Source organism: Hydra vulgaris, chromosome 02 (genome assembly GCF_038396675.1).
Source record: "Hydra vulgaris chromosome 02, alternate assembly HydraT2T_AEP".
Lineage (NCBI taxonomy): Eukaryota > Metazoa > Cnidaria > Hydrozoa > Anthoathecata > Hydridae > Hydra > Hydra vulgaris.
Window position 1 is genome coordinate 70,872,867 of NC_088921.1, and position 72,089 is coordinate 70,944,955.

General features: G+C 27.7%; 2 protein-coding genes across 2 annotated transcripts; one reads left to right on the plus strand and one right to left on the minus strand.

Moving 5' to 3' along the window:
• Positions 1–15,320: 15,320 nt before the first annotated feature.
• On the minus strand, positions 15,321–46,168 carry LOC136076277 (uncharacterized). Its single transcript, XM_065789751.1, has 5 exons — positions 46,123–46,168; positions 43,053–43,271; positions 16,022–16,099; positions 15,535–15,601; positions 15,321–15,427 (listed from the first exon to the last, which is right to left on the minus strand). Exons 1-5 carry the CDS (start codon positions 46,166–46,168, stop codon positions 15,424–15,426), a joined length of 414 nt encoding a protein of 137 aa, XP_065645823.1. The 3' UTR covers positions 15,321–15,423.
• A 1,751-nt stretch (positions 46,169–47,919) lies between these two features.
• Positions 47,920–49,424, plus strand: LOC136076278 (uncharacterized). Its single transcript, XM_065789752.1, has 3 exons — positions 47,920–48,010; positions 48,167–48,543; positions 48,618–49,424. Exons 1-3 carry the CDS (start codon positions 47,920–47,922, stop codon positions 49,422–49,424), a joined length of 1,275 nt encoding a protein of 424 aa, XP_065645824.1.
• Positions 49,425–72,089: the final 22,665 nt, after the last annotated feature.

The following is a 72,089-nucleotide window of genomic DNA, read 5'->3' on the forward strand; positions in this document are numbered from 1 at the left end:
ATTAATTTTATTTGCGTTTGTACGTTTATTATAGTATTTCATCTATAAAATACTATAAATTTGTACCTACAAATACATTAAATAATGAAGTAACCAGAAGTAATGGAAATAGCACAATATCAATTCAAACTCAGACTAAAATGAGTCAAATTAATATTAAATTAATTTATTACATGGTTTATTTACCTAATTAAAAAAGTAATTACCAAACTACAAGAGTAGTAAGTTAAAGTAAAAAGTACACACTTGTACTAATTGTAGCACAACTCGTACACAACTCGTTTTGTACTAAGTGTAACACAACTCGTTTTCTTCTAAGCGTAAACAAAATATATTGTGCGACGTAAAGTTAAATTTTAATATGGTGTGTGCTTTTAAAATCATAACTATATCATTAGTATTTATGTATTGTAGTAATTAAATTTATTTTCATATATTGGATGAGAAACAATAAATATAATTTTCTACCTAAACTAGAAAAATGCCACCAAAGAAATTGAATGCGAATAAATATCGGAAACAAAAAATAAATAGGCAACAACAACTTGATAAGCATGATAAAATATTAAAGTATTTTAAATCGTCTAAGTCAGTTGCTAATAACAATCAACATTAAAAAGATAATGTTCAATCAGTAAAAGAGGTTTTTGATATTATTATCAAACATTTTGATGACTTCTCATTTAAATTTTCTATTTTATTTTTTTATTTAGGTGCACCAAGAAGTCCTTACGTTGTTATCACAAAGCACTGCGGATGAGCATTTTATTGAAAGTTCACGCTACCTTCCTAGCCGATATCGCAAAACTTGCCCAGAGATGGGGTTTGAACCAGGGATCCTTTGTTTCTAAGGCAAGAGCGCTACCATTGCGCCACTGCTGCTCTAAATGGAATAAGTGCACGTAGTACCTTGTACTTCAGATGACTCTGTTGCTTTAGTATCTGAAAATAATTTAAATTATAATGATATAGGACTATGGCCACAATATTTAAGACCTGGGAAAATTCAACATATAATTTTAATCGGGTTAAATAAAGAAAAATCAGATTGCAAGCAAAATCAACAGAAAATTTATCCAAAAAACGTAAATAATTGCAGCTTCTCCGATTCCCTTTTTTATTACCAAATAAATAATGGCAAAAAATTTCTAAGAAAATGGCTACTTTATTTACAATCAAAAAAATATGTATATTATTTATTCTGCAAACATTTTAATTGATCAGCAAGGTCAGGGATGGCAAAAATTGGCTAAATAGATTTTAAAAATATTTACGTCAGTTTTAAAATGCACGAGCGGTCAGTTTCACAATTTAAATTTGGAGACAAGATTAGACTAATAAAACTACTGATAAAAATTTACAATTGCAAGAAAAACAAAATTAAAAAAATGTACTTGAAAAAATTATAAACATTTCTATCAAAAAATAATTTGGCATTTCGTGGGTCTTATGATAAGTTATTTATTCCAAATAAATAATGGATATTTTCTTATTTATTTACACTAAAATAAAAAATTTAAAAACTACGGATTTTTTTTTTTTTTAAGTTAATCACCCCTCCCCACCTCTTAAACATACATCAAAGATATTCAAATGGGTAAGAATGACCATTAATATCATCTTTTGTAAAAAGTAAAACACAATCTAATATCAGATATGTCACACTAAAAAAATAATGCTTATGTTATTTTTGAAATTTTTGTATGTAACTCTTACCCCTCCATATGTGCAAAAATGTGAAATTTTAGAAATTTTGGACTGTTTCGATCAACAATAGGATCCCCATAAAAAACTTAATTGATTTTTTTAATGCATATATTAAAAGAAGCCACAAAAATTATTATGGTATTTTTTTTACATATGTAAAAATTTATATAATGATACAACAAAATAAGTATATAGTAACACTACAAAAATTGTATACAGTAATACAACGAAAATCTCTAAATGTGGCATTATACAAAAAATAGACTGTAATGTAGGGTGGAGTGAATTTTAGTTTTTTTTACAATTCGTTTAGCCTGGGTGTGCAAAAGTTGTCTATTCATTTCAGAAATACTCTGGAAAAATATCAATGCTCTAGGAAATTATCTTGAGGTGTCTCGAGACCTTTAAAATTTTAATGGGTCCCTAATATTATGTAAAAAAAATTTTTCAAAAGTATGTCATGTTGGGTCTCAAAAGAAGCAAAATTTTATAAAAATTTCAAAAATAACAATTATTTTTTAAAAAAAATATTTGCTATTATTTAAAAAACAAATAAAACATGCCGAACACCAGTGGTCGTATCATCAAGAAATCGCTTTATATTGGTAAAAATAATTTGATGACTTGCTATATTGAAAATGCAATCGTTTCAAAAAATATTGGCGCATTAAAATTTTGTTGGCTAAAGTATATTTAAAATAAAAAAATAAAATCGCCATAACATTTGAACTAAAAGATATGAAATAAAAGTTATTGAACAAATTTTTTTTTATTTGCGATAAAAGTCTTGCATTTTGGATGACATACTAAAAAACATACATAAAACTGTAACGCATTTTATAAATTGTTTTATGATGTTTATGATGTTAAATGCTATGATGTTAAAATTTATAAAATAAATAAAAGGATAAAATTACCATGGATAACAAAGGTCTTAGAAAATCTTCAAAAACAAAAATAAAAACTATATATCAACATATAGTAATACCTAAAAATAAAAACAATTAAAAGTAAAACACTAAATCCTATGTAAAGTAATTTGAAAATCAAAGAAGAAACTTTTAAAAAAATACTACAGTGACCTGTTTGATGAAAATAAAAACGTCTCTGAGCAAAAATGGAAATTTATAAATGAAATCACCGGCAACAATAAAATAAAAACATATTTTTTGCCAAAAGCAATCAAAATAAACATGACCTTTGTATGACCTTAACAAAATAGCAAACGAAATCAATTAGTTCTTTGAATTAGTGAACCGAATTTAGCCCAAAACATTCCTATAATAAATAACTCATTTAATTCAAAGAATAAAATTGTTTCCCCTGAAATCTCTTCTCAAAATGAACTTAAAGTATCTTTAGATGAATTGGAGTTTGATTCCAAAATGCTGATGTCTAATAAAGCAATTGGTAGGGATAATATAAACGAAAAATTTTTTTAATATATATTTTGCTGTTCATAAAATTAAAAAGAAATACAAAAAAAACTTTGAAATGCAAAGAAAAGTTTTCATAAAATTAAAAAAAAAACAATTTATATAAACAGAAAAGGGCTCAAAGAAAATATGGATGACCGAAGTCATCAAAATCTTCTCATAGAACCCTTATATTTGGGCTTCTAACTAGTGTAAAGTAAAATAAAATTATTATAAAATCTATATAAAACTCAAAATTTAAAAAAACAACAAAAATGTTATTTAAGAAGAGTAATAAATTGAATAAACTTAATTAAAAAAAAAAACTTTTTCCCACCATATCGAATTGGTTATTTTTAAAGTTGCTCCATAACTTATTTTCTGAGCAATTTTTTGCCGTTATTTGAAAATATTTATTGTTTTGATTTATTTTAAATTTTTGAAATGGTTATGCATGAAGGTCATGTTTATTTGTCTTATGCACATTCATCATTTTCATTTCCCTCATTAATGAATTGCACGCTCAAGTTTATTTTTTGGTATATAATTCTGCTAACATGTTTTTGCACTCTAAATATCTTTTTAAGTTTAGCAGTTTGTCTGCTAGCGCACGGATTGTTACCATAATTAATGTAGCTGTGAATTAGGCTAAAGCATATCAATTTAATACTTTAAGTATTTATGAATGGAGTACATCATGCCAATTGTTTTGTTTATTATTGGTTCGATGTAAGTTTTTATCTACAAAATGATAAGTTTTTATCTACAAAAACTCCTTGGTATTTTAAAAACTCCTGTTTTTAATTTTTTTTATCATTTATAAACAAGAGAGCTGGTAATTTAAGTGGCAGGTTTTCTTCTTGCATCTTTTTTATAAAATAATATGTTGAGTTTTATTTGCGCTTATTGAGAGCTTGTTTGTCTAAACCATTTATTTACTTTCATCAGTTCATTATACATATCTCCATATATAGCTGATTAGTATCATTTTTGTACATAAATAAATTAGTATCGCCAGCATACATAATTGAATCGGTTAATAAGGTAGCTTTTAACCCAACTAAATGTTTTATTTGCTACGTCATACTTCTTTAACTTTTCTAAAAGTATGGAATATAGAGATATACTGTGTCAAATGCTTTTGACAGATCTATAAATATTCTAAGTGTTAACTGATTTTATTTCTAAAAAGAATATTGTATAAAGAAGTATAAAATCACTTATCAGTGAACAAGATATTATATAATATGGATTTAAAAAAAGTAACAAAGCCTAACATGCATGTGTGTGTATGTATGTAAACTTTTCATTAACCCGCTTTGCTGACTTCATAACCAACCTTTTTGTATATTTTACAATGTTGTAAAACAAAAAGCAACCAAAAAGAACTTTTAGGATACGCGAAGAAGTATTTATCAATTGACTTAAAAATTATAACAACAATAACAAACTGAAATGGCTGAAAGAAATATTGCATAGATTTTAAACTGAACGGTCAGTTCGAACAGATACTTTAGAGAATCAAAAGTAATAAACAAGTAGAAAATAAAATTTGTAAAAACGATGGAAATATTATTCAAAAAGTATGGAAATCTGACGAAGGTTCCACAACTCTATTAATTAAAAAGTATAAAGAAAAAAAGAAAAAGAAGAAAAAAAATATATAAAAACTATGGTCATGAACATATATTTACTGAAATCAACTTTTTATAACTTACTAAAAAAAATTCAATCATTAGATTATTACAAGCACCCTAACCACCACATGAACACCCCAACCACCATATGAACACCCCAACCACCACATAAACACCCCAAAAAAGCCTTATATTTAAAATGTTTAATTTCAAATCTTACTGGTTCTCTGTTACAAAACCTGAGGGTCTTTTTTGAGTTTTCGTATTCTTTAGGTTTTATTTTTATTGATATACTCAGTATTTTTTTCTTTTTTTATATATTCTATAAAGACAAACAATAAATTTAAGATAAAGAACAAATTATTTAAAAAACAAAAAAATAAAAATAAAAATGGTTATAAATAAATAATATAAATATCGAATATATTTACAATAAATATCAATAAAAAAACCGCAATATACAAAAAATTAATGCAACAAAAATAATCTAAAAAAATTAAACTATATACTTATAATGATTGATTTGGCCAGTATTTTACGGACACCTATTTTTTTAAAATTAAAACAGCCCCAAATACTAACTCTCCCGCCAAAACTCACCCGCCAACAAAGCAATTACTATACTTTTTCTATTTTCCTCTTTTAACAAGAGCTTTTTCTATTCATTACTAACATAAATAATTACATTATTTTCTAAGTTATTTTCATCAATAAAAATTAATTGTTTCCACTTCTGCAAAGACCAGCCGATTCTTTGCTTACACCACCTTTTGTGATTCTGTGTCTCTGGCTGTCAGCATATGTTTTCTAACAGCTGATAAGCATTTTATTTTTTTTGTTAGCAAAATGCTTCTAACCGTATTTGAAGAAATACTTTTTTTACGGTTTTCGTTAAATGTTTTAATAAGTTCACGATAACTAAACTTCGGATATGCTTTACAAAATATAAGACTATTTTCACACTCAGTAGTTTTATTTAATCATCCTGATGTTGCATGACGCTGGAAGCCACTTGTTATTAATATCTTTAGAGTATATCTGACGCAGTTCTCTAAATTTTTTAATTTTCTTGCTATATCTCTATTACTGATCATTGACCGATTCATCATTGCAATTATTTACCACTTTGATCCTTCGCTTACTGCTTTTCGACCCATGTCTATGTATTTTTTAGGTTTTATTAAATTATTTAAAAAATCTTTAAATGTGACTAAACTGGTATTCATAAGTAAATTTATCTAACTTTTTATAAGAAATAGTAAAACTCACATTTAAATTAATAAAATATTTATAAATGTCCCTTTTTTTTTAAAAAAAGGCGCACAATTAATGGCACCTTGAATAAAAGTAAAATTATTATTACTATTAAAAAACTAAAAAAATGTTATTACATCCCAGTAAACATTGAACAGTTAGAAAGTAGTTGGCCCGGTCCTAATAACCAACTATTAGCTATAGTTGGGCCAACAGTCGTACCGTGGTACCGTGAAAAAAACGTAACGCTTTTACCAACACTTAACTAACTGTTTAATAAACTGTTGGTACCATTAACGGGCCAACAGTAATAAAATAGTTGGTACCATTACCGGACCAACTATACCGGACCAACTATATGATTTTTTTCGCGATTTTTAAATTGGCTTTTGCGCTTTAATTGAAAGTGTTAATGTTATAAATGTTTACTATTTTCGAAACTTGACGTGATGGTGAAAAATTGGTTGCATATTTTAAATCAAAATGAGAAATGCTATACAAAAAAAAAATTGTTTGCTCGGCACCAGAAAAATTTTGTTGTTGTTGTTGACCTGTGTAATCATAGAGTAATAATCATTGTAATAAAAACAGTAGTAATAACAATAACAACTACAATTATAATAATAGCAGTAGAAATTTACAACAGTAGCAATAATAAAAAACTAGCAGTAATCAACCCTTGCTACGGGTTATGAGTAATTAAATCATTAATAACAAAAACACATTATTAACTTGATATATTATTTAAAAAATTAAATACAAGTTTATCTATAAATAATATTTTAACTTTGACTCCCAGCAGTGTCAATGCTTATAGTTAACGACATAAAGACCGCATTAACATCAGTTAAGTTTTTTTTTAAATCTATCACAACACAGGTACCAGAAAAAGAATTTCAAGTAAAGCCTGCAAATACCTAAATAAAAAAAAAAAAAAATTTACAATTTTTAATTAAAAAAGTATTACTTGCATTTTATTGTTAGTAGAATTAGGATGATAGTATAGCAGATATATAGAATAAAAAAAGCTATAACAGCCTTGGTCTATCACACAAAACACAGTAACAATAGCGCATAGCATAAAATATTTGTAAGCACATGTTACTGTCTTCAGAGTAATTAAAAAAGAAAAGATTATAAAAAGGCTAGACAACACAATGTAGCAACACTCGCAAATAACACCACGACTTAAAATATAAAATATTTTATCAAATAAAATATATGAACTAAAAAGATGTTATTTATAGCAATATTTGAACAATCGAGGGTAATTATTAATTGTGGTATTAAGAAATACGCAAGAGCTCAGTAATTACATAAGTTTTATTAATTCTCCCTCTCATCTAAGAGAGAGAGAGAGAGAGAGAGAGAGAGAGAGAGAGAGGGAGAGAAAGAAAGTGTTTCCAAAGCAGCATGTAAAAAAAGTAAAAAAACACGCAATAAATAGTAGTAACTGGTTTTATTATGTTACTAGTAAACAAAATTACTTTTACCTTGATTTAATTTCCAGCATTTCTTAATTAAGCTTCAGCTTCTCTTCAACTGTTGGCTAATGATTAATAGAGTAAATTTCACATCATTTAAATGATTAATAGAGTAAATTTCACATCAATTAAAACCATGTTTCAACAGTAAGCAAACTAATCAAGTAATCACTAAGGTAGGTAAAAAAAATAAAGAAGAACATAATTATGTTTAAATTTATAAAAAAAAATTTAAAATCGTTTAAATTGAAAACTGTTATCAATTGTTACTATAAATAGTAAAATTCATACTTTTGCTTTGTTCTAAATTGTCTAAAGTTAAATCAAATTAACAGACATTAACACTGCTTGACACTGAATTCTGGCAAGTAAATTTTCTGCTCGCTGAGCAGCATTTTTTACATTTCAACAACGATTAATTTTATCTTGCCTCGATCGATCTCTTTCACTTGAAAACAACTATTTTCAAGTTGCCTATTAGCCTTTATATTAATAACTTCTTTGAGCCTAATATTATCCACTTTAATTTCACTATTATCATTAAACATATTACCAATAATATTACTATTGTTACAACTGAATAATAAAAAAATGTAAAAGAATCTAACAAATTCTGATCTTTTCTAATTAAAGACGATATTTAAACTTAAGATTTATTGAAATCCATATTTTTTCATGTTTATATACATAAGTTGTTTATCAAAAATATTAAACAATATTTATTTACATCAATTATTTTTAATTTAAGACAGAATCTAGACTACAATGCACAAAGTTATTTAAGTAAATGATCAACAAATTACTGACTGTAATTTGTTGATCACTTTCGTGTCAACAAATTACAATCAGTTTTCTATGTTAAATATATAAAATATATATCTAATATAAAATAAATCCAATATAAAATAAAATAAAAAAAGCAAACTTACTCAAATCAGTACCAATTATACTGTGTGAAGTGACTATAAAACACTTCAGTTTTTTCCAATTGCACTAAAAAATAAAACAAAAGTTGCTTAGCTAAGTTGCCTTGTACTTAAGAATCTGAAAACAAATAAGTAAAAAACCAAGAACAAACAAACATTTCTTTATTAAAACTAATATATTTAAACAAATTAAATTAAACAAAGAACAAAATCAATTCTCCTTAAAGGTTAAGATAAAATTTTCAGGCCAAATTTACTAGCAGACCTTGCTTGTAAAACAATGTAAATAAGAAACACGTTTAGAAAAGGCTAGAAACTACCTAAAAATAACATTTGCAACATTCAAGTTTAGACATTGACTGAACTAATTATTAGTAGATATTTTTAAAAAATTCATAAAAATTTACAATACTTTGCTCTTCTATATTGCATAAATCCATCATATGATAAATCTGAAATTAAACAAATAAGTAAATAAAAAGAAAAACACCATGTATGAATCGAAAATTAATGTACCGATAGATTATTGTCAATAACAATAAGGGCATAGAAGTAGTCGTTTAGGGAAGTGCTAAAAATAATACCGAAAAAGCTATACCTACATATAGATTCAGTCACTCTCAAACACAAAATGCATGCATATAAATTTTTATATTATAACACACACACACATACACACACACACACACACACATATATATATATACATATATATATATATATATATATATATATATATATATATATATATATATATATATATATATATATATATACATATATATATATACATATATATAAATTGTTAGTGTATATATATATATATATATATATATATATATATATATATATATATATATATATATACATATATATAAATTGTTAGTGTATTCTACAAACAGAGTGATCAATATTCTAAAAGAACAGAGCAATAATAAATTAGTAAAAACATTATTATTAAGCCATCATCGCGGTGCAAGTCTAATTGATTAAAATGAACTATTTTAGCTAGGGAGTTTAAAATATGTAAGCCTACAAATTCGCAAATTCTACAAAATAATTTAATTACCAAATAATGTAATTTGTGGTGATTATCTGGGGCAATTTGGTATATGTTGCTGTTTTATTTAAAACAAGCAACATATACCAAATTGCCCCAGATTATCACCACAAATTACTGCACGATAATATTTCTAATAACTACGCAAAAGCCCCAAAAAACTTAGAAAGTTCAATTAATTTAGAAGATCAAAACATTGCGAAAAAAAAATAATTTAGATGCTAGAATTGAATCAGTCGCACCAGCGCAAGCGTTAATAAACTAAAAGATCATAAACCAAATTTTGAAAATAAACTTCCTTGTAGGCTACTAGTACCTTCAAAAAGTGAAATATTAAAATTTAACGTTAGTAAAATTAAATTAGATAAAATAAATAATATTATTCAGAAAAAATTAAATTTGCAACAGTGGAAAAACACCACTGATGTTATAAATTGGTTTTCTAAAATTAGTAATAAAAATGAATGCACGTTTATACAATTTGATATTAATGATTTTTACCCCTCAATTACAGCAGAAATTTTAGATAAAACAATAGAATTTGGAAAAACCCACACTGAAATTACAGACGACACTAATCGTCTAATTAAACATTGCAGAAAAACTTTACTCTATTTTAATAATGAGACGTGGAAGAAAAAAACCACGCACGAATGCTTTGATGTAACAATGTGAAGTTACGACGGAGCAGAAATTTGCGAATTTGTAGGCTTATATATTTTAAATTCCCTAGCTAAAATAGTTCATTTTAATCAATTAGGCTTGTACCGCAATGATGGCTTAATAATAATGCAAAAAAAAATCAGGGCCTCAACTTGACAAAGTCAGAAAAAATATTATAGAAATTTTCAAAAACATTGGCTTCCAAATTGAGATTAACATTAATTTAAAAATTGTGAATTTTCTTGATGTCACATTTAACCTCTCAGAAAGTTCTTATAGGCCTTATAAAAAACCTAATGATGAATTATCGTATATTAATATAAATTCGAATCATCCCCCTCAAATCTTAAAACAAATTCCCATTTCAATTACCAATAGACTTAATCAAAACTCCTCTAATGAAAATATTTTTAACTCTTCCAAACGCGTGTATGAAGATGCTCTTAAAAAAAGCGGATTTAAAAATTTCGAGCTTATAATTTGAAACAAAAATTGCAAAAAAGCGAAATAGAAATAGAAATATAATTTGGTTCAACCCTCCGTACAGCAAAAATGTTTCAACAAACATTGGAAAAGCGTATTTAAAATGAGTTGACAATCATTTCCCTCCCTCTAATAAATTGCACAAATTTTTCAACAGAAACACTATTAAAGTGCTTACTTTAATATAGCTGTGCAATAAGTATTGAAAGGCAATAATTTTGCATTGATTAATAAAAATGAATTTCTCAAATAAAAAAATACTGAAAATTATTACTGCAAGCAAAAACTTGACTGCCCTATGAATGGCAAATGCTTATCAAAAAATATTATTTACAAATGCATTGTTTCGTCGCAAAACAACCCTGATAAACATTATATTTGCTTAACCGAGGGCAAATGAAAAAAACGTTATGCCAATCACAAACAATCTTTTAAACATGAAAAATACTCAAAAGAGTCTATGCTGTCTAAATAAATTTGGCAACTAAAAGAAAAAAATATTAATTTTAAATTAAACTGGTCTATCCTAAAAACAGCGCCTGCCTATAACAACATTTCCAAAAAATGTATACTATGTTTACAAGAAAAATTTGAAATTATTACTCCTTTAGATCAGGAAAATTTACTGAATAAAAATCAGAATTAATTTCTAAATTCAGACATGAAAATAAGTTCCTTTTAAAAAATTATAAAAACAAATGACCAGTCCAAATTTATCCTAATTCTAAAGAATTCTTTTCGTGATTTTTTAATTATCTAATGTAGTTGATGCAACTTCCTGGTTGCAAAATACTACAGTTATTACGTAATTAATTATAACAATTCCCAACTTCTTGTGAAATAATTTCTCTATAATTTGAAAGTTTTTTTATGATTAGACATACTTCCTGATGAACCTACTGATGGTGAAACACTGTTGAAGTAATCAAAAATTATATAAGTCTTTTTACTAATTTATATGTATATATATATATATATATATATATATTTTATATATACATATATATATATATATATATATATATATATATATATATATATATATATATATATATATATATATATATATATATATATATATATATATATATTTATATATATATGTTGTGACCAAAACTAAAAATTGTAACTAACTTAACTAAAAAACCGTAACTAAAATTACCCAACTAACTTTTTAGTCTAACTAAAATTAGTCGACTAACATTTTAGTCTAACTAAAATTAGTCGACTAACTTTTTAGTCTAACTAAAATTAGTCGACTGACTTTTTAGTCTAACTAAATTTAGTCAACTAACTTTTTAGCGTAACTAAAATTAGTCGACTAACTTTTTAGCGTAAATAAATTAGTCGACTAACTTTTTAGCGTAACTAAATTTAGTCGACTAACTTTTTAGTCGAACTAAATTTAGTCGACTAACTTTTTAGCGTAACTAAAATTAGTCGATTAAAAAAGGCTTTGGTACTAAAAATTGAATAACCTATGAAGCCATGAAATTTTCACACACGATGGCACATTATTGTGGCGGTTGAATGTCCCAAATATGGTTCATAGGGGCACGTCAAATCAAATTCGTAACGTATTAAATCAACTTTGATTATTAGAATTTTGTCCCAACTCTGAGACAACTACCAATGCGGTTGTTGCAACTGTTTATAAACACCCAATGGGTACGGAATCTAAAAAAGGCACCCTTTGAACGTTTAATTAACATTCTGCAGTTTAATTTAACGTCTAATTCGGGGTTGGGAAAGCCAACTTGTTGGGGGTATTTTTGTTCTCACGCTCCGATCACCGCAAATTTTTTGAGAAACATTTTCATTTGACTTAACAACATTCTTGAGTTATGAGTTCGCACGATGCCTAAAAGTGTCATATCTGAAACATCAAAAAAATCCTGCCCACGCCGCTGGTTAAGCAATATACGAAAAATAAAATTTTCGCAAGAATCACAAGCGAAAAGAAACTTGCTAATCGATTCATTTCGAAAGAAGATTTTTGAAACCTACCGAAAGGACTCAGTTAAAAAATAATATCAGTTTTTTACTTCATAAAAATTTGCATGCGCGATAATTGACACTTATGAGTAATGAGCATTTAATTACTTAGTTCATTGAACGGATTTTTTTAAATGGAACATTTCAATCTTGTTTTTATGACGAATTTCAAGTTTTCTTCCGTAAGTGACCGTTCTTCAAGTGGATTTATCGAAAAATTTCCTTTCGAAATAAATTTTTTGATCATTATTTGGAAAAACAAACTAGTAAAAATTTAATATGTTGCTATACTGAAGATAAAGTTTCATTACAAACAGTTTGATATATACAGATATTACATTTCTTGCAGTTAGGCGAATAAACTTTCTTTATAGATTTCGAAACGTAGTTATTAAAAGCGCTCATTTCTCAAGTGCTACTTCCGAAAGTGAAACTTTTGGAAGTTTTGGAAGAGCATTATTTGAAATAGCAACTTGCGAAAGTCTAATTTTCAGAAGTATTATTTGCGAAAGTTACTTTGACAAATTTTAATGCTTCTATATATTCGTTACGAATAAAAATAAATACTAATTGTATATACCCTTTTGAAAGATTTTTTTACAGAAATCTTTGAAACCTTTCAGTTAACAACCCTATTTCAAAGGCTTAAAATAGCAACATAGGAAAAATTATCCCAGATAAGTAACATTCCTAAAATTGGATTTTATTATACATTGCCTATAAATTTTCATTTTCATATTAGAGATATATAGTATTGGAGCCAGCGAGAAGGGAAGGTGGTGTTGGGGGTATGACACTCACTATCTATTACCATGGAACTATAAGAGATGGACGTGCAACCTATTGTTTTACATCAAAGAGGCCGCAGAAATTAGCGAGCCATGCGAGTTTCCGACAAACTCTAAATTTTCACCCGTCAACAAAAAAATCTATTAAAATGGCTGCCCTTAGTTTTTAAACAGAAACTCTGATCACGTGGTATTAGTTTAAATTTTATAGCATTTGTTTAATAAGACTGTTCAGGATAAGTAACTACTTCGCGTGTTGACAAATTACTAAACAAATTACACCAAGGAAAAGGAAATCAGTTGTCGGCACGAACAAATTTTCATCATTTTTCCAAGATAAACATTTGTAAATTTGGGAACTTTTTTCGTGTAAACAAAGTTCCATCAATAATAAAATAGATCTGTAAAGATAATTTTAAAATGACTAAAAAAAGTAAAGCAAAAAGTAAAAATGCTTAAATAAAATTTTTAGTCAAGGTCTGGTTTCATGCAACTCCTTGGTCCTTCATTCACCAGCCTTAGTTTTGTATATTTTTTGAGTATTATTTCCGATATGTCGCCATTTTTTGCCTCGACTACTCTATAAGCTCCATAATATATATTCCACTGAGCATTGTTTTTTAGTAGGTGTATTTTCTAATGGGCTTTTTTATAACTCGTTTGATAATGCAAAACCTTTTAAAAAGTTATTCAAGTTTATAATCATCTTGCAAAATGTAGCCAGATATTTCATGTTTTCGTATTTCATATTTCATTTGTCATAAAAGGCACATAATAACCCATTTGTTTTTGTCAAATAAAAATCAGTTTATATATAGCTGGTAAATCATGCTATGTTAATATTAAATACTTAGTTATTCTTGCGGTTTGCCATAAATTGGCTTGGCTAAATTCTTTAAAACTGTGACAAATTATTTTTTTCTTTATTGTATTTATATTCATTTTATGTATGAGTTATTTATCCTTAACTGTATATATTTCTGTTGTTAAACATAAAAATAAAAAATTATATAATATTCATAAACAATAAGTCTACAGCAATATAGTAGATGGTGCAGTTCCCTGGACATGAAACCAATATTCTCTAAGTAGCTACAAAACTAGTTGATATTTTGTATTATTTGTTATATCTCTAGTTATACATGTACTAAAGTAGTTAAGTAAATGATCTCAATTTCTATATTATTATCAGTGCACTGTTAAAAAAATATCGCGTTTTCTACGGAAAATTTCCGGCAGCTACGATGACAAAACTCCCCGTTATTTTACGGAAAAACCCATCACATGTAAACAGAAGTTTCCGTACATAAACGGATATTTCCGTTGAAATACAATGGGTTTTCTCCGTTAATTTCCGTTACATAACGGGAGGTTTTGTCATCTTAGCTGCCGGAAAGTTTCCGTATATAAAAAAATATTTTGGTTGATAATCAATCAACGTGTTCTTCCCGTTAAACAACAAAAAAGTTGTAGCAACTCAGCTGCCTTATAGTTTTCGTAAATGAAAGGAATGTTGTTCATATGAATACAAGTGAAAATTTTAAATATAAAATAGATTGTATGTTATCGAAAATATGATCTAAAACAAATTATCTTTGATTTACATAAAAATATTAAATTTTCCGTGATTTACATTTCATTTTAACAGCAAATACATCAATAAATAATCAATTTGTAAATAAACAACTTCAAAAAAAAAAAAAAAATTAAAATTTTAATAAAGTATTAGCACATAATCCATTTAACAATTTATTAGCACATAATAATATAATTATATTACATAATCCTATATACATTTAAATTATAGATATACAAAAAAATTTATTTTTATCTAATATATATATATATATATATATATATATATATATATATATATATATATATATATATATATATATATATATATATATATATATATATATATATATATATATATAATGGTTTCGTAAAATATAAATAAATCAGCCCAAATACAAAAAAATACAGTATTTCCTTTCTTATCCATTTTGAATCAACTAAAAATAAAAATAAATATACATAAGTTTTTGAGTAAAAAAACATTTTAATATTTAACAAAGTCATAAATTATAAAAAAAACTCATTGTGTGCAATGATTGGTTACCTTAAAGTTGTTACTCTATATGACTGATTTAATGAAGGCCAATTTTTTGCCATTGTTGGTGCCAGTACTAAATTAGATTTAAATTAAAATTAGAAAATTAGATTTTTTATACTAAGAAGAAAATAAAAATCTTTAGAACGTCTTTAAAAACAAATTGCAGAAATCAAATACTAAATTTACCTACCAAATAATACAATGACTTTTTAAGCAGCAGATTAATTGAGAAAAAGTGTGAAACTCTATTTTAACTCTAACAACAATTAGCCGTTCAAACAAACATTATAACAACCCAAATGTTCTTTTCTTATTTTTTATAAAAATTTATATTGATTTATAAACTATTCAATCAAATTTAAAATTTTTAAACTAAGTTATGTTACAAATTTTATATATTATTGTTATATATTATGATATAATAGATAATTTATAATAAAAAATTAATAACTTTTACCCATATGTATATATAATCTAGTGGATTTGATTATACCTGGATAAATGAGCAGTGAATGTAGACATACCTTTGTAACAGCGAGCACATTCTTCATATGGGCATTTAATGGAAACCCTATTTTTAATATGCAGTTTTAAATGCACTATAAGTTCATTAAAAGAAAGTTCAAATGAGAAATATTATTTGATAATGTTATTTTAATATAGAAATGTTTTACATTACTTTTTTTTTTTATAAAACAACAAAAAAAATTATCAAAAAAAAGTATAAAAAATATCTCTCAAACTATATTATATATAGTATATATATAATATAGTTTGTAATATAAACTATATGACTATATGTATAATATAGTCTATGTATAGTCTCTCTCTCTGTATTATAGAGAGATATAATATATATTGTATGATATAAATGTTATATATATATATATATATATATATATATATATATATATATATATATATATATATATATATATTGTATGATATACATGCTATATATATATATATATATATATATATATATATATATATATATATATATATATATATATATATTGTATGATATACATGCTATATATATATATATATATATATATATATATATATATATATATATATATATATATATATATATATATATATATATATATATATATATATATATATATATATATATATATATATATATATAGAACCCTTAGATGTTGTCCGAAAGTTTTTAAAAGTGACGTATGTGTTGGCGTAAGAATCACTTTTTTCCTTCCGCTCTTCCCAAAGACAACAAACTATAGATCTATATATATATATATATATATATATATATATATATATATATATATATATATATATATATATATATATATATATATATATGTATGTATATATATATATATATATATATATATATGTATATGTATATATATATATATATATATATATATATGTATATATATATATACATTAACATTATATATATATATATATATACATATATATATATATATATATATATATATACATTAACATTATATATATATATATATATATATATATATATATATATATATAATATATATATATATATATATATATATATATATATATATATATAATGTTAATGTATATATATATATATATATATATATAATATATATATATATATATATATATATATATATAATATATATATATATATATATATATATATATATATATATATATATATATATATATATATATATATATATATATATATATATATATAGATGCAGCATAGGTATTTTGAAATTTGTGTATAAATTAGCAACATTGTGTATTCTACATATAACAACGTGCATTCCAAAAATAATTTGTAGATACTCTATTTGTCAAATAGAGTACTAATAGTTAAAAAACAGAGCAGTTTATTAGTATATATATATATATATATATATATATATATATATATATATATATATATATATATATATATATATATATATAATATACCATATTATTAATATATATATTAATAATATATTAATAAATAATAAATTATTATATATATTAAAATAATAAATTAATATATATATATATATATATATATATATATATATATATATATATATATATATATATATATATATATATATATATATATATATATATATATATATATATATATATGTATGTATGTATAATATACAATATATAAAATATACAATATTATTATATTTTATAAAAAAATATATTATAAATATTATATATATAGCCAAACCCAACTTTTGATATAAGCATTACAAGTTTTTCAGTAAATAATTGAAGAAGAAGCAAATTCCAACTTTTATAAATATTTCTATTTCTTTTTGAAGCAAAATGTGAGCCCAAAAATAAGTTTGAAAAATCATCACTTATGGCGGTTTAACATGTTATTTATAACTTCAGTTATAAATTCAACGGAACTTTCCGTATTTAAAAATTTGACCGTATATACGGAAAATTTCCGTAAAAAATGCATCCGTACATCCATACATGGGTATACGGATATTTTCCGTCCAAGTAACAGAATATTTTTCCTTTTTTTAACGGAAATTTTTAACAGTGTGTTATTTCTTAAAATATAAGGAATATCTAGCTATATAAAAATAAACTTAAAATCTGATTCTATTGTAGCCATTCTTGACGATTTTTTCATTATCTAAATAAACATATGTAACTTATATCATTGTATAGAGCTTGACTTGACTCAAAAAATGAGGGGTCATTCGGCCTTTGAAGTTAAGCGGATCTAAAGTTATTGAATTTTTTGTTGTGCAATAATTGATGATTTTTTGACGAAAGGTATAGGGCTTGAGTATGGAAAATTTGCATTGTTATGGCACCGAAAATTTGCATTATGTCACGCAAAATCAAAACAAAAAACGTCATAAAATATGCGAAGGAAGATAGTTATATATATATACATAATTTCTATATACAAATCCTTAGAACCTATTCTTCAAGAAAACATAAATAAATACTTGTTATAAAAAGAGGAAAAGTAAACTTGCAATTTACACCTGGACACTTTTAAAAAACACTTTTTTTTTTCTATAAAAATAAACCTTGAAGTTTTGAAACGCTAAGAACTAAAAATTTATGTATAAAAGTTGAAAAGTGTGCACATTCCATTTGATTCGTCATCCCTTTTTTAATGTATACGGAAAGTTTTATAAAAATTGGATGTGTTTTGGTACTAAGGAATCCTAACCTCTAAAAGCTTTGTTTTAAAAAAATGTTCCCGCTTCGAGCTTTTTTCTTAAAAGTGGTCTTAAGATATGGATAAAATTTAAATGAAGCCATATAAACCATAGTACTCTCTATATATGACTGGAATGAGGTTGAGTAACACTAATTGATGCAAAAAACCTTAAGGTGTTTGCTTAAGCATACAAAAAGATATAAGAGAGTAAAGTTCATGAAAGTTACGTGTTTTTTTTCAAACGTCAAATGTTTTTCGTTGAGCCGTGGAATCGCTATCTATTGCTGTTATCTTGAATAACTAAAAGGAAGTTGATGTAACTGGTTAGACGAGACCAAAAGTTTTCGAAGAATCCGACAGACTTTATCATTTAATTTCTATCGTTTAAAACAAAAGATTTGTAACAATGCGCAATGAGCATGGTTTGCAAAAAAAAAAAAATAATAGGTTGCACGTCCATCTCTTATAGGCCATGCTATTACCGATATTTAGTTTGATCATTCGGCAAATTAAGATGTTATTATAATTATTAGCAAATCTTAGCAATCGATATATATGTATTCTTATACTCAGCAAGTATAATTTTTAATCGGCAATTATTCTTACGGCAGTTTTCAACTTACCACCTCCCCCCCCCCCCCTGTATACTAGCGAATATACTTAGTCTCTAAATATTTAATTTCATATAAGCGATAAGAAGTACCAATTTATTAACGCTAACTTCCATCATTTTTCTCAACAAGCTTGACATTTAATGCGAAAGCTTATATATGCAACGTTATCATTACATTCATAATTAAAACTTTATCATTTTCTCATTTTTTCAAAGTACGGACAAATAAGCACGGATTTGCGCTTAAACTGGTTGGCGTATTTAGGTTATGTTTGTTACAATTTAAGTACATTTAAGCTTCGGCAATTTATTTATTCTAAAATGAATACCAAATGTTAAACGTATTAATAGAGTTTTTAAAATGCAAAACATTTAATAGCATTTACCGAGAGGCTCATCGTCCGCATTTAAAAATGCAACCTCCGCATTTAAATCGTGTAAAACTGTAAAATAAGATAAACATCCTGTTAAATGGCAGCAGTCGCTTTATCAAACCAGAAAATTTCTTATCACTTTTTAATTACTTAAAAAATGCAGAATATCTATCATTTTAAAGTCCATTTTCGCTTTTTGTTAAAAAAAAAATTAAGTTACGATATATTTTTCCCAAAATAATATTTTTTTTTTGGCATCAAAAATTTAATTTTTAGTCGTATATAAACTCATTTAATTATATTAAATATGGCTGTATACTAGGCAGCAGCAATTTTTGGCTTTAAATTGCTTCAAGCTGGAGTAGATAGTTTGTTAGAAAATAAGAGTTTTAGCGTGAAAAGTAAGATCTAAAGTTAACTAGAAGCAATCTTATTTAAAAAGTAAGTTTGAAATATCAACTTAAATGAACCGCATTTAAGACGCCATTTTTTGTAGAATTATAAAGAAAAGGTAAGGTTAATGAAATCATTCAATATGAAATATAAACTTGGGTGGGTAATTAATACATGAAAATGTAAAATACATTTACAAATGTAAAAAAACTTAAACTTAAATAACATAGAATCGGGAAGACTTGCTACGTTCATATTTTGCACTTAGTTTTATAGTCTAATTAAGCAATTGGTTTTTAAAAAAAAAAAAATTGAAAATCGGATAATGATACTTTGCAAAAAACTGCGATAATTGTAGCCTGGAAACATAAAAGCCGTCAAGTTTCTGGGGACCCCCCCCTGTCCCAAACATGAGAGCAACAACTTTATAAAATCATTTTTTAAACATGTTGCAACCTTGTTTGATTGTTTTTAAAACAAAACAGTTCAAGTTCTAAATTTAAGAGTTTTTATTTAAGAACAATAAAATAAATTCAAAAATAATTATTACAACAAGATATTTCGGTATTACATTGATTAAATTGCACCAATTTTAAACCAAATTAAAAAATTTCAAATTTTCGTACAAAAACATCAACATTTGAAAACATTCAGCCGTCATCCTGTTTCGCTTAGCATACAAATTGTTTAATGCATCAGAAAAAAGGCGCTCACTTGGTGCACTGGTAGCAGGTGTACATAAAATCATCGTTGAAGTGCAATACAATATTGGAAAAACATATTGATTTTGATGCCAAAACTCTAAAACATTTTGTTCGTGCACTGACAATCTTATATATTCACTGATTTCTTTTTTTAAATCTAAGATTACATTTTTGTCACTATCACTTCCGGAATCATCTTCTTCATCCTCAAATGACAACTTAAATTTTTTTGATTCCTTTATCACCTTTTTAATTGGAATTATTTCACCAACTCTTTTTGAGAGATAAAAATCTGACAAAAATTCTTTCACAATTTTTAAATATTTCTTTTTTTCGTACTTTTCAAAGAATTGAAAACTTTTATAATTTGGATCCAAAAAAGTGGCACACAATAAAAAGGAATTATTCTCTAATTCATATGAATCTTTGTAAGTTTGTAAAGATTCTAACAAATGTGATTTCAATATTACAATTAAAGAAGGAGTTTCATTTTTATTCTTACTCAGCTGCTTCTCAAGGTACTTTATACTTGGAATAATTAAAGAACACGTTGCATACCTATCGCCAGATAGTAAAACACTTACTTGATTAAAGCTTAATAAAGCATTTACCGTTTATTTTAAGTTTACCATTTCATCTTCATCGAGTAAATATTTTCTCATATCTTTGTATTGTTGTTTCGAATTAAAGATATCTTTTACGTAGGAGTGAAGCTTAAGCATTCGCCATGAGAAACGTAGAGTGCCAACGAGTTTTCACATCTTGAATCAAATGAAGTATGTGATTTTTTTCGACACCTTGTCGTGTTTGATTTTCCTCTAATAAATCATTAAGTTGAGAAGAATGATTGAAAGATGTAACAATTTTCCTGCACTTAGTTAATGTTCTTGCAATGAAAAAGAATTTAGACGAACTATCTTTTTCACCTTCTTCAACTAAATCTATGACATTTTTAACAACTAATTGCAAAACATGTCCCATGCATCTTATTGGTTGAATGTTTAAACAAACTTTTAAAGAATTTAGACAGTTGCGTACGTTACTGGCGTTGTCTGATACTATACTCATTATTTTATCATCTACTTTAAACTTTTCTACAATTTTCAGCAAAGCCTCTTTTAAATAACTGCATCATGGGGGCCATTAAGGTATGCAAAGCCCAAACAAAAACTGATGAAATTTGTTTTGTCAGAAATGAAATGTGCAGTTGCAGATATTTAACTATAGTTTTGACAGGACGTCCATCCGTCAGTAGTAATAGATAAAACTTTAATTGATAATAATTTTGATTTCAAAAGTTCAACTTTTTCTCGATATAAATCAGTTAAAAGAGATCTTAACTTTTTTCGGCAAGGCACTTTATACTTTGGATTTAAACACAAAACAAATTCTTTAAATGCACTACTTTTTACCAACATAAATGGAAGACAACAGGCAATAATGAAAATTAAAAGAGCTCTATCAATCTTATCGCTAACTTCTTTTGACAAGCCACTCATAGTTCGTTTTTTTTTCGGCGTTATTATTTTGTGATCATTTTCAAGATGGTAATCTAATATACTCTTTGATGTTTTACAAGAGTACTTTTAAGGTCTGTTACTATTACATTGATTGCATATCCATTTTGATGTTTCCTCCTCGATTGAGTAATATTTGTATGTAGTTTTAGCTGCTTCTTCAATGGACTGAGCATCAACTTCAATTTCTGTTTGACCGGATGAAAAACTTGAACTTGTTTTGCTATCGTTATGATCTGCAGGGTTTTGTTCATCTATAGTCTTTCTTTTATCCAATCTTTTCTTCGTCAGATTCATCAAATCAGATATTGGAGCAGCATATTCAATTGGAGAAAACGTATTATTTTTCGACATAGTTTAAAAATGCAATTTCTTAAAGTAAATTTAAATATATATTTGAGAATAACGGTTTATCTAATATATAGCCGGAAACCATTACTTTGAGGTGTCAGTTAAGACATTCCTTAAATTTTGTTGTGTTGAGAAATTATATGAACATAATATGAATTAAGACAAATAAATCAACTTAAAGACATTCATTAAAATTTATTGTTTTTAAGAAATTTAAAATACGTAATATAATTTGTGACAATTAGGTAATAAAAATGTTCTGTTTGTACCTAGTATTGCCCCACATTTTCTTTCATTGATTTAAATAAAAATTGGTTTGTTAGTAGAACAACTCCGCCAAAAACAGCTGATATTTTATACCGTATACATAATTAGTTATTAGCATTTTAATAATAATTAAAAAAAATAAAAAATTGAGAGTTGAACAAGATATATATTCAATTACACAATATAGAAATAATAAAAAACATTAATTGCGTAACAAATTGTTTTAACAATTTGCGTAACAAATTGTTACACAATTAATGTTTTTTATTATTTCTATATTGTGTAATTGTTACTAACAACTACAATCATATTGTCGTCACTGTAAAAACTGCGTTTTATGAGTGTAGAACAAAATAAATTAGGTATTATTACCTCAAAAAATGATTGCTGGTATTATATAAAAGAAATCCGAAAAAGCTTCTGCATACAACACATTTCAAAAATATGGCACCATTTTTTTTTCTAATAGTTTATGGTTCATTTTAATTAGAAATTGAAAAAAAACAGATTTAAACCACTTTTCATTAAAAGTTAAAACAAGTACTTAGTAATAAGGGGGGAGTAATTGGATACAGTTTTTTTACTATTACAAAATTCCAAGTGCATATCTCGCAAACTTAAGAAAAAAATATTTTCTCCGAAAACTTGAAAAACTCTGAAAATCAACTTTGAAAAAGATGCCATGGAGATCTAAATTGTAACTTACAGCAATTTGTTATTAAAAAAATGGCGCTCAAACCACTTCACAACTAACACTTAACAAGATTTAAAAAAAGGATTTTTTGGGTAAAAGTAACAATATATTTTTCGCAAATTAAAAACTTAGTCGACTAAATTTAGTCAAACTAAAAAGTTAGTCGCCTAATTTTAGTTACGCTAAAAAGTTAGTCGACTAAATTTAGTTAGACTAAAAAGTTAGTCGACTAAATTCAGTTAGACTAAAAAGTTAGTCGACTAATTTTAGTTAGACTAAAAAGTTAGTCGACTAATTTTAGTTAGACTAAAACTAACCTTAACTCCCACCCCTATATATATATATATATATATATATATATATATATATATATATATATATATATATATATATATATATATATATATATATATATATATATATATATATATATATATATATATATATATATATATATATATATATATATATATATATATATATATATATATATATATATATATATCAGAGACGTGGTGGCACCTGAAAAGCAGGTACGAATTTCCAGAAGAGGGGCCTGAGGAAGTACAAGAGACAAATAAGTGGTCAAGGAAAATTATATTTATACTAAAAAATATTTTTCATGGATACAAAATATTACGTAACTCATTTATATCACCATAGTTTTTTATTATGTCCGAATGGGCCAAGTTCCACATTTTCTCATGTTTTTTTGACAAGAGAACACGATCCCAAACATGCTCTTTTTTCTAGACGAGTTTTGACAACTTTCAGTTTGCTGAAAACTCTCTCACACTCTGCTGAATTTCTTGGAATTGTACTAAATATTTTGTTTATAACTGCAACAGAATGAAATACAGAATCTAACATAGTCTTCAGCATAAAATTGTAAATGGCGAGGAAAGAAAGCAAAGTTTTGTTTTTAACAATATATAAAATAGCATTTTGGCTAGCATTGCCCCTTGATACTTCCTGTGATACGTCGACAGACATTATAGCAAACAAAAAATCAAGTGTTTCTCCTTGAAAAATATTATTTAGGGGAACCAAGATAGTAAAAATTTCTTTGAAAAGACGTAAAGTCGCAGTTGTTACATATTATTGAAATCGGGTTAAAAGACCTTGTGCTTCACTTCAAATATTCATTTTAAGTTCCATGTCATTTGAAATTTGTTTAAGGCAATCGATTACTGCACTGTGTATTGTCAGCAGTCGGTCTGTAGCATTTTTGTGTAGCACTGAAACGAACACTGTGAGTAACAGCCAGTTTAATAGGCTAATTCCCATCCTCAGACGTGATTTGCACTTCTCAAAAATATTATTTCGTTTCCTTGAGTTTCGGTTAAGAAAAGTCTTTAATTTCTGCACATCATCAGACCTGTTTTCTGTGCCAAAAAAGTGAACAAAAACAACAGAAGATTTTGCATAAGCTTTCATAACCAGATTTGTTTGATGAGATCCACAATAAATATTTGTTGCCATGGGAGAACACTGCTTCAAGTGTGTTGCAACTCCTTTCTTTATTTTCTTGCAAATTGCTCGCACCATCAAAAGACATATCTACACACTTTTAAATATCTACGTTAATTGATTTAGTTTTATCTTTAATTTTTTCACTTATTTCTTCATCAGTAGTTGTTTCAATTTCAACCATTGAAATCATATGTTTCTTTACAACAGCCTCTTCTGCGGCAAGCGTAACATAACGTATTACAATAGAAGTTTACTCACAGAGTGTAATACCATTGGTGTCATCAGCTGATGGGGAAAAGATTACTGAGTTATTTACCTCTGTGTCATAGTATGAATTGGCTTGTTTTGTGTATAATTAAAAAGAAGCGTAATTCTTGCACCCCTTCCAGCAGATTGTTTTTCAGTACTGCGAACATTTGAAAGTTTTTCATTCAGCACCTCATCATACTAACTAAGTAAATTTAACAAATTTAGAAATTTACCCGCGCCACATTGAAAGACTTCACTTTTTTTAGAGTCATTGTAAAACTTAGCTTCCTCATTTCCACGTAAAGAAATACTCTCTGCGATCAAATTCCGAGTACTATCAACTTGTATTAGGTATTAAAGTAGTTTCTCCGTTTCTTGACGTTTTTATTTTCAGATGTCTCATGGTATCAATATTTAATATTTTATCAATTGTGGAGTCTGATAATGCATGCACCATAGCTTCAGCAGCATTTTGATGGCTTTTTTGGGTGCAATACTTTGTTATGATGTGACTTAAGTTCGAACAATAATCAAACCCATCACGTAAAGAACTTTTGTCCTCTCTTGATCCAAAGCATAAAAAAGCAATAGTAGAGAGTAAGTTAGCCATGACCTCTTCTGCGCAACTTCAATGTCATTAAATTTAACTGATTCATTGTAATACTTAGATAACTTTGAATGTTTTGTTGGCTGTTTTGGTCCTAATACATTAAATTGCTTTTTATAAATCGTCATTTTTCAGCTATAGAAATTTAGCTGGATCATTTCATTGACACTTATAACGTTGTCTGGTTGCTTCTGAAAAATCTTTTCTGCTAGAGTTAGGTCCGCCGCTACAGTAACAGGCACTTCTTAGTTACCCATTTCTACAGGCACTCTCTCAGTTTCAGTTATGTTTCGGTTTCTGAATGTGTCTGAATATTGTAGTTCTGCTCCTTCATCTGCTACAATTATGACTTGATTTTTGTCAGTTTCTTGTATAGATGATTGGTCACTAATCTCTGTTATTGGCTCTGTTTCAATATTAGGCTTACTTTTAATATTCACAATGGATGTTGATGTTAATTCTACATCCTCTGTTGCTGTAAGTGATGTGTGAAACCATTAAAGTGACCTACCGTTAACTTTAATGGTTTTGGATTGTTACCAGCTGCTTTCAATTCATGTTGTCGTTTTTGAGCATTTTTTAGCACCAGATTTGTATTTCCATGTTGATTCTTTCTTTTTCTGTTCCTTTATTTCACCGGAAACAAATATAAATATAAAATTAAAACTATTCCTATGATAGAAACCATGTTCAGGGTCCATGGGTGTTGGTTTCTTTCGTTTGAGTTAAAAAAACTATTGGGTTATGGTATACATAGTTGTACTATTGATAAATTCCATGGACCGATTGGAAGATTAATAGCATTTATTTTAAAATAAATTCATTTTGCAACACATTTTTTAATTTTATAAAATTTCGTCATAATAGTTTAAGGTAAATCCCACAGGTATAGGTGGAAAACATCACATGTAAAAGATCAAAAATGCTACACATTTTGAATACCAAATGGGATAAAGTAGCAAATACCAGATTAAGTTAAGCCTCTCTGAAAGCTTTGATGATTAATTTTAAATAACTATTTAAGTAATTTTTAAATTAAAAGAATTTTAAAAATTATCATAGAAGCATTCGGACCTTCATTTGTCTAGTATTGACTACTTTTATACCATTTGGATTAAAATATGTGGCATTTTCGTTTTGCAATACGTCTGCCTTTACCTTCTTTTGTTTCAGCCGCCATTGCTTTAACATATCGTTCTCTTCGTTTTTTTAGCCTAGATGCTCGTTGCTCAGCTGATTCATTTGCTCTAGCTTGAAATTTCCGTTCTCTTTCTCGAGCAAGACAAGCTAATCGATCATTTTCAGTTTCCAGCTTTCTTTTTTATATTTAGCTTTCTTCTTTATATTTCTATGTTTATAAGATGTTTTTTTTTACTTATTTACTTTAAAAACTTTAATCATTATTTTTTATTACTATTTATAAGTAAAGTATTAAAACAATTACTTTTTTACAGTATAAAATCTATCAACAAATAGGTCAACAACGTTTTTTGTTATTGTTATTTAACAGCGATTTTATTTATTTACGCTTAACAAAGTTTGTGTCGAAAGTTAAATAAAATGTTGTAAAATATGATAGAAACTAGATAGAAACTAATAAAACTAAAATAATTTTTTTCTGTGTGAGGATTAGGGACCCAGTTTCCTGAGACAGGATAAGGGCGCAATACAAGTCCTCGTACCTTCGTACTGGGCCACGTCCCTGATATATATATATATATATATATATATATATATATATATATATATATATATATATATATATATATATATATATATATATATATATATATATATATATATATATATATATATATATAAAAGAAGAGAACTCTCCTTCACAATTATATATATATATATATATATATATATATATATATATATATATATACATATACAAATACATAGAAATATAGATACAGAAATACACACGTAAACATGCTACTATATACGCACATATACATTTTAGCTGTATTTTAACTCCTATTAATATTTAAAATAGAGATAAAATGTCTAATACAAATACAACAATGGTGTCATCATAAAATTAAATTAAAAGCTCTAACGAATGTCAAAATTTATATCTGAATGTTTAACGAATGGATAAAAGTTAAATATTTGTACTTACCAGCGTAATGGTTATATTAAAAGGTGAAGGAGAGAAGTCTCCTTCACAATTTAAAGAATTTATTGATTTTCTTTCAAACGCTTTTTTACCTTTTAATAAAACTTTTAAACTCAAAGTTTGAGTTTAAAAGTTTAATTAAAAGGTAAAAAAGCGTTTGAAAGAAAATAAATGACGAATTGCTTCAAATTAAACTAACTCTTTTCACTTAGACCACGCAACTTAACGTTTGCATAAAATATAATTATAATTACATTTACAAAACTTACGGAAAACTTTTACCATTCAAAAACACGCGGTATACAGCCGGTTAATGGTTAGCACAGAATGTCAACAGTTAGCCAACTATAGCCAATACTGGCCCGTCAGTTGGACCAACTAAAGCGTGTTTACTGGGATGTTAGTAAGTTGTAGTCTTTATCATGAGTTTTTATGATGTTTTAAAATAGAAAACAAATGTTTTAGTGCGCCGAATTTTTTTTTGAAAGCACTGAATCATATTCACTGAAAGTTTTTTTCTATATATGAACTGTACGTTTTTTTTCTGTAGATGAATTGTAGGTATGAAATATACGTATATGAACGACCGCTCATTTAAAGTATAACAATAGTATAACTAAACTTAAAATTTCTGAGCAGAAAATTTTATTTATTTATTATTATTTTTTTATATTTCGTCATTAAAAAATAAGCTTTTACAATGTTTTTACAACAAAAGAATACATGAAACATGAAAGTTTTGATCGAAGCTGGCAGAAGACAAGGTCTTATTATTCAGCCCCGTTAATATATCTAAAATATTCAGCCGATAAAAATAAAAAAGGAAAAGCGAAATTAAAGCGAGAATTGGTTTAGCAATCAATTTACTATTTACAGAAAAAAATAAGAAAAAAAATAATTATTTCTTCTTTTTCTCCTTATTTTTTTTAATTTGCTATTCTACTTTTACTTTTATTATACTTGCACGCAGACACAATATATATGTTCGTTCATATACATATACTTATACATATACTTGCACGCAGACACACACACAATATATATATGTTCGTTCATATACATATAATACCAAATAAATCTGTTTTATATTAATTCTACAAATTGCGTCAGATTTAATAAATATTCCGTTACAAACTGCGTTATTATTATAAAATAAAATAATATCCTACATATTTTAAGTAGCATACAATATAATTAAAGATGTTGCGTCAATTATTTTATAATACATTAAATAACTAAGATTAACAAAATTTTTAATAAAAGGCTAGTAATTGCTTTGTATCAAAATAAAATAAGTGTTGTTTTGTTGCACGTTTAAATTGTTGAGTTGAAATTCAATTTATTTACTTTTTGTATTTATAAAAAATAATAAACCTATAAATAATACTGAAAGTTCTCATAGTTTTCATTGATTTTGGTTTAGGTTAGCCTTAGGCGTTAATTTTTACTTTTTTACTATAGAATAATACAAGTTCTTAAAACAGTTTGGTTTTAACATAAGATTTTTTAATAATATTTTGTAAGAAGTCAAATATTTGAGTTAGTAAATTTAATATTTTTTAATATTATATTGTTGTTCAGATAAGGACCTTCCAAAGTTTTGGATAGATCTTATGTAGATAATATATTTTAGATAATGTGTTTACACACAAGTTCAAAAATTTTCCGAATTGTCAAACGTTGGATCTCTCTGTTCTTATTGCTCCTTCATAAATGTCAAAGGTTGGGTTGGATTGCTCTGTTCTAATTGCCTCTTCATAAGACGGCAAAATATTATTTTTTATTGTTTCTTCGTATGATGGCAGCAAACATGACAAATACAAGCCATTGATTTCACAAACATGCATAGGTTGGTTTATTACTTCATAAGGTGGTTGATTAGTGGACGAGGGTGCGCTATCTAAATTATCATTGAAAGCAACAAAGCAAAAAGGAACAAAGCTTTTTAATAAAGTTAAAATATATCAGGCTAAACCTTGATAATAATTTTTTATATAAATAATTAATCAAGCATAGTTTTAAACTTCAAACAAGAAAAAAAAAAAAAAGAAATGAATAATGAAATGAAGTGAATTTGATTTTTGTTAAAAAAAACAAACTGTTATTAAATACATTAGAATAACTTTCATGAAAAACTGTATTAACAAGGTAAGCAAGAAGAGTTGAGGTTAGCAAGAACATCTTTTTATGATTAAAGTATGAAGCATCAACTTTTGTTTACAAAGTTTTCAAAGAAGATCTTTAGATCTTCTTTGAAAACTTTGTAAAATACAAAAAATAATGCAAAAACAATCAAATAACTGAATAGCTAAATATCCAATAAACTTTTTAACAAATGTGGAATAAAATTAAAAAAATTCTAATTAAAAAGACAAGCAACAAAAAATAGTTGTAGAATCTTCCATTTAGACTTTCTTAGATTCTTTAGACTCTACTGGGGGCTTAAGATTTTTTTATAACATTTTTTTTGTTTAGACTTTAAAGATCTGATCTAATAAAATGCTGTTAAGGTTTTCTCATCAAATTATTTAGTTCATTATCTGATTTAAGTTCAACCAATTAGTTCAATTAACCTCTAAGTTTCATTTTGAATGTTATGTTACCTGCATCATAAAATTTTTAGAATGACATATTTTCATTGTGTTTTTTAGTCAAAAAGAAAAAAATTAGTTTTTAGTCAAAAAAAAAAAAAAAAATTATTGATAAAAAAATTTTTATCAATACTTTTTTTTTTTTTAATTATTATATATTATTTTTTATTATCAATATATATTTCGCTGAATATAGAGAAATATGTTACACAAATTGGGCATGTCAAATGCATGGCTAGGGCAAGAAAAAGACAAAGTCTAAGCCTCACTATTATGTATTTTCACTCAACCCAAAAAAGGCGACTAGTGAAATTATCGACATAACTTTTAAAAAGCTTTTTTAGGCGATGTTTCGACACGATTAAAAGAGCGAAAATTTGCAGAATGTTTTGGAGTTCTAAAACTTATTTATACTTATATATTTTTTATACTTATGATATACTTATATATATTTACTTTTTTATATTTATGATATACTTATATATAAGTACTTTGCTTCAACGGTTAGTTTGATTCAAAATGACAACAAGTAGTACATTGTATCATTTAATCCTAAACACTCTGTTAAGTAAATGTTAACTAAAAATAACGCACTCTAACCCTGCAAAAAAAAAAATTTTAATAATAAATTATAAGCTTGTTTTCTTAAAACGTATTAAAATTATTAAACGTATTAAAATTATTAAACGTATTAAAACGTAAAGCTTAAAACGTATTAAAATTAGTCCAACGTTCTTCATATTAGCAAAGGAGAATTTCAAAACACTGCAAAACAAGAAAAACTTATACAAATCTTACTTTATAATAAAACTTGTTTTACTAAACACCAGGATTTTATTATGACTCACAGTAGGACAGAATAGCTTCAAAACTTGCCGTTCGACAAACATGAGACTTGACGTGATGAAATATTTTTTGGTAGTACTATATAGTAGAGATTCTGGTCAATCTTGCGCATCTTTTTTTTTTCAGCATAGAAGTGACCTTTAACCCTATTAAACCATTATGCAGTGCAACTCCTAGTTTTGTAAAATAATTCATTTGTACGAATTATTTTAACTTCTTTGTTTTTTAACAATTAAAGCCAGTGTATTTAAAACATCAAAAATTTTTTAATGGTTAAAAAATTTTTTAAATCTTCAATTTTAAGTTTGTAGCTACCTTTTAGTAATGATAACGTAATTCATAAGTGCTTGCAATAAAAGTTATTAGACCGTTGAAAAAGAGCACTTTATAAATTTCATTTTAACCTTTTTTTTTTAATTCAGTTTTTGTTTATGTATTCACCTATATTCACCTTCTAGTTTTTTTTGATGGAATCACTGATAATTACAGATTGTAAAACTTTTTTTTTTTTTTGCAACAACTTGCACGTTTTGTTTATATTTGTAAAAACTGTTCATTATATCAGTAGAAACCTGATATTAAAACCAGGTCATAAATACATTAGTAGCTAGTGATGTAACATTTTCCTTTTGTTATTCTGACTAACTTTCTGTAATATGTTGCGTAAGTAAAGCTAATGCAAATGTAAATAAATTAATTGAAGGTTTTCGAGTTTTCAAGTAGTTTTTTTTTCGAGTTACTTTTTACATTAAAATAAAATTACTGTAATAAATTATATTAAATCGAGTGAAAAACTTTTTATTTTTATTAGTTCTTTTGATTATTCTTTTTTTCGCCTTTTTCGCTCAACGGTTTTAATAAAATATTTACTCGAAATTGCCCAAAATTATATGGTTTCATGTCTAATATTAGAAAATAAATGTTTAAAACTTTATAAATTATTTATTTGAATTATTTATCTATAAATTGTTTATCTGAACGTTTGTCTTTAAAATAATTATTTAACTTGAAAATTTAAAACTAAAAATAATACTTTTGCAAGTTTTGAAGTTATTCTGCCCACTGTGTGACGTATAAGACACATCGTGCCCAAATAAAAATATTCACATTTAAAACGTACCGTAGCGTGAGGTAATCAAGCACATCACGGGTTAATTTCGCACCCGTTTACATATTCGTTTTGAAAGACAAGTAAAACATTTAGTAATAATGCTTAGTTCATTTTCAAGCTAAAAATACTTAAAGTAACTTTAAGAAAGTATAAGCTGTTCATTACAGCTCTTTTGGAAGAAAATAAATAACCGATAACGATATAGATTCATAGAACTCCGTAAAAACTATTAACTGGAAACTTTTTAGAATTTTGAATTTTTCTCGTGTATACCATACATTTATTGAAGTAAACTTGTACAAGTTTTCATGTCTTATAAATGAGTTGTTCATAAATTAAAGGTGTTTGAAATAAGGTGGGGGTAATTGAGCCCTTTAATATGGGTAAATGAACACCTTTTGAATTAACTGGTTTTTATTCCTATAATATTTTTAATAATAAATCAAGCTTGTCAAAATATTTGTGAAAAAATTTTTTAACAACTTAGAAGATACTATGAAAAATGTTCAACCACAAAACATAATAAACTATAATGAAACTAATCTTTCTGATGACCCAAAATCAGAACAAATGATATTTCGGAAAGGTACTAAGCATGCTGAAAGAGTTACAAATACATAAAAAGCATCAATGTCTGTAATGTTTGCATGTACTGCTGATGGTGTTTTTCTTCCTCCATATACAGTGTATAAAGCTGAGTGTATGATGGACACTTGGATACTTAGAGGTCCAATTGGTGCACGCTTTAACCGTACAAAATCTGGTTGGTTTGATTGCAACTGTTTTAATGATTGAATGCAAACGTTAGTAATATCTTACTTCAGACATATTGATAACCAACAACACAAAAACTTTTTATATGGGATAATTTAGCATGCCATTTATCTATTGATGTTATCGAAATTTTTGAAACTAATAACATTAGGATGGTCTTCTTACCTCCTAATAGTACGCATTTGCAACAGCTTCTTGACCCTGCAGTTTATGAACCCATGAAATCAGCATGGAAAAAAGTAATTACTGAATGGAAAATTGGTGAAGGAAAATTTCATACATTCCTATCGAAAAATGTTTTCCCAAGATTGTTCCTTAATCTCTTGACTAATATGAATCACATACAATAGTGCGCTGTATATGGATTCAAAACATCTTGTATCTACCCACTAAGCAGAAAAAAAATTATTGACAAGATTTTAAGGACAGACATATCTAAATCTTCTCAGAACTTAGACACATACATGTATAATTTCGATAATTTTATCAAAAAAATAATTAGGTGCTTGTTTACTCCAAATTGTAAATAATGCGCACCCGTATATTTTTTAACATAAGTTCTTCGCTTTATGTTTTTTCTTAAATCCAACATTCCTCTAAGAAAGATTTAATGTAGTACTAAAAAAAATATCTATTCTAAACTAAAAATGTATTATTCTATTTTCAGAAATTTTAAATTTAAGAAATTATTAAATTATTTTATTTTAAAAAGTTTACTTATATTAGTGTTTAAATTGTTCCATTTTCAGAAAATTTTATAAACAATATGTTTGTATATTATTTAATAACGTTGCTAACCTTCATGCAATTCGCGATGGCCTACTTAGAGTGGAAACTTCACCAAATCGAAATAAATCAAAATAAGAATTTTTTATTAAATAATAAATCTCATAACTTAACGCAAAAATGTCATAATGTCATCTTTGAAAAATATTTTGATATTGAAAATATTATTTAAGTATTATAAATATTGTTTTGAAATTATTTAAGAGTATCTGTGTTGATGCTTGTCGCGGTTTATAACAACACGAACTTAACGTAATTTCAAAATCTTTATTAATGATTTTAATATAAACACATTTTATGTCATAATTAGCTATCCATAGTTCAATTTGCAATTTATTTCACAACCTTTATTTAATGTAAACTACAACAACTTAGCTTGTTCCATTTAGTTTCACTTATGGAATTATACTTGAGTTTGTCACGACCTAAGCATAAACCAAAAACAAGTTTATATAACGCGCAGTTTTACTCAAGTATAACACACGTTTTTTGAGGTTTTTAAGTCAAATTTAAATGCCGAATTGTTTTGCATTTATAAAAGAAATTTAGTACAATATTTTACAACGTTTCGGTAGCAATGAAATCATTAATATCTTCACTGGTGTTTTGTTTTAACAGTCATGGTTTTTCACGGAATAGTAACCATACTATTAACTCGTATTTTTTTTTATTGATTTGGAGGGTTTGAAACACGCTATAGAAACCAAGAGCAACTTTTTTCTGGGTCGTGGCGGCTGAGAACCCACTTCTTTTTTTCCCCGGTAAATAATTATCACATCGAAATTATCACATCGAAATTAAATCTCCTGAAACACTTAAAGGGCTTATATATAAAACACCTACCCAAAGAATGTCATTATTACTTTTTTTAGCAAAATTCTATTTAAATTTTAAGGCTGGAGTCCACCAGTCTTCTGTATTATTATTTTTCATTTCAGATAAATGGCTAACAACTTTCTTTTTTTATTAATCGCTCTTTATATGTATGGAGAGTTATTTGGTAAAAAGCTTAAACATAATATTTACTTGGGTAAAAATGTTTTAAGTTTTAAAAACCAGTGGAAAACCCTTCCATGGAATGGCTGCTAGTACTTAACCATGAAGGAAAAAAGTTTTCTGAGAGGGTTTCAAATTAGACATTGAAAAAAGCTCTCCGAAAGATGGTATCAAAAAGCTCTCTGAAAGGATTACGCAAATTTTTCAGAGAGCGAAGTGGTCAAATGAATTCAAACCCCCTTTTTCATACTACTCAAAAACATAAAGTTATAAGCAATATGTTCTATATTCATCAGTTGGGAGATGTTGAGGTCACAAAACATCTCATCAACCTTAGGGTAACCATGTTTTTTAAATGTACGCAGAATATAATTTTTATGATGACATTTTTAAATTTTTAATCTAAAGATAAAGGGAAAAAAAATCTCCCGCTTTAAGGGCATTACCAATACATGTCGTCTTATTAATGTCAAACCAATACGACGAAATATTTTCAGTTATTATAATGCTGGATTTTATTTATTTAAAACAAGAAACTGCTTTGTCAAAGTTGATGAAAATTACCTATGTACAGAAACACAAGCACAACACAAACAAACATATGTGACTCTTGCTACTCCTAATAGAGAATTTGATCCCAATAAAGTTATTTTTTCACAAGATATTTAAAAAAAATCTCTTAGAAACAGTGGTAGTGTAGTCAAAGTTCGTAATACAAGCACAGTAACGTATAGATTAAAAAGGAAGTTCAAATAACTGGAAGATACAACAAAAGATAAATTAAAACGCAAGTATGTTCGCTGAAAAAAATTATTAATGACAAAGAATTTTTTTTTAATTATTTATTTTAGGTGCCCCGAGAATTTCTTACGGTAGGTGCATCACGGAAGAGCATTTGAAAGGAAGTTCACGCCTCCTTCCTAACCAATAATATAAAACTTGCCGAGAGGTGGCGTTAAACTACGGATCTCTCGTTTCTGAGGCTAGCACGCTAAACACTTTGGGTGCTTGCAAGACTTGATCAAACAAACCTTTTCTAAAGTTGTATATTTACAAGCGTTATTTTGCATGATGATGTTTATGGAATAACCAAATTGAGATACAACAGTGGTGAGCAAAAGATAGCGCATGAAATATTAACAATAAAATGTAGCCACGCTATCATGTTCTATAAAAATATTTGCAGTAAAAGCAGCTATATGTCACAATCTGATTCAAAAAAATTTCAATAGAACACTGAGATATCAGAAGTGGTATGTGTCGATCGTTATGGTTTGTTTAAAGGAATTGGGATAATCAAAGAATCAGCAAATCAAAATTCTAAAGATGCTGATTCTACTTATAACTTGAAAATTGCTGTAAAGGATGTGTTTAACTATATAAAACATCTGGTGTAAAGGATGTGTTTAACTATATAAAACATCTGGTGTAAAGGATGAGTTTAGCTTTATAAAACATCTGAGGTAAAGGATGTGTTTAACTATATAAAACATCTGAGGTAAAGGACGTGTTTAACTATATAAAATATTAAATGTAAAGGATGTGTTTAACTATATAGAATATCTGATGTAAAGTGTAATACCCGTGTTCAACTTAATACACACATGCCTCGTGTTATTATTATTACTTGAAATAAATATGGCGGTCAACAACCTTTATACTTTATGTTGTATTTTTTTCTTATTCTAACATTATCCTTAGAATATTACATGGTACCAGAAGTAAACCTGTGTTTGATTTAAAATGGAACAACTTAAACCATTAGAGGCCATGAATTTAATAGGCATATAAAACTAGATTAACCTTCCCCAGAACTATGCAAAATTAACACTCCTTATGGCTGATACAAACTCAGCCATATGCCGTTCGGCATATCATGCGCATCGGATAATGCACAGAAGATGACTGAACTTAACTTTGGTGATATACCTAATGTTCTGGCTATCCACAATGACCTGATTAATGCAGCTAAAACAGATGCAGAGCATGATACAATTTTCCAACAAACTCTACAATGAGCTCATGAGAGAAATATCAGATTAACCTAAAAAAAATACAGTTTCGAGTATCTGAAGTCCAGTATCTCGACAATATAATCAGCCATGAAGGCATAAGAATTGATCCTGATAAAACTAAAACCATATCTGCATACCCATTGCCTGCATGTCAAACTGATTTGCAACGGCTCTTCAACTATCTGCAACAGGTCATCCCAAATATATCAGAGATAACAGCTCCCCTCTGCAAGCTGCTTAAAAAAGACATACTCTGGTCATGGAACCATAAATATACCAGTGTTATGGAAAAAATTAAACAAGATCTTTCATCTTCTCCTGTACTCTCATTCTTTGACACATCAAAAGATGTCTAGATTCAGGTAGACGCATCTTCAAATGGATTAAGAGCCTGTATTATGCAAGAAGGTCACCCGTTCAGCTATACATCTCGTAGTTAAACCATAGCAGAACAGAGATATGCCAAGATAGAGTAAGAATTTTTAGCAATAGTTTTTGCTTGTGAACGTTTAAACCAATATACCAATATGCGACATGTCTCCATAGAAAGTGATCATAAACCTCTTGAATAAATCTTGCACAAGCCGCTGTCAGAAGCACCACCTCGCATACAAAGACTTCTGATAAAACTCCAAAAACATCAAGTTGTAGTTAGATAGGTTCCAGAAAGATCTACACATTGCTGACTCTTTATCACGTGCCCACCTCAACAATTTTTACAAGAATGATAGCCTAAATGAGGACTGCAACGTTATGGTCCACACTTTAGTTCAAAATTTGCCAGCACGACACTAAACGTGATCCTGTGCTCTCTCAAATAACAAACTGTATAGCTTATGTTTGGCCCCGAAACCGACAAATGCTTTGCGGTGAAGAAAAGACATATTGGACCATCAGAAACAACTTACACCTAACAGAGGGAATAATTCTAAAAGAAAATAAAATAGTCATACCAAATATGAGGGGTCTTATATGCTATGAGACCCCTCATATTAAGACAGCTTCACTTATCACACCTTGGCCCTGAAAAGACGAATGCTAGAGCTCAAAACGCTGTTTACTGGCCAGGACTTACAAGCGACATTGATAAACTAATACTTAATTGCCAAAAATGCCTTAAATACCCTAATAACAACAAAAAGGAAAAAATCATTTAACACAACATTCCTGATTTACCGTGGAGTAAAGTAGGATCAGAAATATATGAGTTGCATGGAAAAATATATGCAATTGTTATAGACTACTTTTCTAAATTTATTGAGAACAGTGTCATTCCTGACAAAACGGCATTTTCTGTAATTAAATTCATGAAAACCATTTTTACTCGTCACGGAATACCTTTAACTCTTACTGGCAATAACAACCTCTGTAACAGTGCAGAGTTCCTAAACTTCTTAAAAGAATATGGGTTCAACCTCACTCCATCAAGTCATAATTACCCCCAATCAAATGGTCTCAGTGAAATGGGCGTGAAAATTATGAAGAAAATACTAAAAAAATGCGATAACCCTGAACTTGGTCTTCTAGAATACCTCAACATGCTTCTCAACAGGTATGGACTACTCTCCATCCCAACTTCTCATGTGCAGAAGAATGCGAACAACCCTACTTGTCCACCATGATTTACTTACTCCAGCAGTTTCTTTAAATGCTTATAGTCAGATCACCAAGTCCAGAAATCGTCAAAAAAATACTATGATCTGAACTCTCAAATCTCGTAGCAAACGACATCTCCCGGATGAAAAAAGATGGAACATGGAAGAAAGTAAAATTTAAAGAAAACTAACATTACCCAGATCAAACAACGTGTTAATTAAGTACAGAAGAGTTTATTGACGCAAACGTAAACATCTGATTAAAACCAATGAGCATTCACAAGCATATCAGCATGAACAGCTTGATTTACCATACGAATTACCGGCAGCTATCGTACCTTCTACATCTAATGAGGAAACAGCAGGGTTAGTCAGGTTTATTCAGGGTTAGGGTTAGGGTTAACTTTTTCAACTGAACCGCAGCCTGAAGTACGAAGATCGTCAAGGACTGAAAACAGACCTGCCTACTTGAAGGATTTCATTTAACTGTGTATATTATAAAGACCTTATTTAACTATACATACATCTTTAAAAAAAAAAAAATTTATAGAAGGAAGATGAAATATCTGTGTTCGGCATAATACATTCTTGCCTCGTGTTATTATTATTACTTGAAATAAATATGACAGTCTGCACGCCTTTTACTTTATGTTGTATTCATTTCTTAATTTAACATTATCCTTAGAATATTACATGAGTTTAACTATATAAAACATCGATGCAAAGGATGTGTTTAACTATATAAAATATCTGATGTAAAGAAAGTGTCTAACTATAAAAAGTAAATGTAAAGGATGTATTTCACTGTATAAAACATCTGATGAAAGATTCGTAACAGAAAAAAGGCAAAGACTGAGGCTTTAAAGCCATAAAACGATGAAACTGCATTCTGATTTTGAGATATTTGTCAAAAAGTTTTTCCGGTTTGATACAGAGAGGGCCAAACAGAGTATTTTAGAAATAAATAAATGAGTTTACATGTGAATATATACTTCATGAAAATGGCTGGAAATTTATCCAAGCGTGTTTACTTAACTTCAATGTATAAGTGATGTTGTATTGTCAGCCACTGCAGTTTTGGAAACCAACTTAGAATCGATCAAGCACGTATCAAGTAGATATTTGCTAAATCTGATAATGCGGAATACCATCAGGGAAATATTTAATCTAAAACAATGTACAATATATGCAAAGAAATAAATAATGTGGTTGAGATATAATTATAATGACTTTTGACGGCTGAAGACATACAAAAGGCTATGCATTATAGTTTTAACGCTAGAGATGGAAAAGTAACAGTTGCAAAAAATAGCAATAAAACTGTTAAAATAAAACTTAAAAATTACTGGACCAAAGATTACCAACATTATCAACTATCACTCATTTGTATTTGGTGAGAAAAGTATGAGTGTGTGACGTTATTTCAATATTAGCGAGGGAATTGAACAAGAATATGGAAACCATAAAATTCGGCCAAGTTATTGTAGCCATATAGCAAACACATAATGCAATGAAGCAAATTTAGTCAAAAAAAAAAAAAAAAAAAGAGAAGTGATGAGAAATTATGTGGATTAAAATTTTGCAGTCAAATAATTCTGCCTTATCATTTGAAAGCGATGCCGAGTTAGAAGAACAAATGCTCTCCGGCCTTCATACTGTTCATAATATCCGACAGTAATACTGTTTATAATATCCTGTCTTCATAATGTTCATAATATCCGACCTTCATACAGTTCCGAAATCTTAAAAATCTTTGGATAGAGTTTTCAGCTCGTTTGCTCAGAAGATGAAAATTAATTCAGAATTAAAAATGCAAAATTCTTCATTTTCTAACAATGTTTCTGTAGAAGACAAACTATCGAATTGCATAAACATTTTGGGCATTACCAGTTCAAAGTTCTTTTAGATTTTCAATTCAAAAGAAAGCACTTTTGTATAAATACCTCATTAATAAAGAAGAATCAGGTAAAAAAAAAGAGCACTGTGCAAGTTCAAGTGCAGCGTAGAAAGGAACTTTTGGTTGATCAATATGAAACTAGAAGACAGATAAGATCTTTATTTTCGAGGTAGACATTGTTTCTATTTAAAACTTTTACAATTAAATTAAATTAAATTTTTGAACATTAGTAAGCAAATGTGTAACTAATTACAGTTTCAGTAAAAACTGCAATTTTTAGTGTATCTTACAAATGTTTAAAACAAGTTATATTTGCGCACGCTAAGTAACCTAAAAAGAAAAGGTATGTTGGTAAAACCGACAACAGAAAGTAATGAAAACAGTCAAGCTAACGATAACAAAGCAGTTATTCGCAAAAGCGATGGCTGTACCTTGACAATGACAGCAATTAAGATAGTAATCAATGTGAGAAAAACATCGCCACCCTTGTAAAATAAATTTGTCTTGTATGGAAAGTGAATGATTGGTTTGCTGTTGTATATGAAAAATAAATGAATATTGGATTTGGACATACTGTGTTACTGAACTTGTTTAAGTTTTTGCATACACGGTTTCTTCTGAAAAAAAATTTCCATAATGGTGCGATACTATTTGTTATTAATATATGGCTAGATCTTTTACTAATAATATTCCTGTCATAGACTTGTGAGCTTGTGATATTCTAATTTTTAAATAAAAGCAATTGATAAACTTTTTTTTTTTTTTTTCCTTCAATTTTTTTGATTACTATTTTGAACATTTGTAAAATGTTCTCTCTTAGTCTTTTCATATGTAAAATATTTTGCATGTGGTGTATACAAATACACCACATGCAAAATATTTATCATTGATTGCTTTTCTAATCAATTCAGTCATTTCAATCAGAGCATGAGTTGTGGAGTAATTGGCACGAAATCCATAGTGGTGGTTCTAAAAGCATTTAAATTTTTCAAGAAAAACATACAACCTATTATGCATCGCCTTCTCAAAGAGTTTAACTATATTAGAAAGCAGGGAGATGGGTCCGTAATTGATGAAATCAAGTAGAGAGCCTTTTTTAAATATTGGAAAAATTTGGCAACTTTAAAAATATCTTGGAAAATACCAATTTTAAATGAGTTATTTATAACAGCAGCTTTGAAAAAATGTGTGGGATTTTAATGAGTAAGATGTTAAAGAATCAAGATATCTAAAATCAGGATTAGATTGATTGTTACTTAATAAATCTATATTAACATCACCCATTGACTGTAGTATGGATATTGGGCGAATAAAAAAAAGCAATTACTTTTACTCAGTAATTGGTCAGCTTTAGGTGATTAAAAATTTCAGCAATTTTGCTTAAGTTTAGATTCACGTAAAGCTGAGCAATTACTGAGTAAATTGCTTAACTTTTATGTTAATGAAAATTTGTGCAAAACTTCTGAAGTTTTTATTCACTTAAAACTGACAAATTACCGAGTAAGAGCTATTACTTTTTTTTGTTCAACCAGCCTATAGTTCTGAATTGTGAATCATAGTTTTTTTGAGATAATAAACGCAATAGTATTTGCAATTAACAGAACTGGGAAAATTATTTAGATCTTTAAATATATTTTTATGATTACTTGGAGTCTCAAAAGAGTTTAATGAACTAATAGACACATTCTTGCATAACAATGTTGAATTAATCTCAAAGTTGGAAATCGAGCTAAAGGCCATACTCCTATATAAACAGCAATGACAATACAAATCTGACGAGACATTTAAAAGAAGATTATAAGAGTGTATATCAATATGGACACAATTTGCATGCACCCATAAGTTACAAAGATCGCGTTAGATGGCTCTTTGATTATAAGTTATATTTTTATGACAAGTGATGCAAATAGATATAAACCAGAGTTAAGTGATAAAATTTTACTTCAGAGTTAAGTGATAAAATCGTAATATTAAAATAAAACAAACAAAATGTCAGGATTTTTCCAAGTTATGAATTTCTCATTTTAAATTTCAAAACCAAAGTGGAGCAGTAAGTTTAATATGTGGTCGCGAAAATTCGGCAAAATTCAATAAGTTTATAAAATACCTTGTTAAAATTCCACAACTTTATAAAAGTTGGGAATTTTAGTAAGACTGTTTTCAAAGCATATTCAGCAATCTTTGGTATCTGTTAGGTGAACGTTTGAATCTGTTTGCTAAACTGTTGCCTTGTTATTATCTACCTTAAAGCGGATTGATAAACTTTACTTTTTCTTTGCCACTCATATTTTCCTAATATTTTATATACTTCTTTATTTCATTTATTTATTTACAGTTTTAAAATTTATATAACTAAAAAACTTACTTATATTTTCCATAACTAAATCATTGTTGGTAGATTCTATGTAATTTTCATTTCTTTCAACAGATGATACATTGTGCAAATCATGTGTTTTTTTTATATTGCCGCATAAAAAACAGTTTAGTAAAAAAAATATGACAGATATTGTTGCAACAATAGCACCTGTAATTTCATACTTTAGAAAAATAAATAAAACTCCAAGCAAAAAGAAAAATACTTCACCTAAAACAACAATATGCAAGCATTTTAAGTCAAACATTACTTTTAATGAAGTGATGCTAATTTAGTCAACTGATTGCGCTTTTAAAGAAAATTTAAAAATGCTGATTGCGCTTATAAAAAAATTCAAAATAGCTTTATTTAAATCTTTTAATCATTTTTTAAAAAATTCTACAAAAGCTTTACGAAAGTTATAAAATTTTTCAAATATTTAAACATTGATTGAAGTTATTTCCAGTGTAAAGATTTGTTATGTCAAAAAGTTTAAAATTAATTCGCTAAAAACTCTATAAGTGCACATAAATTTTTTGTATAATACTTATTAACGGATCATAACAAATGTAAGTGTTAACACCATGCTTGAAAGTAATTTTTTCTTGAAAAACAACAAAAAATTTACAAAATTGAAAGCACACAAATAATGCTTACTTGACACAATTTCTTTTAAACTATTTATTATATATATATATATATATATATATATATATATATATATATATATATATATATATATATATATATATATATATATATATTTATATATATATATATATATATGATTTGAATGTAGACATCGTATATAAGAGTGTATGTTATATTAATAAGAAAACATCAAACAATACGAATTCTCTTAATACAAAAAATAATTTATTTTGAGAAATTTTCACTGGGTTATGAACACCAGCATCATCAGCTCGTAAAATATTACAAAATTTTTTGAACGTTAAAAAACAGTTTAATAAAAAATTTTTTAAACTGAGGTCACCAGTTGAATGGCTTCTTTTTTCGTTTCGCAAGAATATAAAAAATGGAGCCCAAAATTTAGTTCTGACAAATTGCCCATTATCGAGATTTATTCCACCATTCGATGGGAAACATTGGTGCATCTGTATTTTGAGTGCTTTTCGTACTTTACGGTCGATTTTTTTTGTTTCAACTTTAAGAGTTTTAATTTTCTCCCAATTTATTTTTTCAGAGCAAAACTTGCTATGTGTTGCAATTGCTGACTGAAAATGTTTGCTATCATTTTAACTTTTTTGGTGTTGTTGAATTCTTCTTCTAATTCGTAATTTTGTTTCTCCTACATACTTTTTTGAGCAATTGCATTAAACGAAATATGTACCAGGCTGGCTATTTTGGGGCAATCTAGATTTGTTTTTACATGTTAATATTGTTCTCAAATTAGAATTTAATTTAAAAACTACTCTATAGCCAACTTTTCTAAATATTTTTCTTAACTTTGGTGATAGTGAAGGTATCCACGGTAATGATACTGTCGGGAAAGCGTTGTTCTCGGATTGAATTCTATTGTTCTTTACGGACCGTTTTTCCTAATTTGATTTGCAATACTTTTTAGTTGGCTTTCGGTGTATCCATTTTCATTAAAAACTTGAATAAGAAAGTTTATCTCATTTTTTAAATGTGTAACACTGCATATGGAGTATGCCCTGTGAACATAACCTTTGAATACTGCGCATAAAATTTTGGGGTCATGATTCGAGTACGGTTTTATTTGAATATTTGTAATAACTTCTTTTCTGTAGACTTTAAACTCATACTTACCTTTGCTGTTATTTATTATTGTTATATCTAGGAAATTCAGAGTTTTGTTATGGTTTTCTGTCTCAATTGTGTATTGTATTGCACGGTGTTGTTTATTTAAGATTATTTTGAATTTCTTTTAAATTCTTTTTTATATTCTTTTTTTATATTCTTGCGTAACGAAAAAAATTCAATTGCGTAACAAAAAAAGAAGCCATTCAACTGCCGACGTCAGTTTAAAATTTTTTTTATTTAACTCTTTTTTAAGGTTCAAAAAATTTTGTAATATTTTATGAGCTGACGATGCTGGTGTCCATAACCCCGTGAAAATTTCTCTAAATAAATTATTATTTGTATTAAGAGAATTCGTATTGTTTGATGTTTTCTTATTAATATATATATATTTTAAATGAAAAAATACAACTTTGTAATGAAACTTAAAGTTTCATGCCATTTGGAATAATACGGCTGATGATTGCCGAATGGCATGAAACTTTAAGTTCCATTATAAAATTGAATTTTTTCATTTAAAATATTTTAATATTATTTGATCTATTTTTTTTAAAAAAGATATTGATCACTCTTAAACAGACGAGAGTTGTACTTTTGACGAGATTAAATAAAAATAACTAAATGATTTTTACTACTAAAAATTTCATTTAGTAGTAAAAATCATGTAGATATTTTTATTTAATCTCGTCAAAAGATAAATTTTATAGCTCTGATATCATTCATTGAGCACTCTTGCTGAATATATGCTCGCAGAAAAATTAAAATTACTTATATATATATATATATATATATATATATATATATATATATATATATATATATATATATATATATATATATATATATATATATATATATATATACATGTATATACATATATATATATGTATATATATATATATATATATATATATATATATATATATATATATATATATATATATATATATATATAAACTAATATTTATATATATATTTTTTGATTACTTCAACACTGCGTTTCACCATCAGTAGGTTCATCAGGAAGAATCAGGAACCAGGAAGAATTAGGAAGGATTCTTCCTGATGAACCTACAGATGGTGAAACAAAGTGTTGAAGTAATCAAAAAATAGATAAGTGTTTTTACTAAATATATATACATATATATATATATATATATATATATATATATATATATATATATATATATATATATATATATATATATATATATATATATATATATATATATATATATATATATATATTTATATATATTTTTCACGTCTTTTGGGTTAACCTTGTTTAGTGAGATTAAACCTGGTATATCTTCTAAATTTAAAATCTTCTCATAACTTTCTTTCATAATATTGTCATCTTGTACAGTTCAATGCCCTATTACCTAATGAACATAGGACGTCCATGGACGTCCATACTACGTTCCGTTTAGGTCCATTCGCCTAAGTCCTAAATAGCACGTCTTTGGACGTCCAATGGTCGTCCAAAAACGTACGATTTTGGACTTACTTTTGCGCATGCGTGAATATAAAATACTTAAAATTATAAAAATGGTTAAACAAACATAGTTTTAAAGTTGTAAATTTTTCATCTTATTCTATAATTATCTAGTTATAGTTATCAAATATTAACTTATGGTTTAACTATATAGCTCTATAATAATATATTTTTATTTAGATTAATAAATCTAATTAACAAATATAGGCTATGAACGGTAAATAAAAAGGCAAAATATTTTTATTTCAAAAAGTTTATTTTGTGAGCTCATTATAAAATTGAAATCAATAACACATCGCTCAATAAGTCCGTAGGATAGCTAATAAAACAACAACATTTTGACATAATTTGATTTTATTCATCAACATAGTCTCCTTTTAAGGCAATACAGTCAGCGCTTCTCTAACTTTTCGATACCATGTTTGTAGAACGATTTATCTTTTATTTCAAAATATGCTTCAGTTTCGGCGATGACCTCCTCATTCGATCCAAATCTCTTTCCCGTGAGCATCCTTTTGAGATCTGAGAACAGCCAATAATCGCTGGGGGCCAAATCAGGCGAGTATGGTGGATGGGGCAACAATTCGAAGTGTAATTCATTCATTTTTACCATTGTTTTCATTGACTTGTGACACGGTGCATTGTCTTGATGAAAGAGAATTTCTTTCTTCTTCATGTGCGGTCGCTTTTCGTCAATTACAGCCTTCAATCGTTCCAATAATGCCATGTAATATTCGCTGTTGATCGTTTTACCTTTCTCAAGATAATCAATGAACAATATACCATGGCTATCCCAAAATATGGAGGCCATAACATTGCCAGCAGAAGTTTGAGCCTTTGGGCGCTTTGGGCGGCTTTCACCCGCTGGTGTCCACTCAGCCGACTGTCGATTTGACTCAGGAGTGAAATGGTGGATCCATGTTTCATCCATTGTGACGTAGCGACGCAAAAAATCCTTTTTATCTCGGTGAAATAGTGCCCGACATGCTTCAGAATCATCGATTCGTTGTTGTTTTTGGTCCGGTGTTAGATAGTTTGCAAACCTACTCAAATAGTTTTTTACATATTTTCTTGATCTAGGGAAGGATGAGTAGGAGTGAGCCAAAGGTAGGAGTGAATCATTGATCCTGTAGCTAAAATGGGAAATTAAAAAGACTCAAAATTTTCCCCAAGTACTTACATACAAATTGTTGTTAACACAATCCAATATTTTTTCCGCTTCTTGGTGCGGGTGTCTCCGTTAACGTTGTCATCCACTCTTTTCTGTGCAAAAGTAAATATTTTGTATTTTTTGAAACTTCTTTAATGAGCATACCGGCTGTTTCGAGACATTGGATGGTGGTTGAAAATTTACAAATAAACAATGCAGTTTTTAGAACAAAGTATTTTACATGCATAAACCACGTACTTATTGCACATTTAATGTTTTAATCTAGTTGCACAGCTTAAGGAGGACGGGTAGGATTGAACCGCGGATCACTAATACTTCACGTTAAAAAAGTTTTGACTTCAGCGTAAGAAGATATTTACGTTTGAAATTTATATATTAGTATATTATTAGAAAACTCGTGTGCAACACATTTATTTTTACCATATGTTATAATGCCTCGAGTCTATAAAAGAACCACTTCGAAAGCAAAAACTTCTAGTAAAGATATGAAAGATGCATTACATTTAATCCAAAAAGGAAAAAGTATTAGAGAAACTGCAATAACTTTCAAAATCCCTATCCAACGCTTCATCGTTACTGGAAAAATTTTTTGCTTGATGAAAACACAAGACTTACCCCGAATTATTATGTTAAAAGAAAATATATTCTTTTAACTTTAATTCCTGCTTGTCTTTACAGACAAGCAGGAATTAAAGTTAAAAGAATATATTTTGACTTGTTCAAGAATGTTTTATGGCCTTCCAATTAATGAATGTCGGTGTTTAGCTTTTGAGATAGCAACCATTAATAAAATTAGTATTTCACAGAGGTGGCACAAAGACTCAATGGCAGGTATTGATTGGATGAATAAGTTTAGAAAGCGGCATCCAGATTTTTCTCTTAGAACACCTGAAGGATATTCTCTCTCATGGGCAACATCATTTAATGCCCATAACGTAAATATACTTTTTGATAAATTAAAAGAACTTTTTGCTAGATCACCAGCATTTGCAAATGGAACTTGGATTTTTAACCTTGATGAAACTGGAACTAATACCGTGCAGAACCCACAAAAGGTATGTTAATCTTTGATAATAAGTATATTTTTCATGACATATTTCTTTCTTTCATAAAACATCTAAATATTTAGGTTCTTGCAAAGAAAGCTGTGAAGAGTGTCAACAAAGTCACAAGTGCTGAAAGAGGAACCCTTGTCACAACTTGTATAATAACCAGTGCTTCTGGACAATATCTTTCACCAGTAATTATTTTTCCAAGAGTGCATTTCAAGGAGCATATGTTGTCAGGAGCTCCTTCTGGATCTCTCGGACTCGCATGTAAAACAGGCTGGATGAACGATGAACTTTTTTTAAATGTTATGAATCACTTTATCAAGTTCTCGTATAGTACGAAAGAAAATCCGTCATTGTTAATATTTGACAATTTCGAAGCGCACTTATCTATAGCAGTGTTAAATTTAGCAAAGGAGCATGGAGTGAACGTTTTTACATTACCGCCTTATTCCACGCACAAGTTACAACCACTTGATATGGAAGTTAAAGGGCCATTTAAAACTTCATATAATGCAGCAAATGATTTATGGATGCTCCACAATCCTGGAAAGATATTTACAATTTACCAAGTGGCTGCATCTGTAGGGCTTGCTTTTCTGAAAACCATAACACCTTTTAACATTGTAGCGGCTTTAAAAAAGACAGGTATATTTCCTTATGACACGAACGTGTTTACAGATATCGATTTTATGTGCAGCTCTGTGACAAACAGAAATTTTGTTTCATCAAATGCAGACCCCACTACTTCTACTACTAGAGATATAATAAAAATGCCATCTCCGCTAAATATAGATACAAACAAACTAGTTACCAATGATACAATGGTTGATCTGTCTACATCATCAGATTCTTTTATGAGCCCTAAACAATTTTATGAGCCCTAAACAATTCAGAGGTTTTCCTAAATCTAAAGAAAAAAACAGTAAAAGAAAGGAAAGAAAGAAGGGTTGCTCTATGATGCCACAGAAATTCCAGAGAGAAATTGGATCGAGAAAGAGCTCTGGAATAAAAAGTTAGTCAAACTTACAAAAGAATTAAAAGCAAATTTACTGAATATTAACAAAAAATTACTTAAAAAAGACGATTCTGTATTGGAACATTTGAAAATCACAAATGAAAAAGATTTAATAATCCTAGAAGATTATTTGGGTGCTTGTGATATATATCCTAAAGAAGATGACTTTTTATTGGTCGAATGTGGAACAGCAAAAACAAATTGTTTTATGTTGGAAAGATATTATGTATAAACTCTGTAAAAGAAGAAGTTACAATTAGTTTTCTTTGGAAAAAAGGTGATTTTTTTAAGATACCTAATTCACCAGATATTGTGACTATCCCTAGAATGAATGTTAAATTATTACTACTTTGGCCAACTTTTTCTGGAACAAGTAAAAGGCAGCATTGCCATTACAAATTTGAGGTTGTGTTTGACTATATCAGTATTTGCTAAATGTTATTTTATTGCCAATTTACTATATGCAAATATACTACTTTCATTACATATAGATACTATTATTATATCTTAATATTTGAAAATAATAATTTGTCATGGCAGAACTTATTGTTATTTATGTTACATTATTACTTAATTATGTTATGTTTAATTATAAAGTATTTTTTACTTACTTAATTTTCAATAAATTAGGTAAAGAAAATATCTAATTTTAGTTTTCTAGTACTAAAAGATAATGGCTCGCTCCTACCATTTGCTTTGTTCACTCCACTCGTTCACTCCTACCCATTCATGGGTAGAAGTGAACGAGTAGCAACACCTGCGTTATTGTTCAAGTTATTAAAAATCTGAAGATATTTTGATATTTCGTGTATTACTATTAGAAACCTTGTACATTAGGCTACCTTAGACTCCTTATCCTATACTTTTTCCACTTTTGGTTTTCTTGATATAATCAATTTAAAAAAAAGTGACTCACTCCTACCCATCCTCCCCTAACTAAAAATATAAAAGTGAGCAGTTTTGGTAGGCTGATATACTAAAAAAGCATACTTTTTGCGGAAATTAAAAATGGCGGCCGGTTGTGTTTGAAATAGCGATTTTATTTAAATTTATTTGTGATTGTATTTATCATAATAAATGTTTTTTGGATTCGAGGCTAACTTTGATTATTAAAACCGATGATCCATGATTGAACTAATTTACCTTGATCATCTGTATTCATTTCATCAAAACTCGATATTTGAACAACTTTTGTTCAAAGTTTAAATAAATTATACTTAATCTTCTTGTGTAAATTACATTCGAATACTTCGAATAAATATACGTTTATAAATTTCATTCAACTTAAACAACCTATGGTGTAAATTAAAATTCTCGCATCATACTTGAAGTTACTTTAATCGCTTGATGTTAACTGACTTTGTACTTCTTGCATTTGATGCAAATAAATAATACTCTTTGTTTTGAAGATCTGAAGTTAAAGAATATATTAAGAAACTTTTGTTAAGATTCTGTAAGAACATACAATTTATTTTTCAATCTAGTTAAAATATTCTTAAAGTATGTATATTTATTATAATTTATAAGTTACATATGCAGTATTTTAATGAGATAAAATAAATAATATATTTTATGATTTAATATTATTATATTGAGATAACTAATATAATTATCTGCTTCACATTATACAACTAGATCATATTTTCAATCTTTTATTGTTTTTTTACTTATTTTATTGTTATCCAAATATATTATATTATATAATTTTTCATGTATTATATTGTAGTACTTTATTTTTTCCTATTTTGTATTGCTTGCTGTATACTATATATCTCAAGTACAGAATTCCTATATAATACAGGATTTTAATTTACACACTAATATCAATATTCATTCCTTTGATACCTGTAAAATCTACCATATCATATTCAATATTATCTATATTAAATATTAAACTTTTATTTAATATTTCAATATTCAATGATCCATATAGTTTAATATTTAGTTTGTTTATCTATAGTTGCTAATAAACCTCGCATACTCCATATATCTACTATATCTTAAAATTAACTTTATATATTTTCTTTAAAATACTAATAAATTATCTTTAGTATTCATTATAATCTAAATATACTCAAAAAGTAAACAAAATTATTGTAATGATAAGTAGTAATGTAAAAAAATAATGTAATGCAATGTAAAAACATGCAATGTAAAGTAAAAACATGTAATGTAATGTAAAAAAAAAAATGTAAAAGTAAAGTAGACTTAAATTATTGAATACTTAATACTTTAAATGCTATAAAATAGGCATAAAGTTTCCCTGTGGTACCTGTTTCAAATCAGTTTCAAGTAATCATAAAGCCATACAATATCATTCTTGCAACAAATAAATCTATATTAAATGTAATGGGATGACTAGTAAATGCTACAATTATCTTGTATCAGAAACAGGCAATTGGTACTGTTACATATGTTTGCAAAAAACTCTACCGTTCTTGAATATTTCTGATAATGAACTATAAATTATGCATAATGAACTATAAATGATGCAAATAATTTATTATACATCTTACAATATGACCTCCTAATCATAAAATTCTTTTTTAAAAATCTCAAAAAACTTTGTATAAAATAATTTGTAAATACTATGACACAACGGAGTACAATCATTCCATTAATAAAGATTGTAAAATTTTTGTTCATGGTAATACATTTTTAACATTCTACAATAATGACCTTAGATATCTGCTAGCCCTTATGAAAATTAAACAAAATATTATTGCAATATCTGCGACCCATTTAAAGCAAAATCAAATTCTTAGAACTGATATTTCATTAAATGGCTACACCGTTGAACATACCGAATGTTATTCCAACAGAGGGTGGAGACTTCTATATATAAAATCAGAATTGAAGTACAAGTTGAGATGTGACCTTCATATTTTAAAACTAAAAGAACTTGAATCAACCTTCATTGAAATCTTATATCCAAATGACAAAAACATTATAGTGAGATGTATTTACTATCACTCTTGTATGTGCTCAGATGAGTTTAATAATCAATTTATACAAACTCTACATGGCAAGTTATCCTTCAAAAATAAAAATATAATGATCTTAGGAGACTTTAATATTAATTTTTTGAACAATGACTCTTGTAATGTTGTATCCAGCTTTCTTGATTCCATGTGCTCTTTTTCTCTATTCCTATTTATTACCCAACCAACTCGAATTACACCCCATTCCAAAACACTAGCAGATAAGATATTTCTATGATTTTTAACTTTTATGACCCTGATTTTGTATCTAGCAAACTTACAGTATCTCTTGCTGACCATCATATGCAGTTATTAGCTTTTCTAAGCAAGGATATTAAACAACCACAAAGAAAAATATATTGTTGCTGTTTTAATCACTTTAATGAAAATTTTAAAAGACTTTAATGAAAATTTTAAAAGATGCTGAATGGCTACCACTAAGTCATCTAGTCACTTAAAGTATCAATAATTTTTCATTAAAATTTCAAGAGCTGGTAAACAAAGTACTTGATTATCATGCCCCTTTTAAATTTTCTTCTAAGAATACTAATAAAACCATATCAAAACCATGGATTACTGTTGGCATCATTAAATCGATGCATATTAAAAATAAATTTCACAAAAAGTTTATAAAATGTAAAAATGAGAAATCAAATGAAGAATACTTTCTTAAGTTCAAATATTATCGGAATCAAGTAAGCAACTTGTTAAGGTATTCAAAAAAATTATACTATTCAAAATATTTCAATGAATATTTAAACAATCTTAGAAACACCTAAGAGGAATAAAAAGGATTACTGCTATAAAGCCACAACAACATCAAAGGTTTAACTATTAATAACCAAATTATATCTGATAATGCTCTAATCACTAACTCATTTAATCACTATTTTTCCACAGTTGCAGAAAATCTTTCTAAAACAATTATTTCTCCTAGACTCAACTTTAAGCACTACCTTAAAAACAAAAATCCTAACTCCTTTTATATAATCCCTGTTACACCACAAGAAATAGATGATTATATATCCAGTATAAACGCTAGAAAAAGCACTGGGGCTGATAGCATTCCTACGCAAACATTGATCTTAGCATAGAAAGATTTAAGCTACTTCTTGATAAATAATTTTGATAAATAAATTATTCGAATTTGGAGTGTTTCCTGACTTGTTTCAAGTTGCTGAAGTTGTGACTATTTTCAAAAGTGGATCTAAACTAGATCATTATAACTATTGACATATATCTTTACTTTCAAATATTGGCAAACTAGTTGAAAGATTCATGTTTAACAGACTAAAAAACTTTTTAAATCAATCTAATAGTCTCTAGAGCCTTCAATTTGGCTTCCGCAAAATGCACTATAGAAATCAAGCACTGATCAAAAACAGTTTGCTGCTGGAGTGCTTGTTGAATCTATAAATGTAGGTAAAGTTATCTGAATCTAATAATGTGGGTATAGCTTATATGGTATTACTTATAGCACTACCCTAAATGACCACTTCTATGCCCTTATTGTTGTTGTTTAAGTATTATTATTATCTCTATAATTAACATTATTATTTTTATTATTGTTACTGTTGTAAATTGCTGCTGTTATTATTATAATTATTATTTTTATTACTACTGTTATTGTTACAATGATTACTACTGTATTATTATTATTATTATTAATTTACTATGTAGTTTATATACTTTTTCAAATTTATGGTTAATATTTGTAGGTCATCGTGTTTTTGTCAGTTACATAACTGTTTGTGATTGATCCTAGCTTTGTATTAATTTTATTTTATAAGTGAAATAAATGATTGATTGATTGATTGGTACCTTATTTCTGTTTTTCTGATTTCTGTAAACGGGTGGTAAGAGGGGATATCAACAAGTTGAATTTTATAAGATTAACTTAGTAATTATTTATGTTATATGTAATATATATATATATAATATATATATATAATATATTATATATATATATATATATATATATATATATGTATATATATATACATATATATATATATATATATATATATATATATATACATACATATATATATATATATATATATATATATATATATATATATATATATATATATATATATATATATATATATATATATATATATATACATACATACAAATATATATATATATACATATATATATATATATATATATATATATATATATATATATATATATATATATATATATATATATATATATATATATACACACACTCTAAATTAAAGTGTAAAATTACACCGTTTTGGTGTTAATATAGCCTCAAACGGTGTTTATTGAAAATAATTTAAGCTAAAGTTGTAAATTTACACTGTTTTGGTGCAATTATACACTCTAAAGGTGTATTTTTATTAAAACGGTATATAATAACACCTTCTTTATTAACTAGACCGTTTCAAAAAGGTGTAAAATTTAAATAATGTAAAATTTTTTTATTTTTACACCGTTTTAATAGAACGGTGTAAAACGGTGTAAAACGGTGTAAAACGGTGTAAAGCTGTTTTACACCGTTTTTCAAAATTATAATCTCAGTTTTACACCGTTTTATTAAAAGGCGTAAAACGGTGTAAAAGTAGAAAAACTTTATAAAATTGAATTAAAAGGTGTAAAATTACACCGTTTTGGTGTTAATATAACCTCAAACGGTGTTTATTGAAAATGATTAAAGTAAAAGGTGTAATTTTACAACGTTTTAGTGTAATTATACACTCTGGAGGTTTATTTTTATTAAAACGGTTTAAAATAACACCTTTTTTAAATCTCTACACCGTTTTAAACTGTGTAAAATTTGAAATATGTGACATAATTTTTAAAGTGGGGAAAGGGGAATGCCGAAATATATTTGAGCGCCTCAGCGTATTTAAGGAGAGAAATATCGCGTTTAGGCCCTTTCGTTTTCAAAAAATGCTGATTTATTTTGGGTAGTTTGTTTTGTTTTTAAATGTTCGGTGATTTTATTATTTGCGCCTTTCAAGTTTTAGCTTAATACTATGGGACAGGCATGGTCGTTCCTTAAGGTGCCGCTTCAAATTTTTTTTAAAGCTTTTATACCTGACTATTACTTGAGAAAGGGAGCGCTGCAACTAAGTTTGCCTCGGTCGCCGCCGACCCTAAAAGCGCCCCTGGGGACAAGAAGTAAATTGCTATGAGTGGAAACTAATGTTAAAACTTCGGTTTTTAGCCATTTATTGAATAATTTAATGCTGTAAACAAGGAGAATTTTTAATTTACTATATAAAAACCGTTTCAACTGTATTTATGACGCTGCACGTCGCCTTTAATGCATTTTAGTGGTAGTTTTATTTTGTTTGATACTTGATTTGATTTGATTTGATTGAAAAAAGATTTAATAAGAAATAATAAATTATATAAGAAAAACTTAAACTTTACTTTTTAAAAGTATGTAATAGTAATAGTTGATAATAAGCAGAAAACACATATAATTGAAGTTTAAAAACGTAAATTTCAGTTTTTAAAAAATGCATCTCTCGCTGTGACAAAAGAGAGGAGGGAGGGGGGGAGGGGGAGGAGGGGGGAATTGGAAAATTTTGCCAATTTTGCGGATTTTGACATCAACGGTATTTGTGCCAATTTTTGACATCAGCAGCTGATGTCAAAAATAATTGAGTTTTTGACATCAACTTTGAATTGAAGTAATTGAAGGGACATTTAGGAAATCCAAAAAATATTTTCTAATAGTTAAGGGTGTAATAAAAAAATAATTCTAAAAATATGCCAAAAAAATAACATAATTTTTTTAATCAGTGAGCAAATATGTATAAATATTTATCAAATACATAATTACATAATTGCTTTGTTAATTTTGTATAAAAATTGATATGCATTTAGATTTTGCTAATTAGTATTAGATTAATGCAAAATAGTAATAAGGATGCCACTGTTGTACACGGAAAAAGTTTATATTACGTGAAAAAGAGTTTATTAAAGAATTTGGATAAATAGATTAATGGGAAAAAGTGGAGATTCTTATCAATAAAGAGTTTAGTTATTATTTAGTTATTCACAATAATTTATAGTTTACTAAAGGTCAATTCGGCAGTTACAAAAAAAAAACTCTTCAATTTTATTTAAATTCCAAGTGAGAAAGATTATTATCTCGTTGTTATTATGTGTTAGAAAATAAAAAAAAATTAATTAGAAATGCCTGTTTTTCCTGTATATGCATCATTTACATCCGATATTCCTAAAGGTATAGTTGTTAAACCTGGAACCACACTTGCACAGTTTCTTAAAAAAGGTAAGTTTTGTTTTTTTAAAAGTTATATTATAAATAATATTATTATTACTATTATTATTGTTATTATTGCTATTATTATTATTGTTATTATTTATATTAATGTCATTAATGATATTAATATTGGTTGCTAGCTTTGTCATATATTTTATTATATTAGCTTTGTCCTATCTTGTAATTTTAATTTGTGAACATTACCATTAGTATTTTCCTCATAAATATTCCGTATTTACTTATTATTAGTTAATTTACTGTTTGTGAATAATCATGGAAGTAAGACCTTTATTCAGAATATATATTATTGATTGACTATTGATAAGACTGTTCCTTATATTTTTGCCACAATGTGTTTCTATTATTGACCATTAGTTTCTGTTCTCTTGGCTACCAGTTTTTAGCAATTTATTAAATTATTTTGTAAGCCCATTATTTATTAAGCCCATAACATTTTATTATTTAAAACCCATAACATTAAATTACTTTATAACTGTAACATTTATACCAACTAGCATTAAACAAACCGTAATACGGTTCATTAGTAATTAACTCATGTATAACAATAAAAGCACATTAATAACTTGATATATAATCTACAAAATTAAATACAAATTTATCTATAAATAACATTTTAAGTTTGACTCCCTATCAGCAATGTCATTGCTTATAGTTAACGCCATAAAAACTGCATTAACATCAATTAAGTTCTTTTTAAAATCTGTCGCAGCACAGTAGGTACCAGTAAAGGAAAGTCAAGTAAAGCCTGCAAATACCTAAAAAAGAAATAAAAAATTACAATTTTTAATAATAAAAGTACTATTTGCGTTTTATTGTTAGTAGAATTAGGATAATAATATTCCAGAAAATATAAAGAACAAAAAATTGCTTTAACAGCCTAGTTCTATCAACACAAAACACAATTACAATAGCGCATAGCATAGGATATTTGTAAGCACACATTACTATGTGTCTCCAGAATAATTAAAAAAAAATATTATAAAAAGGATAAGCAATACAACGTAATAACACCACAACTTAATATGATATTTTATTAACTAAAACATTTGAACTAAAAAGATTTTATTTGTTACAATATTTGAACAATCGAGGGACAGTTATGGTTATTAATTTGAACAATTACATCAGAAAATAGTAAATAACTTGTAAAGTATTTTTTATAAATGGTCATTATCAATTGTGATATTAAGAAATATACAATAACTTTTATTAATTCCCTCTCTCATCTAAGAGAAAGAGGGAGAGAAAGAAAGTGTTTTCGAAGCAGAATGTTAAAAAAAGTAAAAAAAAGCACGATAGATAATAGTAACTGGTTTTATTATGTGACCAGTAAACAAAATTATTTTTACCTTGATTAAAAGATAAATTCCCAATATTTCTTAATTAAGTTCCAGCTTCTCTCTGACTGTTGACTAATGATTAATAAAGTAACATCATTTTAAATTTACAAAATTAAAACCATGTTTCAACAATAAGCAAACTAATCAAGTAATGGCAAAGGCAACTAAAAGAAAGAAAAGAAAAATTATGTTTGAAATTATAAATAAATTTAAAATCATTTACGTTATTAACTGTTTGTTTATAAATTGTTGTTACAAACTGTTATTAATCTAAATATTACTTTAAATAAATATACTATAAATCACTTAATATATTATTATAAATATATAAATAATATTACTATAAATAGAAAAATTCATACTTTGCTTTGTTCTCAAGTGTCTAAAGTAAAATCGAATTAACAGACATTAACACTGCTTGACACTGAATTCTTGCAAGTAAGTTATCTGCTCGCTGAGTAGCATTTCTTACATTTCAACAACGAATAATTTTATCCTACCTAGATATCTTTTCTTTGACAACAACTATTTTTATGTCACCTATTACCATTTATACTAATACTTCCAGGCTAATGTTATCCGTTTCAATTTCACTATTATCATTAAACATATAACCAATAATATTACTATTGTTACAACTGAATAATAAGTAAAGATAAAAGAATCACACAAACTGCAATCTTTTCTAATCAAAGACTATATTTCAACTTTAAAATTTATTGTAAAACTGAGATACACGATTTCTAACCAATATTGCATGTTTAGGATTGTGCACTAATTATGCCATCTCTTGGGAAAAAAAAGTGAACAAATCGTAGGATCTAAGTTAGCTGACATTCTCAATAAAGCTTCTAAATGACCTTTTGGGTAAATAACTTCCCTGGAAGCAGGTGCAGTACCATCTCCGACGAATACAACTTCACTAACTATAGTTTGCAAATGAAACATTAAAATATGTAAGCAAAGTTGATTGCGATGTTAATGCTTTCTAAAATTTACTGCTGCATGTGGGTCAGAGATACTCAGTTGATAATGTTGGGGGAATATCTTGATATGGCTTAAGATTACCTGCACAATAAAAAACTTGACCACATATTTTAAAACATGGCGGCCTACGATTTATAGGTTAAACCACATTATCAGTAAATAAAGCAAAATAAAGACAGGCATATTAAGTTCTAATATCTTTTATATAAAAATTGATATTTAAATGATGTTATAACTTCCTGTAAATCTTGCAGAAATAGTGAAAATGGAAGCAAAACTACCTTTCTATTATGGCAACATAAAAAATGTGTTTCATTAAGAAATTATTAAGCACAGCAATAAATCTCCTAAATAATTATAATCTAGAATAGTGTCGCATATTGCTGTACAATATATTCTGATGGTCTAGCAGCATTTTGTACATTTTGAGGATGATTAGCTCATCTAAGCTATCACTTTTATTTAAGTGATAATTACTTTTAACTCGTTTAACCATGATGTACTAATTTAGGTATAAACTAATTTCTTCTTACCAAGCAGCATTTCTTATATTTTAATGGCAATTAATTTCAGCTTGCCTAGTTCTAATCATTTCAATAAATTATCAATTGTTTTTAAGTTAATAGTATTTCTTCTAATAACTTATTTAAGCCTAATATCTACCATCCAAAAAAAAAGAAGAGAAAAGAAATTAAATAAAAATGTCAAATTATTAATAGTTTAAAGTGGTAAACATATCTACAAAAGATAAATAATAATGTTAAAGTAAAAATCAACAAAAACCTGCAATCCTAATAACAAAGATATTATTTGGTAATAAAAACAAAAACACAATATTGATTCTTATTTGGTTTCTCATCTAGAATACAATTTTATTTAACTATTTAAAAGAAAAAAAAAATCAAAATGCCTTATGTTAAGCAATGTATTTAAAAAAAAATCAAATGTAGTTACTTTGGAATATATATGACATATAAACCTCTACAATTCAACTCATTAGCTTAACCACTGGTTTGCTATTGAGGTCAAACATTAATGAACAAAAATTAAAACAATTTATTACAATTATTATTCAAAATAAAAACCTCTAAAAATTTTATTTAGAATTTATTAATATCCATATTTTTTGACAATGTCAGTTTGTATATTTTTATTTATAGTAATAAAAAAGATGAACCATTTAAGAACAAATTTAAAAACCTATATCTATATTCAGATACCTTAAAAAGAAGCATAACACAAAATTCTTTTGACAACTTCCAACATAATTTTTTTACATTCTACTACTTTTTTCTATTTTATATTTTACTATTTTTCTATACCTTATTTTTTTTATCTAAAAGAAAATATACATATAGATACAGAGAAATATAAATTATACTGAAATATACGCAAATTTATGTAAATACACTTACATGTCCAAGAATAACAGTCTTATTTTATTCAAAGAAAAGGAAACAGGCTATAAAAATTAGAAAAATACAAACAACCAACAACAATCAAACTTTTGTTTATAATTATATAGTAAAATTAAACAATGAACAACATCAATTCCTATTGAAACAAAAATTTATCAGCTCTAATTCACTTGCAGACCTTGCTTGAAAGACCGCGTGGAATACTGATCCGCGTGTAGAAAAGCCTAGAAACTACTTTAAAAACGCCACTACTGCTATTACTATTACTATTAAATTAGCGCATTAATATTTAGATTGTAAAGTTTAACCTTTTATTATTAAGTATTTCTTTTTTTTTTTTTGTGATTGTTATTGTTGCTAGATTCAATGTACTTATTTTTTTTTAGTAGGTAAAACTATAATTTTACACATTGCCTCAGCATTCAGATAAAGACAGTATTGACGCCAGTATTGTATGGAATATTGCTAACACAAAAGTATTATTAGATTTATAGAATGTTAATTACAAAGTGTTAATATCTGCAAGAAGAAACACAAATATTTACAAACAAATAGCAACTGAATTTTCAAACACATTTAATATCGTACCTCCGTTAACTGGATCTCAAATTCAATCTAAAATTAGTAATTTGAGGAAATAATTTAGGCATGTACATGTTCTATATTTAATATATAATATTTTTCTGAAATGCTGAAAGTATTTTACAAAATTACCACGCATAATAATATCTAATTGCAATTTAGTTTGTAACTGAGTGTTATTTAAAAAATTACTTAAAATCTTATTCAGTATTGTAGATATACAGCTTGTTAATAATTTTTGATTGTCACATTTAAAGTTATTTGATTCATATTATATAGTATTAATGATGTGCTTATATTTACTTATATTTATGCATATTTACTTATATTTAAGTAAATATTTCTCAGAGAAGAAAACTTAAAGTACGTTCATCGTGAGGAGCTTCTAGTAAATGGTTGCCTTACTATATTGTTGCCAAAATAATAGGTAGTGAAGCTTCCCTTGACAATGACCTTTTATCTCAAAGCCAAAACTTTTCTGCTCAAGATTTTTAAGATGGTCAGGTAAGCTTAGAATAATTTATTGCTGTATATTTTAAAGTGCTATATATTTTTTAAAGTAACATATACAATTATGTTAAATATTTCTACTATATTAGGTTTAAGAAGTTCCTAATTTTGCAACATTTGGCTGACTTAAAATATAAAGATCAAAAGCATATAATATCAAGTTTTCGAATTCTAAAAGGGATCTTTTAATATTGGCAAGAGATCAATTTGTAAAATGCTATTGCCTATATAGATCCTTTTTGTTTGGGAGAGGAAGGAGGTGGGGGTAAGGGCAAAAATAGCAAATAAAAATCTAGATGTTTAAATCGGTTCACAAGAGCTAAGAATCAGAGAGGCTGCTGCTTTAAAGCGTATGTGCAATGCAATTGAAAATGCATCTCAAGCTCAAGTGGATGTGTCTAAAGCCCAAGTAGAATATTATATATTTGTAATGAAAAAATAAGGTGTTCTATTAGTCAAGATATCTCTTTACTAACTAATTATGTTAAAGTCAAAAGGTAGATGAATCTCTAATTATATATATATATATATATATATATATATATATATATATATATATATATATATATATATATATATATATTTATGTTACCATATTACTATCATCAAAGGAATATTTTTTTTGTGATTTCAAGCATTAAAATGCATCTCTGGTGATATATTTTAAATTTATCACATTATTTTAACAAAGTGTATTTTATAAGGTACAAAATTTTAACCCAAAGAAATATTTTCTTTGCGATATGATACAAGCCTGTTGATGAATTATGGTGATATGTTTTTTTATCTATACAAATAGCATTACATGTTTCATTTTTATTTTTGTTAACAGATCATGCTGCATTAATTCTAACAAACGGTTTTTAACAATGTGTTCTAATTTCCATTGAGTTGTAATATGATAAATATTATATTTATGTAATGTATTTATATAGTTTTAATAACTTTTTAGGGAGATATTTGTAATGTAAAAACTATTGGAAAAACATGGAAAACGTTTTGGCCATGTTTTGATTAAGAAGTAGGACAATTATCGATGATGAATCAATTATCCATTCATTTTCATGTTTATATTTAGCTTCCTTTAAGTTAAATCAACAAGGGGATCTAATTGAAAGAAAAGTTTGGGTTAAGCCGAAAAGTTCTCAATGGTTTAATGAGATTTAAACTCAAATGGAGGAATGTGAATTTAACGAACATTTTTGAGTAAACCGTAGCACATTTAATTTTCTTGTCAATGAATTGCATCCACATTTAGACAAAAACTACCACAACTATGCAAGAATCTATTTTAGTAGTAAAACGTGTTGCAGTTGTATTACATTATCTAGCTTCATGTGAAGAGTATCGTGTTGTGTCTAGTCTTTTAGGAATAGGAAAGTCAACTGCAAATTTAATTGTTCATGAATTTATTAACGCTGTTAATTGCTCCCTTAATATGTTAAATTTCCATTGTCAGAAGAAAATTTAAATAAATGTAGTAGAGAATTTTGAAGCTATTCTTGGTTTTCCCCAATGTGTTAGAGCTATTGATGGGTTCATATCCTTATTTCAGCCCCTAAAGATCAAGCAATTTCTTATTTTAATTATAAAGAGTGGTATTCCATTGTACTTTTTGCCGTTGTAGACTGTAGATACCGTTTCATTTATACAATTGTTGGATCGCCTGGTAGAAATAATGACAGCTATATTTTGGAGAATTCTTCTTTGAAAGCAATTTTAGAATCAAATTTGTTTGACAAATGTTATAAAGAGCTGGGTGGTTCTCTTGTTCCACTATGTTTGATAGATAATTTAACATTTCCTTTAACGCGTCATTTGTTAAAACCTTATCCAGAAAATTTGGAGATAGTGAAGTTCAAAAAATACTACAATAAAATATTTTGCGGAGCTAGAAGAGTAGTTAAGAATGCTTTTGGACGCGTTAAAGCTTGATTCCGTGTTATTTGCAAACGTACGGAATGCGATATTAACTTTGCTACTAGAATTGCTAATACTTCCATCAATCTTCATAACATGTGAATTTTATGACGACATTATAATAGAATGGCTAACGCATAATCGTGATGACAGTCTGGCTCAACCCAATACAGTTTCTACTGCTGGGAACAATGGACCAGGAAAAAATGTTCGTAACTCAATTGCTAAATACCTTTATGAAAGTGACAAATAAAGTAGTAATAATGTTTTTTTATTATTTAAAGCTTTAGCAGTAATATGTTTATGTATTTATTTGTCTTAAACTATACTTACTTTACTTGAGTTTATCAAATGTGACTAAATAAATATTTTTTAAATATGTGTGAACCCAAAATGAGAATAGTTTTAAATGGTCGTGGATAGCTTATTAATGTACAATATGTTTATTCAGAACTATACCACTGACAGACTTCTATTCTGTGTTGTCAAAAGCGACTAAAGGAGATATGACCTATCCATAAAAGCAAAGCTTTATAAGAAACGAGGTAACAAAATTCCAATGTCACCTTTTGTATGACAAGTATTTTGGATTGGGTTTCTATTGTCTAAACCTGAGCTTGCTGCACCCTCAGCGTTATTCGCATTTAGTTTTACCTCTCGTAAAATAATAAATAATAAAAAAATAATAAATTATATTAAAAATGGGTATATGCAAACCTTTTTGTCACTAATTTTTATTCGAGTTTTACTTACCGTTTATTTAGGCGTTTTTTCTTTTATGCACCGTTAAGCCAAACTTACATTTGAACGTACATTTTGTAGAACATTTTTTTCCAGGAACATTTGTTTCAGAATAATGTCCGCCAATTGCTAGTGTGAACATGGTATAAGAGTGTTTGATGAGTTAAGCACACCATTTTTTGCAGCTAAAGCATACTTAATCATACCATTTTGGTGCGCTTAACTCGTTAAACACTAAGAGTGTTTTATGAGTTAAGTTATTTTCTATTGCTCAAAAAATCTTTTATCCAGTTGAGGATCATGTCACAAAAACCGTATCCCATTAGTTTTAGAACAAGAACGATGTGTGAGACACAATCAAAAGCGTTAGTGAAGTCTACAGCAATTAGTAGTGCAGAGCAACGATCATTACGAGCTTTGGTAATAATATCCCGCAGTTCTAAAAGATTTGTCGTACAGGACTAATATTGAACAAATCCACGTGATGACAGGATAATAAATTGTGGATATACAAATGGTCTACCATAAAGTCGAGAAGTGACTTTTCCATAACTTTACAAACAACAGAAGTTAGTGAAATAGGCCCTTAGTTATCTGGATCAGTACAACAACTTTTCTTGTGAATGGGTAAATTATTTGAAAGCCTCCAATATGATAAAATTTGATCAGAAACTATGGAGCATTTAAATATAAAGTGGTCTACTGAAACTACAAAAATTACAAATATTTATTACAAAATTAAAATACCTACAAAATTAAATTTATAAATTACCAAAATATAATAGGTTAAGCTTTGTGTTTTAATGATGCTCATAATGTGTATCAAGGGTTTTGACCCCTCGCAGGTCTAATGATGTCAAGTGATATAATTTTTTTCAAAATATTCTCTAGTAGTAAGGGATTGTTCATAAAGTAAGAACGCTCGGAAAGGAAGAGGGGGCCTGCAAATAGCGTTTATGAGATGGGGGGGGGGGGCAATAGGCCATTTATAAAAGTATGGAGACACTAAATTAAATAAAATATCATAAAGTGTTGTGTTCGTAGGTTAAAAGCGTAGGTACTTTTAGCGTGGCAGAGGGTACTCAGAAAAGCGTATGGTAAAATGCGGAATTGAGAAAATGCTTTGCAATTTTCTCAATTCCAAAGTATCCATGCATTAACAATAGTCATGTCAATGAAGTGAAAAAAGATACAGTGGTATCATTATTTGGAACAAACTTTGTTTAAAAAATAACTCAAAAGAGACTCAAGTATCAACACCCATGTGTTTATTATGAATTTGAACTACATTTGGACATGAAAGCAGGATTTTTTTGCCTACTGATTTTAAAAATCTCTGAACTACTGTTGTTGATTTGCTAGCAACATAGTTTGAGAACAAAGTTACCATTTTATTATCAAACCAACACACAGCAGATAACTTTACAATAACAGTCAATTGCTCAATATTATACCCACATTTTTTTCTTTTTAAATTTTTTTTTCGTTGGTAAAGGGCAATTTTTTAATCGGTTTTGACGAACAATTCTTAACATAAGTATACCTTGGCCATACATATGAACTTGCAATGGTATAATGTTAAATCAGTTGTTAACATACAAGTTTTGGTAGCAATTATAAAGAATAATGCGTGCAAGCCTTATAACAACATTTCTTTTAACACCAATATCTGGTTCATTTGGAACACACACATTGTCAGACTTTCTAGTAAATAATTTAAAATTATAACTAAATCTTGAAACACCACTAAGAACATATACTTTGTATCCCTATTTTATTTTCGCGTCACGGTAAGGAAGGAGGCGTGAACTTCCTGGTTAAATGCACTTCCGCAGTGCTCTGTGACAAGACCGTAGTGTCTTCTTGGGGCACCTGAAAAAATTTAAAAAAAAATTAAAAAAAAAAAAAAATTATGCGGCGTTTTTGGGTTTAATGTTTTAGTGAACTGCTTTCTTTAAATGGAATAATTTGTTCACAAACTGTTAAATTTTCTGTAATCGGAATATTTGTAAAATGCTCAACAAGTTTGTAATCAAGGGTATCACTTTGTGTAACTTGTTACCACTAGTTGCCTCATTATTGTCAGAAAAATGTGAAAATTGCTTAATCTCTTCAAATGTGTTAAGACTCATAGTTTCTGCTACCCGGCTTACTGCGAGGGCAGATAACCAATAATCTCTTATTGCTAGAAGTTTCATAACGGACATGTATAAAATAGAAGCAATAAATTTCTTTATATCACTGGCAGTACATTTAAATGGTGTTTCATGTCTTGTTTGTATTGAATATAATGAAGTATAGAAAGCGATATCAGCTAGAAGCTCTTTTGGGGAAAGGTGAAAGTTCTTATCCCAGATCACTTATACGTTCTGCAAATGCAAAATTAACGTATTTTATTAATTTAATATTGCCTTTAAGCATTTTTTCTTGTTTCCATATCGGATGTTTATTTTGGATATTTTTGTTTTTTGTCAATAAAGAATTAGTAGTCATAACTGATTCAGTGTCACTCTGTTCGGATTCCCTACCTCTCTCTTCATCAGATTCACTACTTGATTCATATATTTCATTTGGTCTCTTTTGAATGTTAAAATCTGTCACTTGTGAGTCGTCATCAAAAAATAGCGATTCATCAGAACTTCTATCTACAGGTATTAAAGCATAGTTCGTTGACTTCACCTGGCGACCAAAAGATTTTCCATAAAATGAATCAGTAGTTATTGGTAACAATGCAAAACAGACTATTACTTTCATCAAGATTAATATTATTGTAATATCAATTAATTATTATATACATAACTTAATATTACTTAATTTATAACTTTATTTTGTTTAATAAGTTTCATAGACCTCAAAACAAAAAGATTATTTCCAAAATACACATAATAATAAATAAAATTATGTTTCCATAAATAAACTTTTAACGCATGTATCTGCATCATATCTGATACAATTATGTATAACAAAATTACATATTGCTGCAACTTTAAGAAAACTCTAAACTAACTTTTTTTTCTTCAAATATAGACATGGATATTTCCATTTCATTTTATAGTCTTAGTTTTCTAGATTCTAAGAACATATTATAGGTGAAGAACTTACCAAACAGCGTTTGTCGTCTCTGGTCGCCATTTGATTATTTAGAAATAAAATATTGTCAGTGTAACAAGATAATTGAAAATTTTTATGGGTAAACATGGAAATAAGTTATTATTTAATAATCTTTTTACTAATTTAAATATATTGTCGAAATCATAGTTCGTGTAACCATGCTTTATTATAAATTGTATCATATATGATACTCTATGCGGAAAGGGGTTAAGTTGTCTGCTTAATTACAATGTTTCATGGTGCCCTACTCTCCCCAACACTTTTACAAGATTTTAACTGTTTACATATAAATAGAGCCATCTATAATTGGATTTAAAATTTCAGATAATGTAATTTTTTGACGATACAAATTTGTTTATTATAAACAAAGCAAATAGTATCTTTATGTATTGATAAAGCGCATTGGAGTTTCTTAAATAAACAAAAATTTTCTGTGCAAGCTTTTTCATTTGTAGGATTAAGTTATTTGGGGTTACCTTTATTTTTAAAAAATCTAGTGGTACATTTAGTTTTTAGATATATAAGTCGCAAGGTTTATTGTTTTCTAAATGGAAAGTTCAAAACATTCGTCAGCTAACTTGCCAAAAAAAATTAATCCAATCAACATTATCAAGAAATCTACTAATTTCAACGTAATTTCCTTTGCGATATTAGTACCGGATACTGTCGAAGCTAATAGAATCGACCAGTGTTTTTATTTTGAATTCCAAAATAATTTTATTTTGAAGATGATTTTTTTTTCATGCTATTATGGGATGGCCCTACGTTGACTTTATCTATTTGATTATGATCATCACATCAGTAGGAGATTAAGAATATTATTTAAAAAAGTTGGCTTGATAACGAATTGCGCATAGAAACAGTCATTGATCAAGAAGATTATTACTTGAATGTTTATTCTTTGTAGATATGCCTCCAAAATCAGTCTAAATATTATAATTGTAATATAATATAGCTGCTATTGTCGACTAATAACTTTGCACGATTGATTTGTTAATAACTATATTAGATTTATGATTGATGTGCGCATGCGATAGATGAAGCCAATGAGTATGTGCTCTAAGCCAATAATAACCTGACACCAAACTTGTTTGCTTGATTGGTCGTTATTAAATTTACAATCTAATGATTTTTACATCGGAAATTTCATTTCATTTTGAAGTACGCATTTTTATTTTTATTTCATTGGTTGTGTAAAAACAATCTGAAATGTTTTTAGTTAAATGAAAGAATTTGCGTGGTTTATTTTATCGATCCTGCTACATTCATATGCCGGACTATCTTACATGTTCGTGTTCACTATGAAAGAAATTGTCTCGCCTGAGTGGGATAACAATGAAATTAGGCCAGATCTCAGTTATTTTTGGGTCTATTGAAGTCCTGTGAGAGATAAGTTCTGTCTACAGATATTGAACATGAAGTCGGGAACTACACCAGTTTGCAACTTGTGTTGTTCCCGACTTGTGGAAAAATCAAATGTAATGCCTACTTTCAAGATGGGAAGTAAACAAAAGACATGAAATTACCGGCCTATCTCGCTCACATCATTTTTTTAAACAAGCATAAATCAGCACTGTTTTGATAATGGCTTATTTATTCCTAAGCAGCATAGCTTTGTTCATCTCAAGGGTTGCGTCTGAAACCTATTAGAAACTGAGGACATGATGGAAGCCATTTATCGCAGCCAGGCAGCAGACATCATATACGCAGACTTTGCGAAGGCGTTTGATAAAGTACCGCATAAACGCCTTCTTCATAAACTAAAAGCTTTCTATTTTCAAGGTGCGTTCTAAGGCTAGATCTCAGTTTAGTTACGCGACCGAAGCAAACGAGTGATCATCAACAGCATCACATTTGAATGGCAAGCAATTACTAGTGGTGTGCCTCAAGGCTCGGTCTTGGGCCCATTGCTCTTTGTGATCTTTATTAATTATCTGCCGTACAGCATCACTCATTATATAAAACTGCATATTGACAACAGTTATTTTATTGACATAACTAAAATTGAGTCGGATAGCATCACTCTCCAAGCTGACATTGACAGGGCAGTGAAATGGTGAAATATATGGCTTATGCATTTTAAACATTGAGAAATGCAAGTTGATGCATATTGGCCGCAAATATAACAAGTCTACCCACAAATACTCAATGGCCAACGTCGACGGGACGCGTTGTCCACTTAAAAATAAAGTAGTCGAACGAGACCTCGGTGTAATGGTCTCCAATGACCTTGACGTCAGATCACAAGTAGAGTCAGCCGCATCAATAGCGAATAGAATGCTAGGGCAACTCAAAAAATATTTTATTTTCTTTACGTTCGCCCACACCTTGAGTTTGCTGTGCAAGCCTGGTTACCGCATTTAAAGTCCAAGCAACAAAAACAATTTCTAACTTTAAACACTTATCCTGTGAAAATCGACTTGAACTGCTTGGTCTAACAACACTTGAAGAATGCCGTAAATGTGTAGACCTTATTGAGCGATATATATCATGCGTTTACTTAAATTTGTTATTTTTTTCGTGCCGCAAAAACTTTCAAACGGTAAAATTAAGTACATTTTAATTGGGCATAACCATAAACTAGAATGCGAGCTAGTAAGGATTTATGAAGAACGAATTTTTGTCAAATAGAGTTGCTGTCCCATGGAGTGCGCTTATCAAGCATCAGTGAACAAACAAGGCTTTCAAAGACAGCATAGCAAAGTAACTTTTAGAGACAAAATTGCCGCTTTGTCTGTAGCTTCTGTATTTTTATTTTAGTCATTATAGAGGGACCTAGTGTAGCACCTCTTCATCAAAATATAAATGAATCAACACATGCTAAAAGTGCCTCAGTCAAAAAAATACATAAATTAAGTTATTGATGAAAACCGCATCTTGAAAGATAGCTCCATTGCTGTGTGCTAAAAGAATCTCAGTCACATGCACTGGTGGTATAGATACTGGCCACTAAATTATTGAGAATGTTCTAGAAGGATCTCTGTGAGTGACTAAAGCCCTTCTAGTACATGAGTTGGCAACACTGTTTTCTGTCAAATATTGCACAGCGTACACTCTCAGCTATCTGCAACATCAATTTATTGCTTATTCAGTCAATGTCTTGCCATAACCTATAATTTGGCTTAAGAAACGTGTTTTATACTGTTGTAAATTTTGCAACAATACTTTAATATTGTTGATTGTGTTATAAAAGTAAGTGATGGAGGATAATGAGGACAACGTTGGTAAAAAACGAAAAGGAAACAAATATTTATGGAAAAGGAATGTCTTGAAAATAGGAAGAGTAAGAGGTGATGAGTTTGTTGATCCAAGAGGAAACATTGTTCCTAAAAAGGCAACAGGGACTGCATGCTAGTAAGATTTTAGTACATAATATTAGGCTAGTTCGGCCAGCCAATTTAGCAAATGATTAGTCCTAAAAATGGCCAATACTGGATAAATTTATTTACTATAAGGCTATTATATTATGGCCTATAATGTATTAATTTATTGATTCTAGCCTTTATAGCCATTGAGAGAAGTGACAAAAATAAGCAATAGGTAGATCTGCCAAGTTTGATAAACATCTTTAATTTTATTGTTTTAATTTGAGCCCGAAATAAATGTAGCTAAGAATGTAACCTTATTTTATTGTATTGTTTCAGATGTAAGAGGAAGAGCTTTTTTGTCATTGTGACAGAGAGAGACCAAGAATAGATCTTAAGACATTTTTGGGTATTACCGTCGAAAAATGAACGTTTGCATCTGGAACACCTTGTTAACGTTAAAAAAAGGGAGCAGCGTCGTCCACGAAAGGGTAAAGAAACAAGAGTTAAAAGCAATTTTTTTTAATACCATGTGCTAGTAGGCTCACAAAGATTAGAGGTATGCTTAAAAACTTTTTTTTTTTACACTCTATCACCAATAAAAGAGTAAAAAGGCTAAGAGTCCTCAAGCGTTTGGGGTAAAGTCCTGTCAACAAACATGAAATGCACATTAAGAAGGCCTATTATGTTGAGACTAGGCTCAAAATAATAGTTTTCTTTACAAACAAACAAAGTATGCATCAAAACCCCACAGGTATTTAAATGCTCGATTAAATAAAAAGTTTTGTGCTCATTATACGATGAAAAACACCCAGGCAACAAAGTAAGTCAGGCAAATTTTTCTACTTTCTTTGAGGAAAAGTTTAACTTACACCTTGGGAGACCGCAGAGCGATTGTTGCTGCACTTGCAAAGAACTTAAAAACAAACTTAAAAGTACACATCTAAATGAAACAGCTAAACGAGCTGCAGTTGCCGAGCTGGTGGTACACAAAAGAAAGGCATCAAAATTTTAATAACGTCTTGATCAGGAAGTGAAAGAAAAAGAACAGCTTTATGTTTTATCAATTTGTTTTGATTATATGCAAAACGTCCAACTGCCTAGGATCCCTGTGCAAGAAACTTTTTACCTTAGGATGTTGACTACTACAGTTTTTTGCATTCATGATATCAAGAAAGCAGTTCAGTAGTTTACCTTTACCATGAAGGGACTGCCAAAAAACGTCCAAATGAGGTGTGTTCAATGGTTTATCACTACTTGAACAGTGCTCCATCTCACTATACAGAGCTTTGTGTGTTCTCAGAAAATTGTGGAGAACTAAGTAAAAACCATACATTGACCAGATTTC

What these genes read in the sequence shown, in the direction of transcription:
- LOC136076277 (XM_065789751.1), bottom strand. Translation starts at nt 46,168, where the DNA reads ATGAAAGAAAGTTATGAGAAGATTTTAAATTTAGAAGATATACCAG. An exon ending in AAATTTAGAAGATATACCAG is followed by an intron (nt 43,272 to 46,122) that starts GTTTAATCTCAC and finishes TTGTTGTTTTAG; the next exon opens with GTGAAGTATTTTTCTTTTTG. An exon ending in TTCACTGCTCATTTATCCAG is followed by an intron (nt 15,602 to 16,021) that starts GTATAATCAAAT and finishes AATCTAATTTAG; the next exon opens with TACTGGCACCAACAATGGCA.
- LOC136076278 (XM_065789752.1), top strand. Translation starts at nt 47,920, where the DNA reads ATGCCTCGAGTCTATAAAAGAACCACTTCGAAAGCAAAAACTTCTAGT. An exon ending in TTTAATCCAAAAAGGAAAAA is followed by an intron (nt 48,011 to 48,166) that starts GTATTAGAGAAA and finishes TTGTCTTTACAG; the next exon opens with ACAAGCAGGAATTAAAGTTA. An exon ending in CCGTGCAGAACCCACAAAAG is followed by an intron (nt 48,544 to 48,617) that starts GTATGTTAATCT and finishes CTAAATATTTAG; the next exon opens with GTTCTTGCAAAGAAAGCTGT.